The sequence below is a fragment of the Pseudorasbora parva genome, chromosome 13 (assembly GCF_024679245.1).
Source record: "Pseudorasbora parva isolate DD20220531a chromosome 13, ASM2467924v1, whole genome shotgun sequence".
NCBI lineage: Eukaryota > Metazoa > Chordata > Actinopteri > Cypriniformes > Gobionidae > Pseudorasbora > Pseudorasbora parva.
In genome coordinates, this window is record NC_090184.1 from 14,455,827 (window position 1) to 14,520,912 (window position 65,086).

The following is a 65,086-nucleotide window of genomic DNA, read 5'->3' on the forward strand; positions in this document are numbered from 1 at the left end:
CCTTGCATGTTCTTGACGGGACACAGAAAATGTATTGAAGACTGGGAGTGGGTACATATACCTTCTTAGAGATGGAAAGCTATTGAATACTTCCTATCTCACTGAATTTACATGCACACCACACCAACAATTCCCTGTTGAGAAAACTGCTCACTAGACACATACACACAAACTCATACCAATAGACCTAAACGTAATGTTTAGAAGCATAGTTGGTTGAAATATTATTTTATTTAAATCTAATGTAATTTTCTGTAATTTTCTGTTCTTTATAAAAGGGTTTTAATAGTTTCTGATATAATGTGTGTAAGAAAAGAAGTGAAGAGTTAATAAGATGGAAGAAGTTTGCTACTCCCATCTCGTGAGCTTTATTACTTTCTAAAATCCTGAAAGATACCACAATTCTTACTGTATTTTATTTATTTATAATACAAATTCCTGCCATTATCTGCAATTATTTGCAATGTGTAAATAGCATTTAACAACTTACAATGGCTCTATTACGACCCTTTTTACAACTATGTTATATTTTTCTCAGGTGTCCCCAGAATGTGTGTAAAGTTTCAGCTCAAAATACACTACAGATCATTTATTATACCATGTTAAACATGCCAATGTTTGGGTGGGAGAAAAAACTTTGTGTGGCTTTTTTTTTTTTTTTTTTTTTTTGTCGCTTTTTAAATGCTAATAAGATGCTGCTCCCAACCCTGTTTCCAGAATAGGGTGAGGCCTTTACATCTATGCTTCATATAACTATGATAGTTGGAAATTAGGAAAAGCAATTTGACTGTCAACAAAAATAGTGGTGTTCAGCCCTATAAGTATGAAATGGAATCGGACACTGATAAAGGAGAGACTCTGGCAGAAGAAACCACTTTAAAAAATTAACCAGGATGTTTTTGAATGTTTATTTGATCAATTTATTAATTTGTTGAAAAGTTCACTTATTAATTGTTGTACAGGACTGGTGCTCATGTGGCAAATGTGACAGCATGCCAACCGCACAAGAAAATATATGCTGCATAGGGATAGACGTTATTTTAACTATAGTTGTAATTTTTTGTTAAATAGCCTTTGTTACTTTGGTCCCAGCTCTCTGTAGGTCATTAACTAACCCTGCATCCCAATTCGCATACTATCCATCCTAAATAGTATTCGAAAATAGAATTAGTATGTCCCAAATCGTAGTATGTTGAAAAGAGTATTCCAAAGATTCCCGGATGGTTTACTATTTCCGGTCCGAATTCGAAGTATGGATCGATGGGCACTCTAACGGCTGATATTGCCCACAACCCATTGCGAGTTGGACGAGGATTCGATTAGAACTACAAACGCGGATAAAAAGCATTAAAAAACTACAAACATGACGGATGTGCGAGTCAGACGGTTAAGTAGAGAAGTTTAGATAAAGGGGTTTGAGTGACCAAATATATTTATATGACAAAAATATATTTATTCAGTGTTGTCCACAATATATTTCACCTGTAGCAGCATTGTGAACCTTTTTAATGACACGTTTGGCCATTAACTTTTAAATGCATCATTATAGACCATTTCAGAATGTTTGTAAACAATCGGCACCAGGATTCTTCCGGGTGGCAGAGCGCAGGCGGCTTCTACTGACAAACTGAAGAGATCCAGCCGGCTACTGTATACAGAGTTAAGAACATTGTTGTTGATTAAAGTTGAAACTATGACGAAAACGTGTTGTGTTTGGGGTTACGCCGTCAGATATGCAGCAAAAGGTGTAGGATTGTATCGATTTCATTCAGAAATAAGTAAATATATCCAGCAAAACCTGTGGGTGAGGAGGCTAAAGCATGTGGACGTCGTCAGAAGTGGCGCTACAGAGAAGTATTCTCAAAACGGTCCATCTACAAAATCATAGCAGAGCATAATTATGTTCAGCTGGGGAAATTCAAGACTAATATTAGTAAACTTTAGATCTCTTTTCAAGATCGAACTCATTGCCAGTCACTGCCTGAAGTAAAAGTGTCATGTAGGCTACTGATCGAATGGCAATGGAAGAAATAGGAAAAGCAAAACATAGTTGTAGGCTGATGGATGATTGATGCGTGAACCACACTGACTTCATCATCACCGCGAGTTTAGTTTGAGTGAATGCCTAATGTTAGCGGAGTAGCGCTAGTCTACAGCACGCTATCCTTTTGACCGTCAGAAGCTCACGTCTGTGCCATCGGATCCGACCCCGACCGAGCAACAGAAAACCATCATAGCCTTTTGAGTTATATAACAGGGAAATAGACCATCTACGATAGCCTAACATATTGTAAGTCATACAGCAACATTTACTAAAATAACTACTCAATGGTAGGCAGAGGCTCATTTAAAAATTATGGTATTAGACTAGCGCTACATCTTCTGGAGCAAGGTTAGGCATTTCATGTATCGCTATCTACTGAATTAGTTAATCAGTCCCTCATTAATCATGTTAACTGTCTGAATCCCAAACAATTTACTAGCTAACTACATTGGAACGCTTCGGCTTTTGCCACCCGGAAGAGCGTTTATTACTGTTGTGACGTCATGGTGAATTGTCGTATATATTTAAACTGCAAACACATGAGGAGAGTCTCTGACCCACAAAGACCCACACATGGCAGATCAACGAGCGGCTACATTTCTCTCTGATACTGTAGGAGATTAATCTGAATGTGGAGGATTTGAACTGTGACGAATCTGAGGATGATTGACAGGGCAGATAAACGGTGACGGGATGCACGTAACTAAGCGACAGAGTCCGTTAAAGATGGCAAAGTAGTATGCCCTGAAGCTTGCATACTTTTCTGCTACACACTCAAAAGTATACCTTTTCTTCACAAAAAGAGTACATACTTTTAGGACGTAGTATAAGTAGGCGAATTGGGACGCAGCAAAAGTATGGAGTTTGGAGTATGACTGTTCATGGTTGTGGACAGGTGTCTTTTATACTGATAACGAGTTCAAATACAGGTAATGAGTGGAGGACAGAGGAGCCTATTAAAGAAGAAGTTACAGGTCTGTGAGAGCTAGAAATCTTGCTTTTTTTGTAGGTTTTTTTCTCACTCTGTCTAAGTGTACACACTCTAAAAACTTATACTATGATTTACTCAATTTTTTTGGTGAAACATTTTTACACTAAAAAAATTGAGTAAATTTTAAAGCAGTGAAATCAATTATAGACACCATATGAACTGAGTAGATGTAAGTAAAAAAATTAAGTAGATCTGAGTAACCATTTGTTACATTAACAAATTCAATTAAGTAGAAAACAATGGGTAAAAAGCATTTAAAAACCAATATTTATGACTAATACGAACAGCTTTTATTTATGGAAATTACTAACTTGTATAGTATAACTTTAATTTCCTCTAAACCTTTGTAAAATAACGTTACTCCACAGTCCACACAAACACACTTATACATGACATGGCCTTTATTGTCGACGTGTACAGCAATAACGTTACAGCATATTACTGTTTTGACATGTAAAGAATAACAGTTATTTTACAACATTTAAACTCATGTAACAAACATTTTAGAAGTAAAAATTAAACATTTAAAAGTAATTCAAGTGTAATCAACCGGTCTGTTTTCCCATTTCCACCGTATCAGCGCTGTTTCTCGAGTCTGAGATGGACTAACGTAATGTTAGCGGTCTGCGGTTGGACTTTGAACTTGAGACCGCTGTCCTGCGTTTCATTCGTAGCTGAAAGATGCTGCGAGGCGCCAGACTCCATAACCTGACAATAAACAAACAGTGCCCAGTTTTAATAAGATTTTATCATGCAAATTCATTATCTTTACAAATTAAAGTTGTGTGTTTTGAGCAACACAGCAGGCGTTTCAAAGACCAACGCCACACGTTAACTTAAGGTGACTCACACTGTCCCTGTATGTTGTTTTGAATTAAATAAAATGCCTTTTAGCACAGTAATGATTATTTAGATTAAAAAAAAACAACATACAAACTTGAATTTAACAGAGGAAATGCCCCAATTCTGTGACGCTGAGAAGAAGAAACTGCTCTGGTGACTGAGGAGAATTCAAATATCCGCACTCGCTCAACCGTCGAGCTGTCGTCGCGTCAAATAAATTATTTATAAATTTCACAAATGTATTAGGTATATTTAAAATAAATAATTGGTTATTTGAATACTAAATTATTTTAGTGAAAAAACTTAAATATAACTATACATTTTAGACAAATTAACTGTTGGATTTTTAGTCAATAATTTTGGTATGTTTAACTAAAACCATCAAGTAAATGATATTGAGAGATTTTATTAAGTTAATAAAGTTAATTATTAGGCTACTGTGATATTTACTAAGCCACTGAATTATTTTTTAGAGTGCATATGATAAAAATATGAGAGAGGCCTGTAACTTTAAAGTGGGAGAACTTGCACAATTGGTGGCTGACAAAATATTTTTTAACCCCACTGTAGTTAAACCATGGTAACCACAAATTATGACTTTGCTACACTAACCATATTTTGTTCAAGCTAGAATATTTAAGTCATTTTAAGATAAAACAATAACACTGTATTATTGTAACATTAAATGTAACTAAAATAAATGTATATTATATGCAAAAAAATATGTTCTAAAACTGCTTATAACATTAGACATGCTGATGAAAAGTGACATGTACAAGAACATTTTCAAAAAAAGTAGAGTGAAACTGAGAGGCAGAGAGATGTACGGAAAATGAAGAGACTGAAAAGGAAAATGGAATTAAAGATGCAGTTCATGAGATAACTTTTCAATATTTTGCACTACCCTGGGATTAAGGATTTAAACCTTTTTTTTATGTGATGGCTATACAAAAATAGAGTCTGTTTGGTGGTGTATGGGATGTCCTGGATGAGTGTGATATTTCCCAGCCTGAAATGTTGTCCTAGTCTGGGCCTGTTCTACATGGTGGTTGTTCAGTCTGGATGTATTTATTTGTTACTAAAATTTGAAATCTAAGTTACTTTATATTAATTAATGAATATGATGTGAGGTCCAGTTACTTAGTGTGACACTTAAACACAATTTAAGTATTTACTTGAGTACATGTCAGAGTCCATACTTCTTTAGTTTAAAAAAAGAAAAGAAAAGGAGTGTACTTTTTGTGTATCGAGTCTTTTAAACATGAGTATCTTTACTTCCACTTGAGTGAAGGATGTGTGTATTTTTGCCATCTCTGCATAGGGTGGTTTTGTAAACACACTGCTGGCACACATTTATATTCATATAAAATTATTTCTAAAAGTCTTTAGAAAAAACACACACAAAAAAACAATCTTACTGACCCCAAAACTTTCGAGCGGTAGTGTATAATTGAATGGCTTCACAGTATAATTATTGTATGAGTCAAAAGCTTTTAAGACATTTAAAAGCGGTTATTTCCATTGGATTCTCCAAGTTATTAATTCACCTTTGCAAAATACATGGTACATTTTGATGGGTCATTAATATGCCAGAATTAGTGCCTGTGTGTAATTGGCTACACCTAAAAATGTTCCACTAATAAAATAGCTTTCTGTCCCTGTTCCTGGAAGCATAATAGGATTGCACATTTTTTACTCAAACTGTCAATTAAAATGTTCAAATCAGAATGAATTATCATTGAATAATGAAATTTCAGTCTGTTCTATGGACTGCTTGATGCATTTAAGGTGCTTGTTTACAGAGCAACATAGATATTCATCAAAACTTCTCTGTTTGTCTTATGGTGCAGTAAGTCATACCATGTGAAATGATTAAATACCACCTAAGTAGAACAAGCAGACAGCAAAGAAACAAACCCATTATCAAGGTCCATTATCATATGTTATTAAATGCCATCAGTCTGACCTTCTAATCTCAACTGAGAATGATAAATGGTATTGAACCATCTAACCTTTGTGTTATCCGAACAATCATCTCTACTGCAAAATAGAGAAGACATTAATAATTAATCCAGACATAAGATATATAAGTAGATCTACTGAAATGTCTTTAGGCAATGCCTGGAGCGAACTTTCTTGAAACTCTTAAGCGTGAACTCTGCTTCAGCTTATTTTCCCTTAGGCCTGTCTCTCATGTAGGAAAAAAATCAATCCTGTCATTGTCGAAGACTACCTGTTGTTCTCCTCAGACAAAACAGGCAACCACTGAGCTTCTTCCACCTAGACTCTCGTAACCTATGCCTCCATCTCAGCATTCACTCTCCAGAAAGATGGCTTCAAGTACAATGCTTCTGGTACTGAGAGGTCAGGGATGAATGTAATATTTATGCCATACACACCCTAAACTGCTTTGAGAGGAATAGTGTGACGCAAATGAATTTCACAATGCCATGAGCCAAGGTGAATGTCAGAAAGTTGTGATATTCTCATCTAATTTCTTGAATGAGAATTTTTTTATAGTTTACAGATGAATGTAGCAAGCGTGTCCTTTTCACCTCCGCTAATCTTGAAGATGTCCTGAAAGATGCATATCATGTACATATCCTGACAGTTCGGAAATGAAATCCCCAGTTGACTGGCATTAAACGGTTGATGCTCTGTCACGTTTGAAAATAAACAGTTCCCTATCTGTCAGTCACTTCAAAGTATGAGGGTCGCACTTGGGAGCCCCAAACACCTCTGATACTTTGAGAAAAGGCTCATGAAAATTAGCGAGTGGAATATGCATCCCCTGGACATTAAAGGAGATGAGGTGCATCCTCTCATTCGGATATGTTCTCCAGCCTCAAGAATACGTGTCTGTGATTATCTCTCTCTATTCAGCTCTATCTAGCAGCTTTGTTGGATTCCTTCGTGCATTTCAGCAGTTTTTTTCTCAAATGCACAGATAAGTGCAATAGAGTTCCCCTGGACCCATCAATGAGCAACTAGAAAGTGAAAATCCCAAAAAAGAATTTTCTAACAAGAGAGTTTCTCTATAAAGGAGACATTTTTAAAGAACAAACACAGATGAAGAATAGTCTCTGTCTCCATTAGATTGTAATGTTCGCTGGTGCATTTTGGGCCATCCCATTGCTGTAGCAGCTTTTGTGCAGTGTGAATGCACTCATCGTGAGAGCATGGCCATAAGAACGTTGCAGTTGCAACTTTCTATCGTTTCTAAGCAGAACGTCACCTTGGTTGCTCCCAATCCTGGTCTTTCTGTTACTATGCACAATGCCTTGGTGATTTGAGGGTACAAATGGAGGGATTTCTGCCGGTTGCCACCTTTTCTCTCGTCTCTCCCGGTTGAGTTCATGGATGAGTCAGACGGTTCCCCATCAAGGAATTGATCATTCTGCACTCACGAAAAGGGTGAGATGCTGTAAGGACTGGTTTAACTTCTAAGACAAAAGCTGAGATCCAACGCCCTGCAATAAAGCAATAAAACTCACTAATCTGGAGAGAAGATCTCAAAGAAAGACTGAGGACATTGCACTGCCCAAAACCTTCCCCTCTCCCTCCCCTGATTCAAGGCACAGAATGCAGATATACCACAGATTATGTATTTAGTGATTCTTTTGTTTTATTCCTTTCATGTTTCGAGTCTTTTTAAAGGTCTTAGTGCGATTGGTAAATTGGTCTTAATTTCACTAGTCACTAGTAAGATGAGAAAGTTTGAAACGAGAATTCTGGGCTTCTCCTTCTCAGGTCTCTTCAAAGATATCTTAGACCTCTCACCCGAAACCAGGTGTTGTGGTTGCAAATATTTACAATCCTTTGTTCTGGTCTAGGTATTTAAGGAAGGGTAGCAGATCTGCCATTTGGGAACATTCTGTAGCCAGATCCCCCATGCCATGTTGTGTTCATGCCCTAGTGGAACTCACTATGGATGTATTGTGCCAGATATCATGACTCTTTGAAACTATTTTCATATTACTTTGTATGCATATTTATATGCTGACAGTTGTTTACTATGGATTCGTGTTTAATTGTGTTATTTAAGTTCTGTCTGGCCAAAAAAAAGGCAACTGTGATTTATCTTGTATTATTCTGAAACCGTTCTTCTAGTATAGATCAATGTGGATTTCTTTATCACCGCAAATTTGGAGCCAGGATAGATTAAACTGTAGGACTCAATGACTTGAGCATGAGGAACAGCATTAGAGATAATCTGATTTCTGACTATCACTGTATTAGAAAGTTGCAGTTCCCTTTACTATTGTTCCCATTACGCTTTTTGTTGAGTGAACAGGGGCAACCACTTAAAGGTAAAATATTCACTCTGCAATCCTCTGACTAATATCAGAACTGTCCGGTTTGTGTCCGTGACTTAATGTTATTAATTAACTAATTTTGCGATAATTCAGTCTCTGAGCGATATCGGGTCCCTTGGTGAACAAAGATTTGAGAATCAGAGATACTAAGGAAATTGACAATCTAAATTAAATCACAACTCAAATAATAATCAGCTGTTAAGATACAAACATAACAAATGTAATGAAGTCAAATATAATTGGAGTCAGATCAAATTTATTCATGGAGTCAAATTTGAAATTCAATATCAATAATTAAATGAATTTAACAGAAATGCTGAAAAGTCTTACACGCAGAAGTCCTTCGACCAGGCCGTTAGATTCCGTCCTTAGGCTAACGGATGGATTTTACATCAGAAGGTGAGTTGCGTAGACTGAGACAGACGCTAAGATGGCTGCTGTACTTTCCCAGGAAACTGCAAACATCAGGCTTAAGTTGATTCCTCTTGCTCCAAGCGTGTGCAGTTAGAAACCATCTGAGGTGCCCGTACAAGGCATACAAGTTCATCTCATCCATGATGGAAAGCTTACAGCACTGTTGAACAGGTTGCCTTCACTCTGCCTGCCATTTACATGCATGAGGGTAGTCCCGACCAAGCACTTATGCAGAAACTGCACTCTGTGACCGTTTCCGAAGGTCATGTGGTCGGGCGATGTTCACTTAGGGGGTCCTGGAGCATTACGTTTGGCTCAGAATTGTGGGTATAAAGGATGCTTTCTCAACGCCCTATCTTCCTGCTATGCAGCGACACCATGAGGGATTTTGCTCAGTAGCGGCAGTAAAAAAATAACAAAAAAAGCTGCCTGTTCACCAAACAGCAATGAGAATCCCAAACGGGGTCCCTGACAGGTGATACAGATGGTGCATTTGATTCCCGCTCAAACAACAGCCATACATCGAGCTAAAGCAGTTTAAGTATTATGGAAGTGAGTCTATCAATTCCTTGTGCTTGGCTGCAGCACACCCGTAGCTTAGGAAATGCAGAGGTTATGAGGTCACAAAAACTTCCTCAACCAAATAACGATATTATTCCAGGCCTCCAATGCAAGGCAGGTGTCTCAAGGCCTTAGCCACCAGATCAGGTCGCGAAGCTCCCTATGTGGAAACACCGACTCCATCTCTCCATCTGTCTAAAAACTGTTGTTATTTGGTGCCTCTCAGGCAGAGTTTGGATGCGTGGCTAAAAATTCCAGCGCCATTGTCCTGGCACATCACAACAATCTGACTCGACTGCACAAAGAAGAAAAAAAGTAAGTTCAAGGTGGAAATGCAGTGATTTGTATGTATGTTGTGGCAAGCAGCGAGGCGAGGGACCGTGAGAGTGGTCCAGTGGCGAGTGGTAATGAGCGCCAGCTGCGCGACACACCGGTCTCGTCTCACCATGGTGGAGTGACAAGAGTATAAAGGGAGGAGCAAAGACAGTGGAAGAGGAGAGAGGACCAGGCCTGAACTTTACGTTGAGTTTTGTTTATCTTTTGTTATGTGTGTGCGGGCAGTCGTCCGTGAGGGGCTGCCTGCGGTTTACTTTCGTTTTGGTTATTTAATAAAAGTTGTCCAACGTTTGCTGGTTCCCGCCTCCTTCCTTCCCATCTAAGAACCCTGTTACATGTTTTTAGAGTTTTGCAGAAATGTGGGGAGATGATCTCCCATGAGCCTTTGTTGGGTGTTGAGAGCCAATATCATTGGGCACTTTATAATAAATTGCTTGTTTTTCCAAATTTTTGCATGTTGCCTTGGCAGAGCCGAACAGCCCTACACGCTCTCAAGGCCCCGCCTCCCCCTCGTGTCAATCAATGTTGTAAACAATGATGAAATATTTAAGGGAACTTATACTTCTGGCCAGGAAAAGAGGGAAAAAAAACCATGAGAGTGAACTGCAGAAAAGGCAATCAGGTCAACTTGTGTTCTCTCCTCTCCAAGTTTGATGTCAGCATATAACAGTACCCTGAAGTTAAGATGATGTGCATCTCTCTTCTGTTGTCTTGCTAAGATGGACAGGTGGGCTATGCATCCCTTGGTCTGTCTAGTTAGCTAATCCCAGCCGCTTTCAGGGCTGTTCTGTGTCTTTGTGCCTAAGAATTTTATTTTTTTTGATAAACGACAAAGGGCAGCGGTGTTTGTTTACTGCAGTTCGGAAAAGATCCGCATCACGCATGAACATGCGTTCATATGCGCGTGCACGAGATGAAACGTGCAATTTCCAGCAGACCGACAGAACAATATATGGGTGTGATGGTCCTCCTCCTCATCATAAGTACACATAGGCAGTGAAAGCATATCTAGTCTTAGTCAATGTTTAGTTATAACTTTAAATTACTGCACAAATTATGCAAGATGGAAAGCAATGTATTGACAATTTGACATTGATTGACTATTGATTTATAGGCTATATTGAATTTAAAATGTTGATATTAATTAGCTGGACATACTGGTCAATATGGATGCACATCCCTCAGTAAATAATAACCATAAATCAAATATTGCTTTAACATGCATAATATAAAACACATTAGCATGCTATGGCAAGCCATTTTAGCTTTTATTCATTCACAATTTTTTCATTTTTAATATCAATAATTAAATGTTCATTATTTACCATGTGAATTCTTGATACTATGTATGGAATTTTTTCTTGTAACAATGTCTTGAATATTTAGATTCTAAATATTACAAGAGCCAAGTAGTATACATAGTATAAATAGTATTTTATATTTGAAAATGTATAAAAGGAAATCTGATGGATCCAGTTTGAATGGGTCTGATGCAGCTTATAAAATGTGTTATCTATAATTTGCAGGTGCTATGCTTAAGTTTGTAAGTACAGGAGATGCTGGATCATCTGCCAGTACAAGCACAGAGCCAGATGATCCACAACCAGCCTCAGCCAGTACTAGCACAGACCCAGATGATCCACAACCAGCCTCAGCCAGTACTAGCACAGACCCAGTACAGCCTGATTCACCAACAGTAAAGCCGTCTTCAGCAAGTACTATCTATCTAGATTCTATAGAAAATACTCTTCAATAAATATTGTTAGTTTGAACCTCATTCTTTGACTGTTTTGTTCAAAGGAGGGAGGATTGTATTGGGAGCACTGGGGTGTCAGGTGTAACTGCATGGCAATGGCAAATGGTTTACATAGCTCACGGGTCAGGTAGGAGGGCCCCTTAGCAGAATTTTGCTTAGGGCCCCAGGGAGGTCAGGATCGGCTCTGTGCCTTGGAATAATATGAACGTGCTCTAATAAGTTTACATGCATTTATAAAAACAAAACAAATTGCAATTAATTATGCATTTAAAAAAAGGAAAGCATTCCTAAAAGTGGTGGTTTAGTGTAATAAACTTTAAAATTATAATAATTGAAAAGTCCTTCCAATAGCACAGTACTTTCTTTTCTTTTTTTTTATTGAAATACTTTATATGGGGTTCATTGAAAATAACCCTGTTAAGTCATAATAGTTAGAATTTTTTAAGAGATTAATCACAAGTTTACACTTACAAATTAAATAGAGTAAAGGTCATGCGTATTTGCTGTTCAGGGGAGGGCTCCGGCCTTGGAATTTTGGTCTGAACCCAGATTATCTTGATGGATCACTTTGATAGCAGAAATTATGTAAATTTTTTGCAAGCCAAGCACCCTGTCTTCGTTTTATCTCATCTTAAAAGGTTAATCTGGGGTTACAAAACTGTGGAATGTGCCAATGACCTGCAAACTGTGCACAAAATATTCCTGCAGCCAAAGAAAACCCTGATGTGGAGATCCGTATTGAGTAAGCACAATGATTCCACTGGGTGATTACGGACAGCACACTTTACAGAGAAGAGTTTATGATGTGTAAAAAAACAGTACAAGCTCCGCTATGATTGCCACATAATCATTAAGCTTGTGGTGCCTATGGGGGAAGGCTGAACAAATTATATTCATGAAATGGGAAAAAGCAATCGAAAAATTCAGAAAAAGATAGTAAACAGGATGATTTTTTTTTTTTTTTTTAATGACTGAAAAGTCCCTGTAGTCCATTTGATGGTTTCCATCTGACACAGGGTATAGAGAGAATAAATGATAAATCAACATCTACACCTGCCAGAATGTGTACCTGGATATTTTGAGCCACTAGAGGTCGCTCAGAGGAAAGTGCATTAGATGGGACAGGCTTCTGTGTTGTTGTAATGATGGCCCGAGTGGTCCTCGACTGTGCCGCCGATAAGGCCAACCTGGGATATGGGCGAGTCGAGGAGGCAGTCTTCCCACATCAACCAAGTAAGGCCAATTGTCTTTCCCGGACCACAGCTGTGGACATCTCCTGACCCAGCGGGCGTGTGGGTCTCGGGGATCTCCCGGACCGCATGCACTCCTCATGCATCTCGGGAGCGAAATGGCATTGGGGGCGGGGCCCGCAGCTGTCGGGTGCCACCTTCAAAAACCAATCGCCCAACCGCGAGCACTCGTGACAGGGCGGAGTTCCACACCAGCCCAAGGCTCGCGGCTGCCCGAGATAAAATGGCTGTCAACTCTAGGTCAGATTCTACAGTGCTACCACACCCGGAGGCAGAGCATAGCCAAATCGTCATCCCCAAAGGACCCACCTTGAGATGCGGCAATCGACCTCTCGTCGCTATCTGGAGTATGAACGAAATGAACGGGGCGTCAGCAGACCGTCCCGCTGCTTCAGTCCAACACTCGCTGGAAGCGATGTGCAAGAGGGCGGGAGTGGTCCGAGGAATGATCGTCGAGGTTCTTAATACCACAGGACCGCCCTCAGGTCACCCTGGCCACCAGCCGAAGTACCACCTCTCACGGAGATGGATAGATCGGGGTGTGGCAGAGGGGACTCTCTCTCTTTACAGAGATCATTGAGTCTCGACCACAGCATCGCGATGGTCATGTTCCCGCCGAGGGAACACAGCACATCCACAAACTCTGTCCAAACATGCTGAAGCCCAAACACATCGAGCAGTGAATGCGTCCCAAAGACAGCAACAGATATCGACCGCACCCAGAAGTGCGTGGGCAAACCGTCTCGAAAAAGACGTGCCACATGCAAGCTCTTTTTGTGAGAGGAAGCTCTGCAGAGTGCCGAAGTGCCCAGGGAAAACACACACAGCTGTTGCAGATCACTGCACAGATCAGCAGGCAGGCAATGTGAGATTGCTGGAACGCGCCTTTACACCAACACCCTGGAGAACCGCTCATCTCGAAGACTGAAGAGAGGACTTCAGAATTCAGGCTTGCCGGAGTGAAGAGATGCTCTTGGCTCCGAAGCAGAAACATGATGCGATCATGCCAGCTACTTCCTTATATACCCAGGTGGGTAGGCAGAGTTACGCATGCAAATCTCGCATGCCCATGGCATTGGCACTGCCATTGGCTGTTTTCTAAGATCTCGAAGATGATTGGCTTCTAGGCGAAACCCCCATTCATCAGTCGGAGTGACTGAACGGAAGGGAACAAGCTATCAACGTAAAGGAGGTAAATCTGCTGTATATATACACCTCTTATCGTTGATTAAATTGATGAATTTAATGTGCTCCACCCATGTTTAATTAGCTTTAATTAGCTGAAATGTGCTCCACCCGAAATGTGCTAATAAAACATCACTTAAGGTTGATTATTCTTACTTATAACTGTTTGCCCACTTTTTTTATACTATTGCTCACCATCTGAAAATGTTTTGTGCTTGTCTAAAAGCTATTGGCTCAGAGCTGTTCAAGTAAATTCAAAACCTTATTCAGCACATAGGATGCAGTATTAATTCCAGTCTGCTGGCCTGCTCAGCTCTTGATCTGGAGATGATAACCGCAGTTATATCAAAGCATTGTCTCCTTTTTGTAATGTGTGTTTGCTATGTTGCACAATATGGTCACACCAGGCTAAGCAAATTGTAGCAGACAGAGATAAATTAGTGTGGAGTGTATAATTACAGTGTAAGGCTTTTTAAAAGTATGATAATTGTGGGTACATTGAAATGATTCATTGACACAAGGTTATATTCATTTGAAGTAGCCCTGGCATTTTCTTTTTAGATAATTTAACATGACTGATATGGATTCACTTTGACTAGCCTACTGTGGATGATTCCAAGGAAACATTTAACTGGAAGTTGCACAAATGTTGCAGAACCTTCATTTCCATCAGAAAAACAGTGGGAAATTAACAATTCATCCAAGGATCCAGAACTTGGGAAGGGAAAAGCAATAATTAATTCTGACTGTGAATCTTATGCAGCCAGATATCTTTCTGTCTTTGATAATTGTTTTTGAATGAATTTCAAATACTGCATATGCTGCATTAGTAGTCAGTTGACCTTCGTTACTCTGCCAAAATCGTATATAGATTTTGGCTAGATAATGCTACATTCAAATTCATGGGCACAGCTTGACAAAAAGATCAAATGAGGCGAAGACTAATCCATCTCTGACATCCTCTCTGAATTAAAAATTACTAGTGATGTTGCCTCAGGTTATCACACATGAGACCTTTTACAAAACGATTAATTAGCTCTCACAAAGGGGATGGTGTGCAAATGCATCATTTAGATGCCACTAGAATAGCATGAGCATTTGTAACCTTCATGTTTGTGGTATGATATATTGCGAAGCAAAAACGTTACGATATGTAACATAGAGTTATTCCGCTTTTCTTTTCTTTTTTTTAAGATATGACATCCGTTTTATAAGTTGAGCTACCAACACGTACATGGCCTACTCTGGACCTGCATCACAAGTGCATTCACAGAAATACCAGAGCAGTAGCAGAGCAAAATTTCAAAATATAGGTGTTTTCACACTTTGTTTGTTTTTTTCTGAAACGGGGACTTAACTTGTTACAAAGTTGCATTTTCTTATTGGTTCGGTTTGCTTTCAAAAAGCAACATTTTACTGCATACCAAAATGTGTTTATGTAAGTCACATCCAAGTGCAACTGTCCTCTTATTGGTCAGAGTTTCCACTGCATCATCTATCAAGATGATTGACAAGTTCGCTCCATGAGCTGATTGTGACTTTATTTGTATCTGTCGAGACCCACTCAAACACTATACAAATGTGGCTGTCATTCCCTCTGCTAAATTACATTCATATTAATACTGCAGCAAATTCAAACACGCTCTCACTGGATCTCCCAGCGCTGTCTAGAGGTTAACTGTTTCAACAGACACACAAACACTGTCAAGGCTTCATCAGGACAGCATTCTTTGCAAAGAGAAGTGCAATTACACAGTATTTTAAGATGAAGAGGAAGAGATGAAGGTTCATCTTTTGCATTTCAACTATGATAACTAATGTGCTCACTCAAATCAGACACTATTGCTACAGTGGGGCAAAAAAGTATTTAGTCAGCCACCAATTGTGCAAGTTCTCCCAATTAAAAAGATGCGAGAGGCCTGTATTTTTATATCATATGTACACTTCAACTGTGAGAGACAGAATGAGAAAAAAAAATCCAGAAAATCTGATTTTTACAGAATTTATATGCAAATTATGGTGGAAAATAAGTATTTGGTCACCTACAAAAAAGCAAGATTTCTGGCTCTCACAGACCTGGAACTTCTTCTTTAAGAGGCTCCTCTGTCCTCCACTCATTACATGTATTAATGGCACCTGTTTGAACTATATCAGTATAAAAGACACCTGTTCACAACCTCAAACAGTCAGACTCCAAACTCCACTATGGCCAAGACCAAAGAGTTGTCAAAGCATGGCTGGGTCTTCTAGCATGACGATGATCCCAAACACACCGCCCAGGCAACAAAGGAGTGGCTTCGTAAGAAGAAGGTCTTAAGGTTCTGGAGTGGCCTAGCCAGTCTTCAGATCTCAACCCCATAGAAAATCTTTGCAGCGAGTTGAAAATTTGCGTTGCCCAGCGACAGCCCAAAAACATCATTGCTCATGGAGGAATGGGCCAAACTACCAGCAACAGTGTGTAAAAATCTTGTGGCGACTTACAGAAAACATTTGACCTTTTTCATTGCCAACAAAGGGTATATAACAAACTATTGAGATTAACTTTTGTTATTGACATTTTCTGGACATTTTTTTCTCATTCTGTCTCTCATAGTTGAAGTGTACCTATGATATAAAATTACAGGCCTCTTTCGTCTTTTAAAGTGGTTGCACAATTGGTGGCTGACAAAATACTTTTTTTGGCCCACTGTATATAGCACATTTCCGTTATGAATTATAATACCACTTGGTTCATTGGGTTGGATTGCTAGCCTAAGTTTTAAAAGCAGCTTTACAAGAGTGAAATCTTGAAAGGGCTGCTTATCCACTTCAGCTCTGCACCCCCCCTTGGACCCACACGTGGGTCCAAAATTGCATCATCATAATCTTTTTAAAAAATCTATAACTCGCGCAACACAAAACTAGACATATATGGTATCATTTGAAAGATTAGAACCTCAGCTTTCTTAATAACCCAATAACTTCTGCATTTATATTACATAGAATAAAATAATAAGTCTTCTTTCGGATTACCTAGTGGCCAGTTTATGTCAATGGAGATGAGTAGGAGTTGTTAGACACTTTGGTGAAATAAATCTCAATAACGTTTATTTGCAAGGAGATATCAAGAAAATTATTTTCCCCCTGTTTAGAGCCAATTTATAGAAACAACAGAAACTTCCAAAAAGCTTGGATCCCAAGATGATAAAAATATATAGATTTTTAAATAACAAATTAATTAAAAATAAATCAAAATATTTATTTTTTATCTATGTTTATCATAAGATTGTGAATAGATACAATATAATATATGCAATATTCCATATATCATATATTCCATATAAGAGTTTTTTCTGTAAAATGAGACCATTTTTATCAATTTACTCCAATGTATGTGGGTAGGGTGCTCTTTTAAATTCAGATATTCCTAATTCTCAAAAAAAAAGCAAAATATGCTGCAGAGCTGAAGTGGTTATAGCATTGCTGTTGTTACAGACAATGCATGCAACATGGAGGTGAGAGTGAGCCAGAGTTGTTACCTAATATTAAGTGTTTAGTGCACACAAGCATGCTTTCATGTTCCTGCGTCAATCGCATGCTTGGTCGTGTGAGAAAAATAATGGCTTTCATTCACCACAGTGCCACAGCAAAAGCTTTGCTCGTGACAAAGCAAAATATTCTAGAGATAGCATCACATAAGCTTATCATGGATGTTGTTACACAATGGAACAGCTCAATAGAAATGATGGAACGCTATCTCAAGCAACAGCTGGCTATAAGGTCAGTCCTCTTGAGCACAGAGATGTGCAAAAATGCCCATCAAATCAATATTCTGGATAGCGACATGATGCCAAAGAAATAGTAAATAGTACAAAAATCCACCACTGTGCTGTCTGATGAGAAGCACCACCCTGTCACTCATTGTGCCCTTGAAATCCATGAATGAACAGAGCATAACACTGTACAAGAAAGACGCGACAACTATAGCTAACATGAAGACATCCATCCTGCAAAACCTCTTAAGCAGATACACAGAGGGAAAGAATTACCTTCTAGAGTGTACTGCCTCACAGAGATAAAGCACACAGAGTTGATCAAGAACAGCCACCTAAAGACTGCACTGGAAGATCCCCTTGGTGCAACCTTTGCTGGATCAGCAATTACCCAGTCCAAAAGTACAGCATAGGATAGAATGAGGGATTAACATGTAAAAAAGGACACTTCTATTCCCCTCACTAGCTGTCCACTGAAATGGTGAAAAGAAAATGCTCAAATGGTACCCACTTCTTTCCCCTTTTGCCAAGACTTACATCACAGTTCCAGCAACTTCTGTTCCCAGTGAAGGTGCTTTTTCTACAGGGGATATTGGAAATGCAGAGATCCCAGTAGCTTCTGTCTGAAAATGTAGATATGTTAAACAAACCCAAAAACTGTTTAACTTAAAAGAACAGAACACTATTTATTTTGATGTTATTGTCGTTTTGCACTTTTACTGCTTTTAGAAGTTCTCTCTTAGGTGTCAGCAGTCCTTTATTTTTTTCGTTTTATTTCCGTTTTATTGTCTCCCTTAGGATGAATTTATCTTAGGCAATCAAGAGAGCAGATCAAGCATACAAACAAACAAAAAAGAAAAGAAATATTACATTAAACATTGCACTAAAATCCCTCAAGCCAGACTAGTGTTAGCAGTGCATGGCAAAGCACATGCACTACATGCCACACATTTTACATTTATGATAAAAGGCACAAAATAAAAACTGTCACAGAAATGCCCTGTCCACTTTTTTACACACAAGGATTGATCACTCTGAGTCTGGTACATACATTTAGTCAACCAATCATTCCAGCTAGTTAAAAATGCATGTTGTTATATGTCCTTGCTCCTGGTTAGGTTATTTTCTCCTCTTCTCCAGACAGGTGTAATTTGAAAAGAAAGAAAACACTTGAGAAGAAATCACCTCTTAGCAAAAACAACTAATGGAATTGATGACCGCTCATGACTGCTCTTGATGATTGCTTTTCCTGTTGCCTCTACTGTCGTACTACATGGAAGCCCCCTTGGTGGTTATGGGTAATGTTATTTCGCCAGCGGTTTGCATGGATCCTTTTAGATGCAATAGATGCAATTCCTTCCATGCGTTTCTGGATGTGGTTGACGTGTTTCCTGTCTTTATCTGACAGCGAAGATTGCCTTCTCATATTTCTGGGCCAAGAGCATGCTGAGACAGCATTTGTGGATGGTTCCGCAGATAGCATGGTGACAATGGGTGCGTTTACATGCACACCAGTAAGCTGACCCTTACGAAACAAAAATATATTGCAGTATATTGAAAAATATCATGTAATAATACATTAGGCAATATATTCACATATATGGGATTTAATATTTATATTCTCCAATATATTGCAATATATGAAAGCAGCAATCATTTGTATATTTTGCAATATATTACAGGAATATATAATATATTGTATAATACCATCAATATATTATTCCATGTATTTACAATATATTATAATATATTTAAAGAAATATATTGGTAAATATATTTTCCTTTCGTAAGGGAATAACTCCAAAAAATCAACTTATTGAAATAACCAGTTTTCCCCGTTTACATGCAAACCAGTTAACGGACAACGCAAATTAACGCGTTTACATAACTATTTATAAACCGGGTTACTTCCTTGTAGTGCCGTCAAAAATAATAATGTCCGTATATCCGTATATCAGTTTTTCAAATGTTACGTCAGTTGTGATGTGACGTTCCCCATGTCAGCGGGAGATTTACGGATATTATCCCTTATGCAGTTAGGAAGCGTTTTGACTGAACCTCTTCTACGTCTGCTACATGTGATGAGAATAACACATCTTTACAATTTTCTGGGTCTTAAACGAGTCTGCGTTTGTGATATATGTCCTTATTTCATGCAAAACGCTAGCTCGCTCTGTCTGGATGCGTTGAAATCTGCTCTAAATTTGCGTTTTTGTCACCTATCACACATGCGCACTTCAATAAGCCGACAGAAAGCAGGTTAATTTGTTTACATGCAGCGCGAAATCGAGGTAAAAGGCAAAAAACTACCTGTTCTGACCGGTTTATGCTTACGCCGTTTATGACATTACTCCGATAAAAGAAAACAGGTTACCGCGTTTACATGACCATGTTCATGGTCGGCTTATTGGGCATAATCGGCTTAAGAACGTGCATGTATACGCACCCATTGATACTATCGGAGTTTTGATCCAAATCACCATTTTAGGTAAGAATGAAATTGCAATGTTTAAATTATGTTGGATCAGCATTGAAATTGTAAATTGTCAACAACACACATGGGTTGAGACATTAGCTGCATTTTCATTACCTTTCAAATTGAAAATACGCCCAATGGAAATGTCACGGAGTGGGGGGAACTAAAAATGACGGAGATTGGTTCCGCCCGGACCATAATCCATAAACACCGGTCGCTTCGAACTCCGGGGAAGGAAATCAGGTGCTGCGTCCCAATTCGCCTACTTATACTATGTCCTAAAAGTATGTACTCTTTTTGTGAAGAAAAGGTATATACTTTTGAGTGTGTAGCAGAAAAGTATGCAAGCTTCGGGACATACTACTTCACCATCTTTAACAGACTCTGTCGCTTAGTCAGGTGGTATCCCGTCACCGTTTAGCTGCCCTGTCAATTATCGTCAGATTTGTCACAGTTAAAATCCTCCACGTTCAGATTAATCTCCTGCCTTATCGGAGAGAAATGTAGCCGCTCGTTGGGTCTTTGTGGGTCAGAGACTCTCCTCATGTGTTTGCAGTTTAAATATAATGATGCATTTAAAAGTTAATGGCCAAACGTGTCATTAAAAACGTTCACAATGCTGCTACAGGTGAAATATAATGTGGACAACACTGAATAAATATATTTTTGTCAGGTTAAATATTGATAGCTGGTCACTCAAACCCCTTTATCTAAACTTCTCTACTTAACCATCTGACTCGCATAGCCGTCATGTTTGTAGTTTTTTAACGTTATTTTATCCGCGTTTGTAGTTCTAATCGAATCCTCGTCCAACCCGCAATGTGTTGTGGGCAATATCAGCCGTTAGAGTGCCCATCGATCCATACTACGAATTCGGACCGGAAATAGTAAACCATCCGGGAATCTTTGGAATACTCTTTTCAACATACTACGATTTGGGACATACTAATTCTATTTTCGAATACTATTTAGGATGGATAGTATGCGAATTGGGACGCAGGGAGGGCTTTATCAATCTCATGTGGATAGACGAGCGGGGCGATCGCGGATTGGGCAGTGTGAAGTGAAGGGGGAATATAAAGAGGGCCTCAGAAACTGAAGGGGCGAGTTGTCTTTTTGGAGCTGATGCGGTGAGTGAGTTGGAGTATTTAGGCGAGTGCAGCGGAAAGAAGGCGGAGGATATTGTTGGCGGGGCGAAGACGGAGACAAGGGTTTGGCAGAAACAGAATCCGGGCTGAGAATATTGGGATGTATACCTAACTGTGAAATGCTCTATGGACATGTGTAACAAATTCTGAGCGGTTGAAAACAGGAAGACTCACCAGAAGTATCGCCAAAGGAAGCCCTTTCGACAGGTCACGGGTAGCAGGAGAAGTATCCAGGAGCTGGAAAGAGGAGGGAAAGGAGACCTCGAGTTAGTAACGGTGTGAGTACCCCAAAACCATTGTACAGTAGCATAATCATCTCGAGTTTGTGGCATTGTGTGTGAGCGGCCCCACCGTGGAGGAGGATTGTGGGTGAGCCGGGACCAGTGAGCGAGAGAAGATGTTGGGGTGTCGTGGCAGCGACTTGTAAACCTGAATATTTGTTGCATCGGTGTCTCTACGTTTTCCAGGACTCCTTGGTCAGACTGGGTTTTGACCCTAAATTCACCAAGAGGGTGTGGAGTGCAGTGGGTGATTCCTTGTCCTTTGCTGTGAGTGTATACACTTCAAAATTGCAGTGTGGTGCTTTGTCTGTGTTGTCAACAACCACCTTTCAGCCCTGACAAAATCCTGTGAAGCAAGTAAGCACTGAGGCGGGTTAAGAAGTCATCTCCAATGATATGCCGTCAATGACACCCTGATCCTTCAGTCCCCACGTGACGGTGGTGGGAAACAATTTCAAGTAAGAACAGTGTGGATATAGTGGGAAGCACTAACGGTGAGGAGTTGGCTGCTGTAGGAGGAAATCAGCTGTACGTGTATTATTACCTGTAGTGGAGTTCTTCAAAGGTTCGCCCCTGTCTGTATCTCTCGCCCTGTCGTTTGGAGGAAAGAGGAGGGAAGCGTTCGACCCACCTAGTGTAGCACACCCCGGGTGAAACAGCTTACCTGTGTGTGACGTCAGCGGAGGCCGTGTTCGGCCCAACGCAGCAGCAGCTTTCGATCCGGTCTCTATCAGCAGTTGGTTGAAGCCTCAGAAAAGGAACGCTTGACGTCTATTTCCTCGAAGGTCTGTGAGTTACATCATTTCCTGTTTCCCTCTCTGCCCAAAGCTAAAGCCAGCATATTGTGTTGTGCACACGCCTGTATGTCCAAGTGGAGCCCCAGTTACCTTTGATGTACTTACCTTATGCCCAAAGCTAAAGCCAGCATATTGTGTTGTACACCCGCCTGTATGCCCAAATGAAGCCCAAGTGAAGCCCAAGTGAAGCCCAGTGAAGCCCCAGTTACCTTTGATGTACTTACCTTATGCCCAAAGCTAAAGCCAGCATACTGTGTTGTACACCCGCCTGCATGCCCAAGTGAAGCCCCAGTTACCTTTGATGTACTTACCCTATGCCCAAAGCTAAAGCCAGCATATTGTGTTGTAAGATACTTTTGATGTACTTTTGATGTGACAGAAACGTTCATTTTGCAAAAAGTGACATATATTGCAAAAAGTTTTTACGCTCACATGAGGTGGTTTTTCAGGCAAAAAAAAGGACATTTTCGCAAACCTGCAATGGAAATGTTTTTTTTCTTTTCTTTTCGCATTTACATGTCACCTACCATATGTAAAAGTGGATAATTCTTTACAGATGGCGCTGTGTGTTTGAACGGAAGACGAGACAATGTTCTTATTAAACTCATAATAGACAATAAATTTACAGGAATACTGTATTCTAAACAGAAAAATGACACATTATCATGAAGGCCTTGAAGCAGATTTGAGGAAGAAACACACACAGACACACCTCATACGCTCAAGAGTAAGGGAATTTCCTTGACAGTTCTTAGATACCACGCACATCTCTTTCCATTAAAAATAATGGCCAGTGCTGTGGAGGGTATGTACATAAACCTACCAACATATGTTGCATAATTTTTTGAATGACTGATCACAAGAGGGAATAAAAAATGTTTTAGTCGCATAACATGGAACATAATGGACACGCTGTCATTTTGCAACCGTTTTTTAATTGACATTTAGAAAATATTGCAAATATTTTGTGCATATATGTAATGGAAGCACAGCTAATGACTTGAAACCAACAGTGATTTGTAGTTGATGAGCACAATGTCATGTAGGTGTGTGTCTCTGCAGAACACTAGTGGGTGTTTCCCAATCGGTGGGGCGTTTTACTCTGCAGGTCCTTCTCACAGGGGACCCAGTGTGTCATTCGGCGCTGCGGGTGAGGATCAGGTATCTATAGCAGAATCCGAGAGCAAGTTAAGCTGGGCATACACTGAGCGATTTTCGTCCGAATTCGAGCCAAATTCTGTCTCGTGCGACTCTTTTTTTGGGTAAGCCCGATTTCAGGTTTATCGTGCGCCGTTTGTTGTGAGGTGTTCGTGTATTGTACAGGGGGAAACGAGAGGCGACAAACCTCTCCCGATCGGGAATCCTATTGTCGGATGAATTTCTGGCGTGTCAGAAATTCTGGTCGCCCCTCTTGAGGTTATCGCACAGCTGGTGCTCATTGGTTGCAGCTCTTTCCAATTGAGGTCTTTCCTGGTTTGGTGGAAACACGCCTCATAATCACAGCCCATTGGAGCAGTTTCAGACTCATATTCTGACTAGAGTTGTGTATGACCACGTCAGGCTAGTGTTTGCTATCATATCTATAAATAAAGGCCTGACATGAAATTGCACGCAAAAATCATAAATGCAAAAATGGTCCCCACTAATGTCAAAATCAAACCTACACCTTTTAGTTTCAGTACCATTTCTGTCTTAATAACAGCAACAGCATTAACAACATTGGAAAATTAGAATGGGTTTGTGTATATTTTATTATTATACATACACAGTCACTTATCCAGATTTCGGTCTTTCAGTCTCATCTAAAGTCAAGAGGGATAATTAATTCATCCAGCCATTGCCAGGAACATTCAGACGGCTTGCCTCGCAGTTTAATTTAATGCAGAAATCCCACAGAAAGAATAAACTTGCCTGTCGTATTCTGTTAATTAATGTCCCATCACCGTCAATTATGCAAGAGTTTGAAAAGAAGTGAATGCATCATGAATAGGGCAATGTTTTGAAAAGAGCATTAGTTATGAAAACCTATTCTGGAATATCAGATGTTATTAATCCGTAAGAACATAACTGCAATGTATTATTTTATGAGGCTACTTGAATATGTTAGCTTAGCTTCAGTCTTAATGGCTTTTTGAGGATTAAGTATGTAAAAATCATTAATCCTCCCTGCTAACACAATGTGCAAATGTTTTCCATGACAGTTGTAGATAGGGATAAAAGATGGTTTCATTTGGCAAAATTACTTTGTTCAGGTTTATGGTGGAATGCTAAATGTAGATTTTGAGCTTATTTTAATTCATGCCGTAAACTGCTTTGTCTGACATCAAGCCACAATATAATCCAGCTGGTTAGCTTTTAGCACATACATGCTAGAAAAATGCCACATTTACACTCACAAAGGAAACACATTTCCAAAGTGCATTGGAAGATGAGTGTTTTTCTGAGTATTATGGTTTCTGTTTGACTCTTTGAAGTATGCTCAATAATAGCAGCTTCGTCTGTTTGATATGCTTCGCACCTACACAGGAAAATCTTGTGTAAAGATCATCGTGTTCAATTCTCCTCTTGGCATGAGTTCAAACTGAAGTTATACAACAGCACACCTTTCATCGGTGAACCATGAATACGCAGTCTGAACATGGAGTTAATGTACAAGTACATTTGGAAATGTGACTTTAAAACACATTGGATACAATCTGCCTTGAGAGGATCAAAAGAAAAGCAAGGTCTCTGCATGTATGCCTAACCTGAGAAGTTTAGTTAGTCATAATATAATATTATTATTATTTATATATTACACAACTTTTACTAGCAATTAATCAGAAAAATAAGATCACTAGGCATAAACAACATACACAAACAAACTTCTCATATTATATGGGGGGGGGGGGGGGGGGCACTTGCGTTATTTAAATGAACTTCTTCCATCTCGGTGTAGACTCAAAAAACCTATTGCTAAACTATACATAGCCTACACATTTATACATAGCTTACATTTTATAAGACAGTATGTGAACCGCGTGCAGAATCTGAGAAATGTGAATAATTGTAACTAAATATACTGTAAGTGAGATCATACACATTGCATGCTATTTTTAATTTAGTTAAGTCCTGAATAAGATATATTACATTCATTTTACATATAGTGCACAAGACAAAATAAATAAATACAACTGACAGAATTTATTGAAATGACCCCATTCAAAAGTTTATGAACCATTAGTTCTCAATGTGAATCCCTTATTTGTCCAGCCCAATGTTCTTCAGCATCTTTGGCATATTTAAACCCTCTCCAGCAGTGATGATTTTGATATCTATCTTTTCACAATGAGGACAATTGAGGGACTCAAACACAATTATTAAAAAGGTTCAAACATACACTGGCGCTACAGAAGGAAACTTTTTGGATGCCTGCCTTTACATGACTTCATGATTTCCCATTATTAATTCACAGGGTTTGAGTTGGAGTCAATATGGAGTTGACCCACCCTTATGGAGTTGGAGTTGACCCACCCTTTACAGCTTTAACAGCTTCAACTCTTCTGGTAAGGCTTTCTACAAGGTTTAGGATTGTGTTCATGGGAATTTTTGAGCATTCCTGCTTCCTGCTTCCTGCTTCCTGCTTCGCTACTGTTCGGACGCTCTTGCTTACTGCTCCGCGCTTTGCTCTATCGCTTCTATATTTTATCTCATAACTTCAACTTCAGCAAATCAACACAGCGCTCAAACAACAAAGCTTAACTTTTTTGATAAAACTTGAAACTCTGGAGACTGGATTACTACAAAAAAGCGAACACTTCATTCGACCAGCCTCTCCCTTCCATCAGCTTACATTCCGGAAGGGAAAACACAGCTGCCTACTATCGAAAGGATAAGAAAATGCCTCTTTTAGTTCAAGAATCTACTTGCTGCACAAACTGCCACAGACTTTCACAACGGATTGCAGTTCTTGAAACAAAGTTATTTGCGCAACTACCAAACCGGACGAATCACACAGCAGAGCTTCATCACGAACGTCCTCTGCACACAGCTGGTGAGTCCCGTAAATTTAGTGCTACTCAACAGATAGAGAAACAAGTAACTGATCAACACATTAATCGATGGCACAAACAGGGGGCAAGACCCAAACACACTCGAGACGTCAGATTGTCACGAGCTTCATATATTGCTGCAGTAGCATGCTCTACCCCAGACACAAGGATTGCAAACAGTAGTTTCCGACCACCATCGATACATCTTGAAAACAGATTTGAAGTATTAATGAATGAGGGTGATGAATCCCCAAACGTGATGAATGTGATCGAACACGGATTGCATCAGCCCACAGCTAACACTAATGCTAACAGGCGCTCAAGGTCGAGCAGACAGCGGCCCTCAGCTCAGAGCACAGCCGAGCCAAGGACTCTGATAGTGGGTGACTCTACAGTCAGAAACATCAGCAGCAGAGATACAACTACATGCTGCCTTCCACAAGCAACCATTTCTGATGTAAACAGGGAAATTCAGAACATCCTGATAAAACACAAGACAGCAAATCGACTTATCATTCATGTAGGAAAGAACGATATTCAGAGAGAGAGCAGTCAGAACTCATTAAAAGGGATTTCAATGAACTTTTTGAAACACTTAGCAAACTGAAAGTTCAGCCGTTCATCAGTGGACCACTGCCAGCAAGAGGAACAAATAGATTCTCACGGTTGCTTGGGCTTAATACATGGCTGCAAAAAACCTGCATGATGAAGGGAGTGAATTTCATCGACAACTTTAATCTCTTCTGGAGCCAGAGACAATTGTTTACATCAAATGGCCACCACCCAAACAAACTTGGTGCAAGAGTGTTAAAGGACAATATTTATTTTTCCCTTCATCATCCTTCAGCTGTGTGTTCTAACCAACTCAACCGGATACAGAGTATGGACGACCACAGGACTTCTTTTCAGCAGCTGAATGGACATGTGGCTGACACATCCCACAAGGACAATGATAAGACCACGCCCCCACAACAACAATTGCTCACGGACACACTCCCAGCTGAGCCCTGCCCACAGAGCTCACCACAGACTGACTGTGAAGGATTAGATCTGCTCCAAGATTCAGCACCCAAGGATGATTTTCTGGAAAATGGACAGGGAAGCCAGGACAACATATTTCAGCTTCCGATAACACCAGAGAAACAGCCCCTCTCACCGGACATGTCATTCCTCTCTCCAGCATCCCCGCATCTGAGCTTCTCAGAGAAAATGGAGGACTTGGTTCATGCTGGAATCAGACTATCACACTCGATCGCTATGAGCCCCCAAATATCGACCAAAATCTCGTGGAGCCCCACAAACACCAAAGCCTGTGGGCCCAACTCGTCCTCGCCCTCCTCCTGTGAGATTTCTTCGGTCACAACGTCAGGGCCCACACCCGCCTCCATCTGTTGTAGGTGAACCAAAAACAACTGATTCCAGCTCTCAGTGATGTGTTTTGGGTCCCCGCTATGATAACAGTAACTTTATCAAATGTTTACAAAACAAGGGGGAACCCAGTGTGCCTGCCTCTTTCTCTATCTCTGTTCTGTTACGTGAAAGAAAGTCTAAGGCCATGTCAGGCCGTTTAACAAACCAATATAATCTGCTGCCTGTTACCTGCCAAAATAGGATTAATGTGGAGAAAAAAATTATTACTGTTAAGTTAGCGCTTTTAAACATCCGTTCACTTAAGAACAAATCATTTCTAGTCAATGACTTAATAACCACTAACAACCTAGACTTTCTGCTTCTAAATGAAACGTGGCTAGAAGAAAACTGTAGTGCAACAGTCCTAAATGAAGCAGCCCCTCCTAACTTTACTTTTATGAGTGTTTGCAGATCTGTTAGAAGAGGTGGGGGTGTTGCTGCTCTTTTTAAAGATTTCTATCAATGTAAGCAAGTATCATTTGGTGACTATTTGTCTCTAGAATATCTGGGTATTGTGTTAAAAGGTTCTCCACGCATCCTGCTTATCATTATTTATAGGCCTCCGAAATACTCTGCAGGCTTCACTGAGGACTTTACAGAACTGTTATCAATAATTTCCTCAGAGTTTGACTGTTTTGCTATTGCTGGGGATTTTAACATTCACATAGACAATATTGAATCCAGTAAAACAAAAGAGCTAATGACTGTTCTTAACACTTTTGATTTGACACAGCATGTAAATGGACCCACACACAATCGTGGACACACTCTAGATTTACTTATCAGTAAGGGTCTAAACATTTCATCAATTGTTATTAAGGATGTGGCACTGTCTGATCATTTCTGTATTTTGTTTGATATATCAATCTCTCCTGCCATTGAAGCTAGATCTGTCTCTGTCAAAAAGAGATGCTTAAATGAGAACACTAATGTGCTGTTTATGAAGGCTTTATCTCTAACACCAAGCATATCTGCAGACTCTGTTGATTTTCTCCTTGACTCCTTTAACTCAAAAGTTAAGAGTGTAATTGATGATATTGCTCCTCTGAAAGTCAGGAAAAAGAGTACCAAACAAAAAGCACCTTGGAGAAACTCAACAGCAGTTCAAATAATGAAAAGACAATGCAGAAAATCTGAACGCATGTGGCGGAAGACAAAACTTGTAGTCCATTATAACATCTATAAAGACACCCTTCATGCTTTCAATGTTGAACTAGGCAAAGCTAGACAGACCTTCTTCTCAAATATTATAAACAGAAACATAAACAACACGCGCACTCTTTTTGCTACTGTCGAGAGACTAACAAACCCCCCGAGTCAGACTCCTAGTGAAATGCTCTCAGACAGTAAATGCAGTGAGTTTGCTTCCTACTTCTCAGAGAAAATCAATAATATCAGAAAGGCGATCAGCACATCCTCTAGTTGCTCTGGGGTCAGTCAGATCATACCAAACCCTCGGAAAATTACCATGTCAGATTTCGAAGCTATTGACTGCAAAATTTTAGAAGACACAGTACAGCATCTTAAAACATCAACCTGTGCCCTAGACACACTCCCCACTTCTTTCTTCAAAAGTGTGTTTAACTGTTTAGAAGCAGATCTCCTAGAAGTGGTAAACTCCTCACTCCTCTATGGGACTTTTCCAACCGCCCTTAAAACTGCAATAGTTAAGCCTCTTCTGAAAAAGAGAAATCTGGATAACTCCATACTGAGCAACTACAGACCAATCTCAAATCTCCCCTTCATAGGCAAAATCATTGAAAAAGTTGTTTTCAATCAGTTGAACAAATTCTTACACTCAAATGGATACTTTGACAATTTTCAATCTGGTTTCCGTCCACATCACAGTACAGAGACAGCGCTCATAAAGATTATAAATGATATTCGCTTAAACACTGATACAGGCAAAACATCAATTCTGGTACAACTGGATCTCAGTGCCGCATTCGATACTGTTGACCACAACATACTTCTAGACAGGCTGGAAAACTGGGTTGGGCTTTCTGGAATGGTCCTCAAATGGTTCAGATCATACTTAGAAGGGAGAGGTTATTATGTGAGTATAGGAGACCATAAGTCTGAGTGGACGTCCATGACATGCGGAGTCCCACAAGGGTCAATTCTAGCACCTCTCCTGTTTAACCTGTATATGCTGCCACTGAGCCAAATAATGAAAAAGAACAATATTGCTTACCACAGCTATGCTGACGACACCCAGCTCTACTTAGCACTATCACCTAATGACTACAGCCCCATTGACTCCCTGTGCAAATGCATTGATGAAGTTAACAACTGGATGTGCCAAAACTATCTTCAGTTAAACAAAGACAAAACCGAAATCACTACATTTGGAAACAAAGATGAAATTCTCAAGGTGAACGCATATCTTGAGGCTAAAGGCCTGATAACAAAAAATCAAGTCAGGAATCTTGGAGTGATTTTACAGTCCGACCTGAGTTTCAGTAGTCATGTCAAAGCAATAACTAAATCAGCATACTATCATCTGAAAAATATTGCAAGGATTAGATGTTTTGTCTCCAGGCAAGACTTAGAGAAACTCGTTCATGCTTTCATCACCAGTAGGGTGGACTATTGTAACGGCCTTCTCACTGGCCTTCCTAAAAAGACCATTAGACAGCTGCAGCTCATACAGAACGCTGCTGCCAGGATTGTGAGCAGAACCAGAAAATATGACCATATCACACCAGTCCTCAGGTCTTTACACTGGCTTCCAGTTACATTTAGGATCGATTTTAAAGTACTATTACTTGTTTATAAATCACTCAATGAGCTAGGACCTCAATACATCGCAGATATGCTGATTAAATACAAACCCAACAGATCACTCAGATCAGCAGGATCAAGTCAGTTAGAAATACCAAGAGTTCACTCAAAGCAAGGAGAGTCTGCTTTTAGCTATTATGCCAGCCGTAGTTGGAACCAGCTTCCTGAACAGATCAGATGTGCTCCAACAGTAGCCACATTCAAATCCAGACTCAAAACACATCTGTTCAGCTGTGCGTTTACTGAATGAGCTCTGAGCACTGTATGTCCGACTGATTGCACCCTATCTTATCTCTTTATTCTTTTTATAATTATTTTAGTTTACCTTTGTTCTTATCTCTGGCTATTGTTTATTTTATATGTTCTTTTGAGTTGAATATGACGAGTGAAAACTGGGTTTGATGGAAATAGTAAGTTTGACAATAAGGTTTGAGTATGTGTAAATCTGTGGAGGGTATGATGAGTGAGTAAGGGTTTTAACAAGAAGGTTCCTGAGTAAAAATCAGGGAATAGTGATTAAAATGGATGTTATGAACGTGTTTGAGAAAGAAATGAATGAGAGGTGTTCTAATTAAGATGGTACATGTATGTAGGCTGTAAACTGAAGAATGTTTATTTTTATATCAGATCATTATTGTGGATCTGACCATTTTATTTTATTTTATCTTTTTTTTAATTTTTTTTTATTATTATTATTATTTTAATTACTATATCTTTACGACTGTTTTAACTATGCTTGTTTTTAATTCTTTATTCGTCCATATGGTATTCTTTTTTTTCTCATGCATTTGTTACCACTATTTTAATTAATTTCTATGTAAAGCACTTTGAATTGCCATTGGGTATGAAATGTGCTATACAAATAAACTTGCCTTGCCTTGCCTTGCCTTGCCTTGCCTTGCCTTGCCATTCTTGTTAAAGCGTATTTGTGAGGCCAGGCACTGATGTTTGATGAGAAGTTCTGGCTTGCAGCTCTCCTATAATTCATCCCAAAGGTGTTCTCTCGGTTTGAGATCAGGACTCTGTGCAGGACAGTCAAGTACCTCCACACCAAACTTGCTCATTCATGTCTTTATGGACCTTGCTTTGTGCACTGGTGCACAGTCATGTTGGAACAGAAAGGGGCCATCCCCAAACTGTTCCCACAACGTTGGGAGAATGAAATTGTCCAAAATATCTTGGTAGGCTGAAGCATTAGGAGTTCCTTTCACTGGAACTAAGGGACCAACCCCAACCCCTCAATCAATCAATCAATCAATCAACTTTATTTATATAGCGCTTTTACAATCACAATTGTGTCAAAGCAGCTTCACAGTGTCAAACAGGATAATAGTGCATCAAAATTAGATTTGGCTGTACAGTCGCCCCGGAGAAAACAGTGATGTTATCAGCTTATTTTAATTTATCATATAGCGACAATGTTGGCATATCAGTATTATAGTTTATAGAATTAAATAAAACCTAATTCATAAATTGTATTTGTATAATTAGTTGAATAACTTTAATCATAATTTTAATGTCCCCAACTGAGCAAGCCAAGCCAAAGGCGACAGTGGCAAGGAACCAAAACTCCATCAGGGCATGATGGAGAAAAATAAACCTTGGGAGAAACCAGACTCAGTCGGGGTGCCAGTTCTCCTCTTGCCTATTAACACACCGTGTAAGATTATTATTCTGGCAACCTTACAGGTCAGAGATCATATTAGATTGGAATATTCAAAATTTCAGGGTATGACGTAAGAGACAGATTTATTTCGGATGGGGCATCGACTACACAAGAGTATAAACAAATAAAAGATCGGAATTATTGCGCCGGAGACGGGTTTTGAGCATGTTGTGCCAGTCAGGCAAATTCGGAGGAGACACCATTTAACACGGTTCAGCAGACACTCCAGGATGAACCCCTGCAAAACAACCACGCACCATAACCCCCCTCCACCAAACTTTACACTTGGCACAATGCAGTCAGGCAAGTACCATTCTCCAGGCAACTGCCAAACCCAGACTTGTTTGATTGCCAGACAGAGAAGCATGAGTCATCACTCCAGAGAACACATATACTCGGCTATAAAGTCCAGTGTCAGCAAACTTTACACCACTGCATCTGACGTTTTGCATTGTACTTGGTGATATAAGACTGGATGCAGCTGCTCGGCCATTGAAACCCATTCCATTAAGCTCTGTATGCACTGTTCTTGAGGTAATCTGAAGACCACACAAAGTTTGGAGGTTTGTAGCTATTAACTCTCTAGAAAGTTGGTAACTTATGCACACTGTGTGCCTTAGCATGAGCTGACCACACTTTGTGATTTTACATGTCCTACCACTTTGTGCCTAAATTGCTGTTGTTCCCAGTTGCTTCCACTTTGTTATAATGTTATAATAGCTGCTATGTTACAATCAGAATGGACAATACAATTAAATATCAAACCTTATTCACTCACTAAATGAGCATGAAGTATAGCAAAGAGTATAAAAAACTTTAGAATTTAAAGCAGGGTTATATTGGTAACTTAAAATAAAACCACATTTGACATTTGGATGTAAGAGACAATATTCGACTATCAGCCTTTAGCTATCCTATGATTCAGTGTTGAAACTCTGGCCTAATTTACTGTATTATGTCAAAGGTTCATCCTAAAAAGCTCTGACTCACAGACAACATGTTATTATGCACATCATTAATGTCCCTAATGTCCCTTCACATGAGCATTTTACAGAAGCAACTAAAATTATTTTTGTATAACGAGTTTCTAAAATTTTACATTGAGCACTTTAGGCTCGGGAAGTTGTGTGGAAACCCCTAGAACCAAGTATTTTGCCTTTAAATAAAGTTTTGATCAAAATTGAAGTGTTAAGAGTTGTTTTTCTTGGATCCATGCAGCTGGAGATTTCATCCCACTCAGAGAGGCAGTTTAACACCTGTAGGGTTTGATAGGCATGTGTCATTGTTTTCACCCAGTTTGTCCTTCAGTCTTTAATAGCTGTCCTCTGCTTCATAGACCATCTCAATCAAAACTCTCTCTCCAAGAAGATTGCTTCTTCACAAATCAATATCCAACAATTTACCTCCTGGTTTTAGTTTCAAAGCCAGTAAAGAACTAGTTGTGTGTAGGTGTGTATCTTAATTATTTCAAGTTATTTCTAAATGCAAAGGTTATGACAGGACAAATCTGCTTCACAATCAAGCCAGCTGATCACCTTCAACATGCTGCTCTAATTACACTCTAACTTTCAGAATGATAGTTGAGAAACTATTGGAGACTGATATTTTATAAATCTGACACAGAGAGGAAAATTATGGGCACATTGGGGGACAAGCTGAGAACAGGCATGATTCCATTTAGGTCCAGGTACTTGGTGTACTAGAAAATCAGTTACATTTTGACCTTTTTTAACAGAGGACAGACACTTGATGCTGTCGAAATCCAGATCACACGGCCAAATTAATTCTAAATCCTTATTTCTGTCACATTAGCTGTGTCTCATTTCGTTAAATTTCGAAGGCTGCATCCTCCGGAGGACACGTTCTGTGTAGGGTGAAGTATACGGAGTGTCTTTAATCAGAATTAAACGAGACGTCCTTTGTAGGACACACAGGCAGGAAGTATCACGTTGCTATGCCAACACATTCAGCCTCGTTGCGCTCTCACGCCAGTTTATATGAATTAAAATTATTTATAACTTGAAAATTACTATGAAATGTTTCTTGTCTTGACAGCAATGTAATGTTCTAAACGTTTAAAAGCACTAAAGCGTTGTAATCCTGTTAACCACAACTATCTGTTTGAGGTAATAGAGCTTAAAAATAAAAACAAGCTTGAACTTACATTTTAAACACCACACCTACGCTCGCATGTATATCTGGCAGTGGTGCAGTTTTTTCATATAATATAAAAAATATATATGACGGTTGTTAACGGCGACGCAAAGAATTATGGGTTCTCTCCAGCCGTGAAGGCTACACCTCATGCACACTCCGAAATCTTGTGCCACATTTGGAGTGTCCTTCTCATTTTTTTGAAATGAGACGGCCTTATGACATATGCACCCTTCGAATGCGACCTCCGGAGGACGCAGCCTTCTGAAATGAGACGCAGCTACCGTGTTCTGTCCTGTCGTCATGCTGTTGTTTGATTAGGTTATCATCCCCACCTGTGTCTAACTAGTTCCCTCATCTACCTTGTGTATTTATACTCCCCATTCTGTTCTGTCCTTCGTCGGTTATTGTTTGTACTTATGGTTAATGTTTGAAGTAAAGTCTGTGTTGAACCCTCATCTCCTGTGTTGCACTTTTCCTACTCCTACTTTTCTTCAACCAAACCGTGACAGAATAAGCGACCCTCCAAGTGAGTAAGATGATGGACTCACCCCTGCTGAAACTCCTTCTCTGCCCAGAGAGGCGGTCGTATCTGGACTACCTGACCTGGATGATCCAGAGCGATGATCTCTCAACTTCAGCCAGCGATCCCGAAGTGCCCACGGAGGTTAGTCGGGAGCGGGAGGACAAGAAGGCCCCGGAGGGGACGCAGGCAAGTCAGTCCAACACAGAGCCAGGAGCGGATGTGGACCTGGTCTATCTGTGGTCCATGGATCCTTCATCCCCACCCCATCATCATCATCACCATCATCATCATCATCATCTTCTTCGCCAGTCCTGTCTGGTTATCTTCTGCCTGTATCCTCGTCTTTCCTCATCCCGTCTCCATCGCTGGCTGTGGCCAGCCCCCTGGATTCATCGGCACCACTGGTGTCATCCGCGCCTCTGGCTTTCCTGCCACCAGCCCAGTTAGCGGTTGACGCCCCGGCTACACCTCAGGCCTCCAGGGCCATCTCTCCATCTCGACCAGTCAGCTCGTCACCATCGCCTCGGCTCAACAATCCTTCATTGCCTCCGTGGCCCGTCTGCCCAGAAAGTCCACTGGGCCAATAGCGTCTCAATAGCGGGACACAAACCGGAGAGACCAGGCTTGGAAGGAGACGGTTGGTGAATCTGGTATGTATCGTGGTTGTTTGTATTCTAGCAGTGTACTGTTTTATCAATGAATGACGGGCAGCATAGTATATCGTATTAGGTTCAAATTGCCGCTACCCCCCAGTCAAATAAGGAGTCAAATATTAAAGTGATGTTTTCAGACATACTTTGCAGAAAATAGAAATCTATACCAGAACATTTTTTATTTGGCATATTTTAATTCAGTTATTATTTAATATTTATTAAATGAACAAGTTTAAACACGTGAGGAAAACTTGTTGTATTTAAAGGAATTGTTTACTTTACTTACATCTTTGCATGTCAGAGGATACATGTAGGAACCGTTGGAAGTCACTGAGGGACAGATTTAGGAAGAAGAAGAAGAAGAAGAAGAAGAAGAAGAAGAAGAAGAAGAAGAAGAAGAAGAAGAAGAAGAAGAAAAAGGAAAGGGAAATGACAAGTAGTGGGGCAGGGTCGTCTGGGACCCAACCCTGGTGTTTTATGGCGGAGTTGGGATTTCTCACACTATTCCTCACCGACTGTGAGACTTCCAGCAACATCCCCAGACAAACTCTGCCCCCTTTAGCTAACACTTCTATTCATCAGTCCATCGATCCAGAGCCAGAGGAAGACAGCCAGGTAAGAGAAGACAGCCAGGCCATCACGCAGTAAGCCCCTTCAAGCAGAGGAGATCTGAGGCAGTGACACAGGCTGGCAGAACCTAACAAAGCTCTCAAATACATTATTATTTCAGTACTATTAAGCAGGGTTAAGTCATTTAGAAAATCAATGTCAATCTGTGTAGAGCTGAACCATATGCTGCAAAGTTTAGGCCACACATGTTGCACATGTTATATAATAATAAATTATTCCAAAGAATGATTTGTCATTAAAAAATCGTGCCATGTTCAACGATTATCAATTTTTGCTTTAACTATGCAGGCAGACAGACAGAGCAGGAGGAAACTGGTGAGGTTACTGAAAAGGGCAGGAAGAGAAAGAGGAAAGAAATGTCTTCTTTTGAGAGGGGACTGTTGACAGCAATTGAGCCCCTGACCCAGATGACCACACTGCCACGTCCACCTCCGCCGCCTCCTCCAACACCAGAGGAAGACAACGTTTTCTTTCAGAGCCTCGTCGTCTTTTCACAGGCTTTCTGTGTTAAGGAGGGCAAAGCTTCGTTTTGATATTCATCGATTGGTTTTCCAGGCTGAAGAGGAGGCTGCTGAGGGTCTCCCTTGACTTTTTTTCTTCTCTTTTCTTTTTTTCCCTACATACATTTTACACATACAACTGCACATACATATCTGTATTACATACACAGCGCTTTAAAATAAACATATTAAAAAGATGGTATGGCTGTATTGTTTTCTCATGTTCATATAGAATAACAATTTTATTTATACAGTAAGTATAAATAACAGTATTTTATATTTGTGGTATCAAACAGTGCTATATCGACACAATACAAAACTTAAAGGGATAGTTCCCTCAAAAATAAATTCAGTCATCATTTACTCACCCTCAAGTTGTGATGTTCTGCTCATATCAGCACTAGAAGCCACATCTGTTGTTACCTTGAAAGAAGGCCTTTGTATTCTCTCCAGTGAAAATCTGTTCAAATCATGAATTTATTAGTTGAAAACAGGGCTGAAAGGGCAGACAATGTATATTATGACATGGCAATGAAATATAAAACAAACATGTTCATTTAATGTAAAATGATTTTTTTTTATGACATTGCAATGTGCACTTTTAAGAAAAATATAGGTAGCTCTTAAAAGAGCTTTTTGGTTTTGTGGCTCTTATCCTTTGGTGTACTCTATGCACTCGGCTGCCATGGCACTGCACCCTCCTGGTTGAAGTAGGAACAGTATGTATCTCGCAGTTGGATAGCTCTACGGGTGGCATTGTTGGAGCCCATCCTTGGTGCATCTCGCAGGGCCTCAGGAGCTGAAGATGGCTCAATGGTGGGGTCAGCTCTGTGTGCGCATCTTCTCCCCCTTTGCAGCGTCTTCATGCACAGGAAGTTGTGCAACACGCATGTGGCCTTCACACACACCTCTGCAACCTGTGGACTGGTTGCAATGACGCGCTGAGAGGATGCCAAAGGCGCACTCAACTACCAACCTAGCCCAGCTGAGGCGGTAATTGAACACCCTTTTCTCCGGTGGGATGTGATGTCCAGGGTATGGCCGCAAGAGGTTGGTCATCAGTGGGAAGCCCTCATCCCCCACAAACACATATGGCATCTGGTGGTAAATCAAGTGTGCCATCTCTGAAGCCTTTTCCAAATGACGAATTGTGGTGGGTTCCACTGTCACTGGTCTTGCCATAGCCCCCAACATCCACAACCCTAAAAAGATAGTCGGCATTGACAACAGCCAGAAGAACCAGTGAATAAGTTGATTTATAATTATAGAAGAGGGACCCAGAATTTGAAGGCGCTTGCAATACCACATGCTTCCCATTTATGGCACTAAGACAATTTGGAAAATTCCAACGCAGACAGAACTGGTCAGCGATGGCCCTCCACCAGGTTCCATGTTGGGAACTGGCCTAGTCTCCTCCACCAGGGCTGTCCAGATGGCACTGGCCACCTCCCTCACAATGCCTGAGACAGTAGAGTGCCCAACACAGTAACTGAAGGCAATCGCTCTGAAGGCATCTCCAGTGGCCAGGTATCTGGTGAAAAAAAAAAAGAATGTACAAAATTAATAAAATGTACTGTTACGTTTGTATGCACTGTGACTTTTACTATGAACCTGTGTTTATAAGACTGTCTATGGTCATCATATCTGCATTTAGTGGTTACCATACAGGCTAGAAAAACACAGGCCATGTGTAAGTTACAGTGTATATAGTATAGTATGTGTGTAGTGTACATAATAGTATTACATAATTGTCCACATGCTCAAACAAGCTGTTAACAAGGTAATGATTGTAGTAACATCAGTCTCTAACTAAATCAAATTATGACTTTTGAAACACTAAACTTATCCACAGAAGTATTTTCTTCTATAACAGATAACTGGTAGCTTTCTCTAGCTGACAGAGTTTACAGAGACTTTACAAGGAAGTCTACAGCAAGGGTAATCATTATAAAAAGATCCTTACCGTAGGCAGATAGCGAGTCGCTCAGCAGGTCCAATTGTCAACCGCATCACTGTAACAGCCTTGGTGATGAGTGGACCAAACTTGCTGAGCAACTCGTCGAAGGTGTCCCGGGACATCCTGAAGTACTGCTCAAATACTGAATCATCCAGACGCAGCTCTCAGACCAGTACGTGGTATTCTCCCCGCTGAAGGCGCTTTTTCAGGATTGAATGTACCCAACAGCTTCGAGCACCACGTCGCCTGAGACTCTGCAGTGCACTGACAACAACTACATGGGCAATTACGTTCGCACATGCAACCAAATTGGCATCCATTTCGTCTCACTAGCTGTCAAAAAAGGCGTTTTTCTGTGTTGTGTTGTGGTCCAAGCGGTAAGTAATTTGAAAATTTCTGTTGTCACTATGACGATCGTGTTAGTACCAAGCTTTAGCCATGCCCTTCGTCAAGCGTTAACGCCTACTTGCTCGCCAAATGCCCCCATCGCCCCTCGCAGGCCAGGGGCATTCCCGGGACTGCACTCTACGGCAATAATGGTGGCAAAGGTACCTAGGGTAAAGGACAGAGAGGCGAGAGAAACGGAGCCAGGAGCATGAAGAGTGGTAGAATGAAAGAGGGGAGAGAGGAGAAAAGAAAACAGAGGGGAAAAAAATTCTGGGCCAGTTCCCGGACACAGTGCCGTTCGGTCCTCAGCTAGCCGAGACTGGAAGCTTGGTGGACGGCTAGATTCTACTCCGCTCCCTGGCGGTCGGCTCCTTCAACTGAGGGAGCTGGCACGAAGGCCCACGCTCTCTGCTCCTCCCCTAAATGGTGGACGGCAGCAGGCTCCGGCTCTCAGTCAGCGTTGGCGACTTCTACGCTCCCTCTCAGATGGCAGCCACCCCACCTCAAACCAGGGGCACGTCAGCGAGCTCTCCGTCCCACTGGTCTTTACTCGTTCTAGCACCATCGCCTTGTGCAGCCTCTTGCGGTCTTCCTTCATCCGCGCTTCCCGAACTCCTCCACACCGCAATCCCCCTCAGCAGCGAGGGCTCTTCGAAATCATGTCCCTCCTAACTCCCAGACTTATTTTTGATGAAATATCAACAAGAATCAAAAGCCACCTTTTCGTTTTATTTGTGGTCATAGACATGCACTAAACTGCATGTGTTTGGGTTCTTAGTGAAACAGTTTGCTTTGGACAAATATAGATTTAGCTGCCCAGTGACAGCGCGGATCATCACGGCAACCCAGCGCACATCGCTCTGTGCTTCAGGTGTGCGGCCGAGACTATGAAACATCAAACCCCTTCGCTTTTACCCAAGATCTAGAATTATGCTGCCTTCACGTGCCATCGGACATTTGATCATTCCGACTTCTGAAGTCGTGATTACGAAATCATTGCATTCAAGTTTCAAAATGTGTTCATGTGCAATTTTTACCTAGGAAACTCGTATTTACGATAATTCCGAGAGCACCTGAAGGCAGCATTACACCTCTATCGCATTTGCTAGCATGTTCGTGGGTGGTTCATGTTCTCTTATCATGCTGGCGCGTTGTTCATTTTGCCAAACAGCGTGCATATTTGGACAAATATAGTTTAATTGTCACATGTTTGCAAAATAACTGTAACTGCTGCTGTTGGTATCGCTAATCTTAATGCACCTAAGGACACTCCCCTATTTATGCAAACCATTCCCTCTTTCCACACAATACCTATCCCAACTTTTCACAGTCGACCACTCCCCTTTTAAGAAGCCTTTTCAAATCGAAGGTGTAAAAAAACACAGCTGCAGCAGGGGGGTTTCATGACCCTTTAAGAATATAAATAAAGGGAGTTTTTACACTGGCAGTTTAGCTCAGAACAGGGCACAGTTCATATGAAACATTGATAACGTGAAAGCTGTCATGCGGACCTGGGAGCGTGCCAGTACCACACCATACCTGGAGGAGGTCCATATTCCACAAGCAGGAATATAGTAGATCCTTTAAGAGATCCTTATAGGATCCTTTAAGAGATTTGCATTCCCTATTGAACTGCCGTTTTTTTGTATGTGTGTGTGTCGAACCTTGCCGCGATTCACGCGAACAGTCTCGGGAGCGCTCTTGTTCAGAAAAAAACCTGCATATTCGTTTTAGCCGATTGTAATGTATTTAGTTTAATAAAACACATGTACCTCATGTAACACATGTTAATGATTTACCTCAGATATGAGCGAGAGCGAGCTTGCAGTGTATTCACACATCGGGCTCAGACTGAAGAGAATGTGTTCAGTGTAAAAACACTCAAATCTTTCGACCTGGAGTCTAATAAAAGTTAAACAGAAAATATGGTAGCTTATGTAGGCTATAACTGCACTTGTTTCAGAATAGTAATGTTAATGTTATCCCTATTTCTATTTGCTGCTGCATCCTTACGTCTATGGCTTAACTCGATTCCTCCAAATAAGGGCTAGGCCGAGGGTTGAACAGCAAATGTACCCTGTGTTAATCACCCGTTAATAAAAGTAGTGCTGTTAAAAATCAATTTGCATTAACCCGTTCATTTTGACAGCCCTAAATTAATCATAACATAAAGTCCAGGCCTGGTCCTCTCTTGTCTTTTACTGTCACCGGTCCTCCTTTATGCCCCCAAACCCCACCCCCCATGAGACACGAGGCCCAGCATGCAGCTGTCGCTCATTAACATTAACGACTGGCCTCGTCCTGCTCTCATGGTCTCTCAGCCTCACTGCTCGCTAATTTAAGCCAGGTGCACACTGTGCGATTTTGGCCACGATTTGGCCGTCTGAGACAAATTTAGGAAATCCTAAAAGATTCCTCAGATCCTAGGCTAAAATCTGACGTCTTTGGTCGTTAGTTTGACATGTTCACCGGCAGCCGATTAATGACCGCTGCGATCAAATTTTACCTCAGACGAAATTCTGGCAGTGTCAGAAGATTTGGCACAGAATCCTGCAGTGTGACTTGTCCTACGACAACAGTCAAATATCTCTGTTTTTCAAGACAAGCTATGACCAAAACGAGAGCTAGAAACTTATTTGTAGCCAGCATTTCAGTCCCGCGTGTAATGCAGCTCACCGTCACTGAACACGTCATTCATTGATGATATAAAACTCCGGGTGAGATTTCTTGCGCGCGTCCGTTTTTAGCGCGCCTAAACTATCGTGCAGTCTGACATTAATGACAACTGAGGTCTTACAGTGTGACACGGGGATCATGTTTGTACAGTCTGACAAGGGACATTCGCAAAGGATTTTGAAAAATCGCACAGTGTGCAGGACCCATTACTCATAAGAATTTCTAGGGGTGCTAATAATTGTGGCCAAAGTGTTTTGGAGAAAAAACAATCATTACATGTGTAACCTCAACTATATGGCGGTTTAAGAATGTCGACTAAATAGACTACGCCACCCCCACTTCCACGGGATAGGGGACCCTCATAATATTTGTAACAGGTCGTTCAATTAAATGAACTAGAAGCCAGGGTATAAAAGGTCAACTTTTATTAGTTGCTCACAATTTTTCATTGATACCACTTGGGTTCACAGCACGGTTCTCAAATAAAAAAAAACACAGCAAAAAAAAAAAAATGAAACTCCACCAAGCACAACACAAAAAGAACGGCACTGAAGTCATTCTTAAAAAGGGAAGATGTGTTCGTAGTTTAGTCGACCGGATACGGCGAATGTTTAATCAGTCAGCGAGCTATGCTTCACCTTCATGTTGCTCTGGTTGGTGTAGTGCTATCCTATCGCGTGCAGAGGGAGTTTGAAAGACAACCGTTTATCCCGCCCCTCGGATTGAGCCCTGTCAATGGTGAGTTTCCAGACCAAACATCTTGATGTGGGTCTGGCTTATCAGGCTAGTGTAGCCATATACTGTGTGTGATTTGTCAGTTTTTAATGAACTTTCTGGCGTTATGTTAGTCGATGTCTTTGATATTTACTCACTGTGTTATTCAAGACTGTAATGAGAGGTTTGAATTATATTGTATAAAAGGCAGTATTTGAGCTGCTTCTGTAAGCTGTTGTTTAATCAGGGCAATCACAGATTCAACCCTGTTAGACTTAGGTTAGGCTTAGGGAATAATTTGAAATGTATTTTGACAATGGCTTGGGGGTGTATTTTGTTCTGCTTACATTTTTAAAGTTCACAAATTGTTGTACATCTGATCTAGCTACCACAGAGCGATATGATGGGCCGCAGTACAAGCAAGATATTCTGGCGTATTCTGTCTGTGTTTTTTGTGTAGCTGGAGGTGAAGGGTTGAGCTGGGTCAAATCTCTAATGGGTTTGCACTATGACAGTCATTAATTTTCTTCATTGTTAACCCTGTCAATGAGGACCTGTGAAATGGAAGCACGGGAGTGTAATACATCCCCTCTCAGCCTATTATCAGATACACAGTGTTGCTAGTACACCTCTAATTACAGGAAAGAGAGAGCGAATATGGGTGAGACAGGAAAATCAGAAGCTATTATGACTCATATCTCGCTATCATTTGGATGACCAGATTGATCTAAAATTATTGAAGAATAAATCCTTTTCAACAGACAGAGATAAGATAGAAAGTGTAATTACATTTTTTTTTAATATATGTTTTTAATTTCTGGCCAGGACATTCCTCTAATAAACATAGTCACCAATCTCAACACTAAACCTTTGAGGCCCACATTAAATATCTTTGCAAAACATATTTTTGTTACCTCTGGAATATAGCCAGACTCCATCCCTCACTCACCCTTCATGATGCTGAAAAATTTGTTCATGCCATTGTCTCCTCGAGACTGAATTATTATAACACTCTTCTCTTTGGGATCCCTAGCAAGATCCTCCAGAAACTCCAGCACATACAAAACAGTGCTGCTAGAATCCGGAAGAGCGTGTGTAAATATGAACACCTCCCACCAATTCTTCCGTCTCTACATTGGCTTCCTTCTGCTTGGATAAAGTTTCCATCCTCACACATCAGTGCATCCATGCCATGGCAATGCTCCCACCTACCGTAAAGAACTCATTACTCCACAGATCTCAGCACGGTCTCTTCGCTCCACAAGCACTCATCGGCTCCATTCCCCTTGGATTAAGACCCACACCCTTGGGGACAGAGCCTTCTGTGCTGCTGCTCCATGCCTGTAGAATGCCATCCCTGAACATCTGAGGGCTCTCAGAGTGCTTTATAAATAAAATGTATTATTATTTAAAAAAATTCTCAGGACACAACAACATTTATGCTCAAAGCCAAAAGTAACTGGACTGTAATTGTAAGACCTTTTGGGATGGTAGTCTACTCAACATAGAGATTTCGTTTATCATCTATGGGTGGCAGGCAGGGCTGGACTGGGGCTAAAATTCGGCTCTGGCATACCCAGCCCATTCGGCCCCTGAGTAACCCCGTGAAGGTTTTTGCTGGAGTTGGGGCCTTAAATTGCCGTATATAAATAAAACTAGGACAAGGACAAATAATGATAGATTTTATCGAATTTGCTGCAAATGCAGATAAACTTAATATTGCTTTTTTATCACACAGAAATGCCCTTGGCAGTAAAGCACTGATGATTTTGAGCTAGGATGCAGTAAAGTAAATTTACTTATTTTAAATGCTGTCATCATTTACTCTCGTGTCGTTCCAAACCTGTATGACTTCTGTGAAACACAAAATAAGCCATTTTGGTTAGGCTACCATTTGAATATTGTATGAACAAAAAAACAGACTCAAATTATTTTATTTTATGCTACACTGAAATAATTTCATTTAGGTTTGGAATGACATTAGGGTGAGTAAATGATTACATTTTTGGGTTGAACAATCATATTTTTCAAGAGTTAACACATCATTTAAGTAAGACACTGATATCTATCTATCATGAGGCTATTCAATTTCATTAAATCTATTTTAAAAAAAAGTTAATAAAAATTTTAAAGAGAAAAAAAGATGTGTCCTTAATTCATGGGATCCAGACTTTAAAACTGTTTTATAGATTATATGTTGAACTGTAGGCAAGTTTCATTTAAATGTAAGATCATGGTAGTCACAGGGTAAAAAACATAGACTGTAAAAATCTTGCTCCTCATTATATTTCTAAAACTATATAAAACATATATAATAAACTATTATATTTGTAAGTAAAAAAAATTAAACACTCTTAGAAAATATGAAAACAGCCTCTATAAAAATGATTTATATTCTACAATATTAATTTAAGTAATATAGCAACATTTTTAATAAATGTTTCTTCCAAAACACCATATTTCTTTGCTGTTAGCTGCAATGTAAATTGTGGTTGTGTTAAAGTGAAACGTTTGTGTGTTGCCGTTTTCCACTTTACCTCGTCATTAACACATGCTCGCGGCTGTTTTCAGCTGATTTAACACAGAACCTGTTATATTCCCATATCATACGATTGTATAAAACTAAATTCAGAGTGAAAGTGCCATATAGAACAGCATTTAAACGCAGCGTACGTTCGTCAGCGGCTGCGCTGTGCGGATATTCGCCTTTTGCAGTTCCATGCGCTCAAATAGGCCTACTAATAAATAAATAAATAGAAAAATAGTGCCTGATATGGAGTGGAGGTCTCTGTCGCTTCGGCTTGTCAATGCAGAAGGCAAAACAATGTCGCTGCATGTTGTCAGTGGTAAAAATAATAATAATACATTTACAAAACACTATCGGCCCCAAAGTGCGTATGCCAGATTACCAGTCCAGCCCTGGTGGCAGGTCTTTCTTTGTGACAGCCCCTAAACTATGGAACTCTCTCCTCCTGCCTCTCAGGACAACAACCACGTTAAGTACATTTAAATGTAAACACATTTGTTTAATTCCACTGTCCATTTATGTATAAACTGCTTGGTATTTACTGTTATTGTAAAGCGTCCTTGAGCTTGGGTCATTACAAACTGAATAATTAAAACAAGTTTAACCCCTCATTTACACTGAACACGTGTTCGACACATTTCGGCTGTGACACGGCTACCGGAGCTGATCGCGCCCATTCTAGTCAATGCTTGTGTTTACACCAGCCGCGACGCGGCGCGTTTCAGAAGCTTCCCAGAAGCGGCTCTCCACGCCGCTTCGCTAAATATAGGTGCCTAGTCTATTTTTGATGGACGCGCGTCCAAGTCGCACCGGAAATACAAAAATAAAAGTCAAAAATCCCTGTCAATTTCAAAATAAACACCCTGTGCAGACTCCCAAACGTATTGCATGTATATTGGCAATATATCCTTGGTAGGAGACGAGAAATGGACGCCGGACAGGCAAATCACGTGGTCTCACGCATCCAGTCGCTCCGCTTCTGATATGCTCCTGGTGTGAGTTAGCACCGCGTGGAGGACGGAATAAAACCTTGTCGCAGCCGTAATGCGCCGCACATGCGTTCAGTGTAAATGAGTGATCAATTGGTAAATCTTCTATAAAAGATAAAATAAAAAATAAAAATTTTATTCTTCGTTTTCTTTTTTGACATACTCCAGTTATTGTTAAAATACACTACACATGTGTGTATTTTAAGCATTTTTGTGTGAAATCATATTTATTTTGTCCATTAAAAGTGTGCTTTCACTTTAATTGAGCGTCAGCAGCGCAGCAAAAATAGGCTCGTCGCCGAAACCCCCGCTTCACTGCTGCTCGCTTGACGCTTACGTGCTGCTCCTGCTCACGGTGTGATCAATGCACTCATTGATTAACATGGGCGCCGAAAAAAATATGCGCTGCTCACGCTTGCGGTGTGAAACAGCTGTTGTGGGTGTTGGTTGGATGCAGCAGAGAAGAGGAGATCCAAGACTTCCAAACAAAACTGGCTTTATTCAAAAAAGACACAGAACAGAACATCAAACACCATTATCTAACATGAGAACACACAAAGACAGAGTGAACAGGGGAGAACTAAATACCAACACTCATGAGTCATGACTAACTACTGTAAAGGGGGACAGGTGAAAATGAGGACAATTAACTAAACACAGCTGAATGGGACTAAACTGATGAGGGTAACTATGACAACGGAATGTGGCGGGAAACAGAACAAAGGAACATGTGACAACTCAAAACAGGAAGTACAAGGAGAAAAACGCAACCAAAACAGACCATACATGTAACAATCCCTGTAAAGTACCAATAGATATTAATTTGAACTAATCTTAACACCAATAAATGCTCAATTTAAAAATAAATTACTGTTAAATAGAGCAAAAAGAGTTTATGTTAATAAATCCAATTGTACCAATTGTTGCATTTATACTTTATGGGGGAAAAAAAGACAAAATCCTTTATTTCAGCTGAAAAATTGAACCCAATACCTCTGATTTCATTTGAACACTGTGCTGTGAGGGCTTGGTTAGGTTTAATAGGACTGCATTTTCTGGATGGTAGCTTTTTGGAATAAATTATAACCAAGGTGGGAGGTGTCTGAATAAACTTAACAGCCATGCTCAAAGCTTTAAAATTTAATGCTGTAGTAAAATTGTGCATCAGAGAAGTTGAACCAGGGGAAGATTGAAGAACAGATAATGCTTTTCACTTTAAAAGTGTTGTAGTTGCAGTTTCAGGACAGTACATGCTGTGCTTTATGATGCAAGTAATTTTCTGCTCCATTGGAGATTGTTGGGGATGTCACTATATACGGCTCTGCGGAAAAAATGAAGAGACCACATAACATTGATTTCTCAGTGGTAAGTGGTCATTTTTTCCAGAGCTGTGTGTGTATATGTATGTATGTATATTATATATATATATATATATATATATATATATATATATATATATATATATATATATATATATATATATATATATATATATATATATATATATATATATATATATATATATTAAGGCTCAACGAATGAATGAATGAATGAATGTATACAGGTATGGTGAAATTTATTCATAACCAGGCCAAATTTTTATTTTACAAGCAAGCAATACATTGTGTTAGATACTATTTTATTATTATTTTACAATTTGACAAAACATTTAGTCATATCCTTTCTAAATAATCTATGGCAAAGCCTTTATTTTTCATCACATCTGTCAAATGGTTTTTAAAAAGGTTTTTTTTTTTTTTTTTTTTTTTTTTTTTTTTGCATATTTCCACTGGAATTTTGGACCAGTCCTCTTTTACATAGATGTCCAAGTCTTTGAAGTTGGAATGCTTCTTACCATCACACTGGTCTTTAGTTCTCTCCACTAATTCTCAACTGGATTCAGGTCTGGACACTGGCTTGGCCACTCCAAAATGTTGATATTGGTCTCTGCCAATCATTTCTCAACCACTTTTGTTGTGTGTTTTGAATTGCTATCTTGTTGGAAGGTCCGCTGCATCCCCAGGCCAAGGTTTTCTGCAGAATGTCTGATGTTTTGCTTCTGAATCCTAATGTAGTAGTTTTTTTCATGCTGTCATTTACTTTTAGAAGGTTGCCTGGCCCATTGGCTAAAAACACACCCAAAGCATTATGTTCCCTCCACCATGCTTGACATGGGGATGGTTCTTGGGGTTGTGGGGTTGAATGCTTCTTCTTTTTTTTCTCCAAACAAAAGTCACATCACTATGTCCATACAACTTGAAATGTTGGTAGAATTACTTGTGGTAGCATTACTACATATGGCTCTCCTGATCCTTGGGTTATTGCCAGCACAGGGATCACTTTTGGCTTCCTACCACAACCCTTTAGATTTTTTACAATGTGAAACTTCTTGAACATTGTGCACACCTTACACAAACTAAGAAATGACTGCCATTGTGGGATTTATATTGTATATTGTTACAAATGCTAAGAAAATATGAATGCGGGCATGGGGGATGGTAATTCCTGAATAAAAACTTGCAAGATTGTTTCTGCAAAAGTTTGCTCTTGAGTGTCTATTTTGAGCCTTTTTTGTGCCTTTTTTCTCCATATCCACAGGCTCTTGATGTTTTTATATGGCAGAAAATTTGGTAATACTGCAAATGTGTTGGTATTTTTAAACTTTGATTAGATTAAAGTCACACTGTGACAGTGTCAAAATAACAATATAACTTATTTCAAGGATGCTTATTTGTGTTATATCTACCCATGTAATCAACCTAAGGAAATTACTGTGTTTGCACTTTTCTGTTTGGTAAAAGTAATTAGACCAATGAGTAGCCCATTTTCAATTCATGTACTCATTTTCCATTAGTGAACCAACTAGGTCCAACATGGGTTGCCCAGCTGGGTTTGCCCATGTGGGACCTACTTAGTTGACCCAGTTGACCCATGCCCACTCTGTACCCCTGTACCACATTCACTTGTTGGCTGCATTGGTAGGTTTTAACCATAACTTGCAATTGACTAGAAACTGACAAGTAAACAGGTTTAAAAGCTGTTCTGAATTTATAATTGTTTAGAATGCTCTAGAACAGGGATGGCCAACATCGGTCCTGGAGTGCCGCTGTCCTGCAGAGTTCAGCTCCAACCCTAATCAAACACACATGAACAAGCTAATCAATGAGTGTGTTTACATGCACACCAGTATTACGATAACTCACAAATATCAGCTTATTGATATAACCAGTTTTCCCCGTTTACATGCAAACCAGTGAACTGACAACACAAGTAAACTGTGTTTACATGGCTACATTAATAAACCGGGTTATTTCCTTTTAGTGAAGTCAAAAATAATAATGTGAAGTATTGTGAAGTAAAGTATTGCAAATGTATTGCAAATGTTACATCAGTTGTGATGTTAAATAAAGCGTGCACCGTGTCAGCGGGAGATTTACGGCTCATATTATCCCTAATGCAGTTTCAAATGCAGCGTTTTGACTGAACTTTCAACTTCTGCTGCATGAGATGAGAGCACGTCTTTACAATTTTCTGGGTCTGCGTTTGTGATATATGTCCTTATTTCAGGTCGTATTTCAGTCTGGATGCATTTAAATCTGTTCTAAGTTTGCTTTTTTGTCAGACTTGTCCAGACTTGCCAAGTTCGAGGACAGGAGGACACAAGTCTTTTACTCTGCTGAAGGAACTACAACTTTCTTGATAACGACACCCAGCTTGCTCTCACTCCTGTATGCAAATTTTGGCTACAATAATGTGAAATGTCATAAAACTGTCATACCACTCTGCCTTTCTTCATTTTCATAAAAGTATAATGTAATATACTGCATGCATTCTTATCACAAACGGAATATAAAACACAACCCTGCCTCTTTTTTTTAGGCTACATTTTAAATAACACAAATTATGTGGTTCAGAAAATAACTCTGCATATGATTATCACTGTACTACAATTAAATGTGACAAAAAACACAACCCAGTTTTTTTTGTTAACTCTGTGGACCCTGTACGGTACCATTTGAAAGCTTAGAGTCTCTACATTCTGTAAATATGCACCACTTTGGCATTTGTTTTACACAAAGTGATGTATTTACACTAATTTACTCTGGTACCATTTCCGCCTGGATTTGACCTACCCAAATTAAAAAGCCTCCCATACACACACAGTGTTCTAGGTTCAATATGTTGGTGTCATTTTACAGGAAACCCTTTAACGTTACATAAAACACAGCTAAAAGTGATAAACATGTAAGTATATGTTGTCTAAGCTGTTATAACCCCCCCCCCCCCAAAAAAAAAAAAAATAGGCCCTTTTTTTTATATATATATATATAAATTCATTTTTGAAAGTGTGTAACTCAGGCCCTGTGTGCTCTAGCACCCTGCAGACAGTTTGGATTGTTTCCTGCGTATATAATTAATATATAATCAATTTAATGACACTGGAATATTGCATTTATATCACTGTATATGGTGGTGGACAGGGTGTGTGTGTGTGTGTGGTGGTGGTGGTGGTGGGGGGTCATCCTTCAGACCTGTTTGAATAAATCTTGCATACAACATGGCACAGACAAACTTCTTTTTCCTCCACTATTTTCTGGAATTTAGTGGAAACAGCCAAAACTGTCTGCAGGGTCCAAGACCTCACAGGGCCTGAGTTACACACTTTAAAAAATGAATTCATAAATATATATCAAAAAGTGCCTACTTTTTTCCGGGGGGGTTATTACAGCTTAGACAACATATACTTACATGTTTATGACTTTTAGCAGTGTTTTATGTAACTTCAAAGGGTTTCCTGTAAAATGACACCAACATTTTGAACATAGACCACTGTATGTGTGTATGGGAAGCTTTTCAATTTTGGTAGGCCAAATCCAGGCGGAAATCCCCAAAAATGGTCTTGGAGTTTAAGTAGATAAATGTAAGTTTATCACTCAAAGAAAGTCAGCACTAGCTACAACGGTAAAGTTAAACAGCCAACAAAAATAAAGTTATGAGACTTCACTTGCTCTCTGCCTAACGATTAGGCAGGGAACAAATTATAAATCAATGAGACCAACGATCGCCCGGTTTGATTCTACACAAGACAAATCATATCTCATTTTTAACCACTTCAGAGACAGCCAGGGGCAGTTTTCAGAAGGACTAGCCGAGTTAAGGCTGCTCTTGCAGGGGTTAATGAGTGCTGAGCACCCGCTGATCGCCTGGATGTCACGACTCCAAAAACACCAGATCAAATTTTCAAATAGGTACTCTCTTAATATTAAAGCACAGATTTGAGCTTTAAACAACTACATTCATTAGAATTTAAATTACTCGAGGTTTCCTATCCGTCACTTCACCACGTGACTTCATCAATTCACCAATTTGTGATGAATTGAGTTCAAATCATGCAAATCATGTCATTCTTGACGACTCATTTGCTCCGCAGAATGCCTATTCACGGCTTTGCATTGACTTAACTTGTAAATCTCTCATGCGTACCGCTTCATTTGAATCTGGTGTGAACACACCATAAGAAGACGACACATTTGTGGATAAATCCAACGTGATCTCATGAAAATACGTGAGGATTTTTACGTTAAGTGTGATTCTACTACACGTACATTTACTAACGTTTTCACACACAATAAAACGTACAATACTGACTTATTAACAGCACTAAGATGTACAATATTGACGTATTGACAGCACAAAAATGTAAATTATCGACGTATCTGTTAACGTGTAAGCAGCCAGCCACCGGCTCCCATAAATCGTGGCATTAATATTGATTATTTTATATCCAATAGTCACATCAATACATGTTTTCAGTCACATTTATTAAATGCATTTTACTAAGTTAATCAACCTAATATAAAATAACAGAAATGTAAAATAACATTTTGCTCTCGTGACATCACTACAAACTCATTTCGGGTGACTAGATAATGTTAAAAGAAGACTGAATTTTACAACCGTCAGATGAATAACATTCTTGCCAACCATTTTGTAGTATTTAGCTTGTCGTTTGCTGTCAGACATAAAAATGCATTTTCTCCTATTCAGCAACTGGCGATCACAATATATACCAAAACACAACATCAATTCACAAAACGCAACACTTTATTCGTTTGCTGTAATCCAAATCGTTAGAATCCATATGTTTGCGAGAAACAAATCTAAAATTGAGCCCGGTGATCTTCATCTCCATTAGTCTTCATCTCCTCTCAGTAGCGCGACGGCAAAGGGCAAACATCAAATCTCGCGCTCGTAAATTCAAATTTAAAAAACGCGCCCTCATGAATCGTTACGACATGATTTACGGCAGTGGCATCGAACGCTCATTGGCTCTTGCCTGCTTCGTCACAGATTTTGACATGTCGTGTTTCAGTCGATTTGTATTTGAAATGGGAAACGCGCAACTTCACGGAGAGAAGCCGGATTAATATTTTCATTTATTAATAGCTAACATTCTGCTCTGTACCTCATACAAAACTATTAACGTTATATACCACCAGAGAGGACTGCGACTGCAACACATCTTCATTTTCACATCAACACATCACACATCTTCATCAACTACTTTTGGTACCGCTTTTGACATTTTTGCAATAAATAAATTATTGTGAGTACACTGGTCTGTCTGTTATGCTTTGATTTATAACAGTACGTTGTTTTAATAAATGCTAATGGGTAGGTTTAGGGGTAAGTGTAGGATTAGCCGTTCAAAATATTTTTTTTGATGCTATATTGTTACCAAAATCGTCATTTTCCAACGTTTTACCTTTTATTTTCTTTATATTCTGTATTAAATTGGTAGGTTTAGGTTTTGGGTAGTGTTAAGGGATCGTAGATTAATCAATAAAATGGTCAAAGGGTAATTATATAGATATCTTTATGATATAACAAAACAAAAAAAATGTTTTTACCAGAATAAAGTTTTGTATTCTTAAAAAAAAAGATTTCATGATGGATTCGTAAATATTTCACGTTTTTTAGCTGTAAAAATGTAATAATACTACGTTTAAATGTTGCAAATACGTCTATATTTTAAATTTTAGCACTTCTCCAAACGTACTAAGACGTACGTTTAGTCTCTTTGAAAGTAACGTATTAATACCTACGTATTAAGGATGAGACCAGGCTGATAAATCTATACTTGCAAGCTGATTGATGTAATGTTGCTCAAATTTCTTTGGAAAAACAAGACTCATTATGTTAGAAAAATCAGTTATTTTGAATTCTTATAATAAAGGTGGCCTAAATTTAATTGATTTTGATTCTCTTAACAATACCAAAAATGATTTGCTTTAAACGTTTCCTTCACAATCAATCTTCTATTTGGAGTATAATCCCGAGATATGTTTTTTTCTCAATTAAGAGGTATACGTTTCCTTTTAATGTGCAATTATTCAGTTTGTAAACGTTATATCAAACTTTCCATCTATCATCAGCAGCATGCTTATGGCTTGGAGACTTAATTTTTAAATTTGGAACAACTGTAATATTCTACATAAGAGGAAGTCTTTATTTTTTGAAAATAGGTTCAATAGAGTGATGTTAGTAAACCAGCTGTTTGATAGTCCGATTTTGTCTTAAGATACTAATTCCCAGTATCTAAAGAATTTAATATAGTTTTCAAGGTCATCTCTTTGGAAATTTCAATGCTATTTAAAAAAAAAACATAATAGTGCTACAGACTTCTGTTTATCCCCTGGCCCTGAATCCACTGTGGTTGGTTATATTTATTTTTTAGTGCATAAACCTTGGACCTTGTTACTTCAATAACCTTTTTGATGGCATTAAATGGTCATTTGTTTGGTCACTTCCACAAATAAAGTTAAAGAAATATCCTTTAAAAATGTTCAAAGATTGTATCCAGTTAAGTAACTGGAGTGTCTGCTGAGCCGTGTCAAATGGTGTCTCCTCCGAATTTGCCTCACTGGCACGACATGCTCAAAACCCGTCTTCGGCGCAATAATTCCGATCTTTCATGTATTCATACTCTTGTGTAGTCGACGTCCCATCCTAAATAAATCTGTCTTTTCCGTGATACCCTGAAATTTTGAATATTCCAATCTAATATGATTTCTGACCTGTAAGGTTGCCAGAATAATAATCTTACACGGTGTGTTAATAGGCCAGAGGAGAACTGGCACCCCGACTGAGTCTGGTTTCTCCCATGGTTTATTTTTCTCCATCATGCCCTGATGGAGTTTTGGTTCCTTGCCACTGTCGCCTTTGGCTTGGCTTGCTCAGTTGGGGACACTAAAATTATGATTAAAGTTATTCAACTTATTATACAAATAAAATGTATTTATTAGGTCTTATTTAATTCTATAAACTATAATACTGATCTGCCAACATTGTCGCTATATGATAAATTAAAATAAGCTGATAACATCACTGTTTTCTCCAGTACGACTGTACAGCCAAATCTAATTTTGTCGCAATATTCTGTTTGACACTGTGAAGCTGCTTTGACACAATCGTCATTGTAAAAGCGCTATATAAATAAAGTTGATTGATTGATTGATTGAAGTACTTCTTAATTAAATAAAGAAGTGATATTGATACTTCCTGCTCTTTTTGTGAAGCCTCTTCTTTTGCTTGATCTTTCTGGAATAATATTGATGCTCTGATTGTCCAAAAGATTTTTTACAACTTTTCTTTATCATTTAGACTCATTCTTTTTGGGTTTTATGTCAAAGACAATAATCTAATTGATGCAAGATTTGAATAAACCTTGTTTTATTAATTGGAAAGTTTCACATCCATAAATGTAAATTTATGAAAAGTAAACCCCGCTTTAACTTGAAAAGATGAATTAAAGATGTATTTAAAATACAATTTCAACTTCTGTTAATAAGAAAGCAATGAAAACATCCAGAATTTGTGCCATGTTTAATATTCTTTCTTAATACTCTTTTCTTTATTTTTGCCCTCTTCTTTCTTTTCTTTTCTTCTCTCTGTTTAATTTCTTTTAGGTTTATTGTTCAATACATTTTCCTTTACATTTCTCTATAAAAGTATTGAACCATACTTTTTGATTTGAAAGATGGTTTATATTTCTTGTATGTTTTCACGAGTTTGTGTGCCCATATAATCTTAGTGAAAGTGGTAAACAGATTTGGCTTGCTGTCTGCTATAGAGGGGCTCGGAGAGGATATTCTTCCCAAGCTCCGATTGCCCCCCTATAACAGGCAAATTGAATGAATAAAATAATGAATGAACGAGTCATTTATATAGCGCTTTCATATGTACTACTGTACACCCAAAGCGCTTTACACTCGTGTCAGGGATCTCTCCTCAACCACCACCAATGTGGTGTACAAAAGGAGGAGCAGGGGAGGAGGAGGGATGCTTCAGGAACCAAAATGGGGAAGAGGTAAGCTGCTGGTTTTATACCTTGGTATTAATTGAAAGATTAGATGGGCGTACTCCTCCCGAAATTACGTTTATTAACTTTACTTATGAACTATGAATCTTGTATGTTTTGTTAATTTTGCAAGAAAAAAAAAAAGAAGGCGACAAAGAGGAAGTAAGTAGTGATGGGAAGTCTGGATCATTTCGGCAAACCAGTTCTTTTTCATCTTGTTTCAATGACCAGTTAAGAAACAGTTTGGTTTAGATGATGATATCATGCTCAGTATCTCAGCTTATCGGTTCTCAGTATCGAACGTGTCCGAAAGAAACGGTTCTCAGTTCAGATTCCAGTACTGTTAACTCGAGAACTGTTCGGTAGTAGCCTACACGCATGCTCTCTATCAGCTGCTCGTATCAGCAGTTTCAGTTCTCTCAGCTCAACATGAGTAACACATGAGTAACATATATTTAAGGACATTTTTTTTTGTTGGAGGGACTGGCACTCATTTCATTAAGTTAGTAACTTTGGTAACTTGTGGATCAGCGCTGACTCAAAAAGTGAACTGTTTAGTTTGAATGGTTCACTAAAACGAATCAGTTCAAAAGAACAATTTGTTCACGATCTGGACATCACTAGTAAGTAGACAAGGAAGAAGAAGAAGCAACTAGGCAAAATGTAAAGCTTCTGGTCTCTTTGGTGTCTGAACACAAAGAACTTTATGACAAACGCCACAGCGACTACAGACATCTCGATAAGGGGGAGTTGTTATGAAGAGGAATCAAAAAGGGGTTCAATAGTGAGTTTCCAACAAATCCTATTTGATCTGCAATCAAATCAAAGGCACCTTCGAATTGCCTAGTGAAATTTGCCTAGTGAAAATCGATTGTGTATGAACACAAAGAAACATAAAAAAACGCTGCATAAAACCCTGCTGTGCACAAGGTTTTATGGTGCTTTTAAATCTTTTTTAAGCCTTTCTTTCATAACTGTGTGCCATAAAGCAATTTGCACAATATTCAAAATTTCTCCTGTTGTTTTCCATGGAAGAACAGGTTTGAAACAACACGAGGTTGAGCAAATTACAGTATTTTCATTTTTTGATGAACTGTGACTGCTATTCCAGTGAAAGTTCTTCACACTAAAATCACTTGCTGATGAATCATCTCATGAATACAGTGCTTGCAGTCTCACAAATCTACTGAATAATTCATTGTGTTTTCAGAATTGTAGCATGCGTTTCACAGTACATAGAAAATCTTGACAGATCAGTGACGTCACTGATTAAATGCATCCAACTCTGAGCAAACCACTCATCGAGAACACAAAAAGTCCGCTCAGAACAGCAACTGACTTTTGTATTATCAAAGTGTTAGCTTTCTGACGAAACAAGAATATGACGCATTATCTTTATACTGTATATAAAGCTGTGTGAGCACATCTACCTCTCCACTTTCTTCTGTGCTTGATGCGTGGAAACAAAGGTTGAAATGTGCAGATATTTCTAGTTGCCTTGTTTTCAAAGAGTGCTCTTCCACAATGGTAGAGTGTTTCTGTGATCTTCTAAGTGCCTCGGCTGTATCGCTGTGAACTCATTTCTCTGCCTAGAGAGAAATGATTGTCATGCCTGAGTTCTTCTGCTCAAGGTCAAGGTAGTGCCCGCTACACCATTTTTTTCCATATCACTTTCTTTTGTTGACCATCTTATCCCTTAATATCCCTCCAGTTTTTATTATGTAATTTCAAACTTATTACAGGTGAGGGGGAAACAAATCAACACATAAAAAGTCAGTACAGTTTGCCCATGTTCAAGATATTTCCTTAAGTTGCAGCTTTTGTCAACATAACAATAACAGAGTTTTATTCCTTGAAACTATAGTTTTTATTAAAGATTACATTTTTTTTGGTTTTATTTTATTAATCTTAGTGGTAGGGTATACAGCATGACTAAAGGCTCACCTTATGAACGTTTGCTTTTCAGTACTTCCATAGTATATGATTGCAGACAAAATGATATATGTTTGTATTGAACATTGATGGAGCAACAGAGTTTGGTTGAAAATAAATCATTAAAGTTTATTTGGTTTAAAAATCTTGTAACTGTATGAGATGGCAAGGTGTGCCTTTTGCCCCCTACACCACATTGGGACAAAAAGGTATCCCAATGTGGTGGCCAAATTTGCCCATTGGCCTCTGTCCATCATGGCCTCCTAATAATCCCCATATCCTGATTGGCTTCATCACTCGTCTCCTCTCCACCAATCAGCTGGTGTGTGGTGAGCGTTCTGGCGCAATATGGCTGCCGCCGCATCATCCAGGTGGATGCTGCACATTGGTGGTGGTTGAGGAGATTCCCCTTTCTATGTAAAGCGCTTATAGTGTCTAGAAAAGCGCAATATAAATGTAACAAATTATTATTATGATTATTATTATTATTATTATTAAAAGCACACAGTATACACTGTTATACTGGCTCATAGGGACGCAACAAAGATTGGGACACACACGAAAGTCACAACACATACTTGAGCTAAAATAGTATGTTTTTAATAATCTAGTACTAATAATTGTAATGTAGTTAATATAAAAATATAATTTAAAGGAAAAATATTATGTAAAGATTATGAAAGCATATTAATAATTTTATATATTTTATGATATGATTAATTTCATTTTATTAAATATGATGGTTTCATTAGAAATATGGTGATTATCTCTAAGGTAGACACCCAAAATAATATATGATACTTACCATCTGAAACTCACCATATCATGTGAACAAACAGGAACTGTCTGTTTATTATCATGTTGATTTTTGTGCCTTTTGCCTCAACAGCAGTGGTGCCTTTTACCCCAAATACTGTACTTTTACATATTCTTCGGTTATTGAAAAGCTGATGCTTAAATGATCATGAAAATCATTAAGACCTTTGTCTCAAACTATATTAAACAATTTTAGCGATTCTTTCTACATACATCTTGAAAAGCGGATGTTCTCGAAAGTGCTTGGGCAAGTTTTATACCACCTAGTGGTTTAGAGTGTTGGAAACATTGGAATCTCTCACCGTTATGACGGTGTTTATGCTACGAAAAGGGTAAAATGATGTGCCTGGGGTACTGTAACACTGATTCCAGGTATCCTGAGAGGATTTTTTGCGAGTCAAAATCTCATTAAGTCACAATTAAAGTGTTAGTTCACCCAAAAATTTAATTCCTGTCATTAATTTATGTCCAAGGACATATGTTTATTAATTGCAGTGTGTCATGCATTCGTGTATGTCCTTGGGTGTTTTGCTCTGTTCTCTTTCATCATATCAACAGGTATAAGGACCAGCTGTCCTTATTCAATCAAATTATGCTTGCCGTGACTGGAGAATGAAGGGGAGGAGCCGAGATATAAGCAGAAGGAGAGAGATTTCCTTTTGCCAGGATGAATTCTGCCTCCTGTCTGCCCAGACTCTGTTGTTGATTTGATTCTAATACAGAGTGAGCTCAGAATCTTGTTGTGAGTTCTTTAGTGGGAAGAGAACTAAAGTGTTATTGTTGACTTAATTTCTTTTATGTCTTATGTTAAGTAGGTTTTGATATGTCTCTTCATTTATTTGTAATTTGGGGATTGCAGGGGAGGGTGCCATTTATGTTTGTACTTCTCTTTTCTCATGTTAATGGGTAGGTAGATATGAGGGAAGTTTCTATGATCTTTTTCTAGGGTATTTATTGATATTCTTGGGTTGGTTATCTTATGTTTAGTTTGTTATTTTGACCTAGGTCTCCCCTGAAGTATTATCCCCTGTATTTGATATTCTTTGATTTGTATTTCTGTACCCATTTGATAGGATTCATTATTAATCTTTAAATTTTAAAATTAAAATCTGTTAATTTGAACTGGTTGTGTTGATTCTGGGACAAGAGGTTGGATTGATCTTGGTTCTCTCTCCGAGATTTCTTTTCATTATTTAATTTTTACTTTTTATTTTTGTTTTATTGTTACTGACTACCAACCCTAGATTGGTAGATATGTAACAAATTACTCACCCTCATGCCGTTCCAGACCCGTAAGACCTTCGTTCATCATCTGGACACAAATTAAGATTTATTTTTTGCTGTTGTTCTTGAAATCCGATGGCTCCAACAGGCTTTCATTTCCTCTCTAAAGACCCATAAAAGGCACTAAAGACTTTTATCATTTAAAATAACTAAAATAATTTAATGAAGTGATGAGACATCCTGAAGCCTTGGAGCATTATGAATCAGCGTATTGATAAAGAAGTCAAACTGCTGATTCGATACACTGATTCATAATGATCTGAAGCTTTACAAAGCTGTGTTTTGAAATCGACTTTGAGATGAGATGGACTTTGTAAGGACTTTTATGGGTCTTGAGAGAGGAAATTACATTGTGGCCAATGGAGTCCTGTCTGAGCCGTTGGATTTCAACAAAAAAATATCTTAATTTGTGTTCCGAAGATGAACGGAGGGCTTATGGGTCTGGATGTGTTTAGTGTATATAAGTGGTTAGAACTAAAAAAAAGGTGTAAACTGTTAACAAATGGAGGTAAGAGTGCTGTGTATATACAGGTCCTTCTCAAAAAATTAGCATATTGTGATAAAGTTTATTATTTTCCATTATGTAATGATACAAATTAAACTTCCATATATTTAGATTCATTGCACACCAACTGAAATATTTCAGGTCTTTAATTGTTTTAATACTGATGATTTTAATATACAGCTCATGAAAACCCAAAATTCCTATCTCAAAAAATTAGCATATCGTGAAAAAGTTCTCTAAACAAGCTATTAACCTAATCATCTGAATCAACTAATTAACTCTAAACACTTGCAAAAGATTCCTGAGGCTTTTAAAAACTCTCAGCCTGGTTCATTACTCAAAACCGCAATCATGGGTAAGACTGCCGACCTGACTGCTGTCCAGAAGGCCATCATTGACACCCTCAAGAAATTTCTGAACGAATAGGCTGTTCCCAGAGTGCTGTATCAAGGAACCTCAGTAGGAAGTCTGTGGGAAGGAAAAAAAGTGTGGCAAAAAACACTGCACAATGAGAAGAGGTGACCGGACCCTGAGGGAGATTGTGGAGAAGGACCGATTCCAGACCTTGGGGGACCTGCGGAAGCAGTGGACTGAGTCTGGAGTAGAAACATCCAGAGCCACCGTGCACAGGCGTGTGCAGGAAATGGGCTACAGGTGCCGCATTCCCCAGGTCAAGCCACTTTGGGCTACAGAGAAGCAGCACTGGACTGTTGCTCAGTGGTCCAAAGTACTTTTTTCAGATGAAAGCAAATTTTGCATGTCATTCGGAAATCAAGGTGCCAGAGTCTGGAGGAGGACTGGGGAGAAGGAAATGCCAAAATGCCTGAAGTCCAGTGTCAAGTACCACAGTCAGTGATGGTCTGGGGTGCCATGTCAGCTGCTGGTGTTGGTCCACTGTGTTTTATCAAGGGCAGGGTCAATGCAGCTAGCTATCAGGAGATTTTGGAGCACTTCATGCTTCCATCTGCTGAAAAGCTTTTAGGGAGATGAAGATTTTGTTTTCGTTTCGAGCACGACCTGGCACCTGCTCACAGTGCCAAAACCACTGGTAAATGGTTTACTGATCATGGTATTACTGTGCTCAATTGGCCTGCCAACTCTCCTGACCTGAACCCTTACGGATTTATACCCTTACGGGTATAAATATGACCAGCATTACTTACTTCATTCATGTTTTGCAGAGGAGCCGAGACCTGGTTATTCAGCGGTGGTTCAGGGCTGTGGCAGGGGGACATAATGTCTTTGCTCCCTCCTTCAGGGAACGAGGGTTACATTAGTAACCTAGACGTTCTCATACAACAGCATTAGTACAGTCAGATTAATAATATTGCTAAATAATTAATAGTTCTTCATTCATAGGTCACGGAAAATAAGAGTTTTATTTATTAGGTGCTTTAATCCAACCTTTATTAGAAATTAATTGCATTCATACATCAATGTAACATGAGTCCCTATGAGTCAGTGTGCATTCAGGTTGAAATCCCTACCCGGATACAAACACACATACACACACACACACACACACACACACACACACACACACACACACACACACACACACACACACACACACACACACACACACACACACACACACACACACACACACACACACACAAACGTTGGCATATGGAACTCTCCTCAGGTTTAATGGTTTTTATGCTGTACAAAATGTACGGTACCCCTTCTACCAGTAAACCTACACATCACAGGACATTTTTTTATTTATAATAAATACATTTAGAACTGTTTATAGTTTATGAGTTGTTAATAAAGCATAAAAACATTATCTAACTCTAAACATATGAGTTAAACAATAATAATTTGGTTAATTACAGTGACAATGAATGAATCACTGACCATTTGCATATAGCTTATTAATAACAATATACTAATTATGAATTAACTATAATAGTTTGAAAATGATTTGTAAATACATTATTACTGTATACTTATAAAGTGTTACCACTTTAATTACTTTAAAGTCTAATAACTTTTAATTACTTTATACTATGAAAATGAGAAACTAGCTGAAATAAAATTAGTGTACAATTTGTTTTATATTTTACTTTATTTTTTCAAATAGATTTTGTTTGTGTGTGTGTGTGTGTTTTGACAGGAATGAAAATGAGGCTGTGAGTACAATGCTAGGGATTTGTCCTGTGGTTTTACAACATGCTAATTGTTCACTTTTCCAAAACACTTTCAGTAAACAAAAAACTCTTTGCCACGAAAATGACAGGTTGTCTAGGGCCTTTATGCAGTGCATGGCATTGTAAGTATCCCTCACAGCCTCCTTTTCACCCACCTAAGAATCAATATCTACCTTGAATAAGGTCTATTTACCTCTACACACACCGCAATCAAATTTATAATCAGGTCCCAGGTTCCAAGAATATATTTCAAAACTGTTAGAACAACGCTCAGCCAATTGGATTGGAATAAACAAAAATATGTTTAATCCTAAAAACCAAAACATTTATGATTCTCAGTTATGTGTACGATTCATATATGTTTGACTAGAAAAAGATCTGCTAGGAGCTGTGAGTCATCATCCGAGGGCAGTTAAGCTCATGTGGAGGAAATAGCTGTCAGAACTGCAGTGATTGTTTGTCTTCACCAGATGTATTTGGACAGTATTGAACCGTCACTGTGTGGGCGACATGCTGCTGCTCTGCTATAAAGAAAGCAGTAAATCATCAGTGGAGCACAACCATGCAAGACTTTTAAAGGTAGGACGATTAGACCTGACTGATAGGTGTAAGGGACATATTGATTTCTTAAAAATGTTTAGTTCAAATTACCTTAATGTTAAATGTTTTGAAACCTCTTACTGTAGATAAAGTTGTGTTTGTCCCTGTAGAAATTGTTTTGATCAATTCTGTTTTTATTGCAGTTTGGTCTTAGAGCAATAGATTGTCTGCCACTTTTAATGCGAAAGGCATCTTGGTTTGTCATATAACCTCCGGAACAGCTTTGAGTCGTGGCCATGTTTTTATTTTATTTAAAACATTTTTTATTTTTTTATTTCCGAACAATAATTGGAAATATTGTGGTAACTAGTATTTTGTACACTGTGCAATTGTATTATCATTCAAGATTTTTTTTTACCTTGGACTCATTTTTTTATTATAAAACCCCAAATCAGAAAAAAGTTGGGACAGTATGGAAAACGCAAATAAAAAAGAAAGGAGTGATTTATAAATTTACTTTGACTTGTATTTCATTGCAGACAATATGAACACAAAATATTCCATGTTTTGTCTGGTCAACTTCATGTCATTTGTAAATATGCATCCTTTCATGTCATTCAGACCTGCAACACATTTCAAAAAAAGTTGGGACAGGAGCAATTTAGGGCTAGTAATGAGGTAAAATGGTTAAATAATGATGCAATTTGAAACAGATGATGTCGACAGGTGATTGTAATTATGATTTGGTACAAAAGCAGCATCCAAGAAAGGTCTAATCCTTTAGGAGCAAAGATGGGCCGAGGATCGCCAGTTTGCCAACAAATACGTGAGAAAATTATTGAAATGTTTAAAAACAATGTTCCCCAAAGAAAGATAGGAAGAGATTTGGATATTTCCCATTCAACAGTACATAACATAATTACAAGATTCAAGGAATCTGGAGGAATTTCAGTGCGTAAAGGACAAGGCCGCAAGCCTAAGCTGAACAACCGTGATCTCCGATCCCTCAGGCGGCACTGCATCAAGAATCGTCATTAATCTATAAGCGATATCACCACATGGGCACAGGACTACTTTGGCAAACCTTTGTCAAGTACCACAATATGTAGTTACACAATACCACAAATGCCAGTTAAAACTGTACTGTGCCAAAAGGAAGCCATGTTAACAGTGTCCAGAAGCGCCGTCGACTTCTCTGGGCTCGGATGCATCTGGGATGGACCATCACACAGTGGAAATGTGTACTGTGGTCAGATAAATCAGTATTTCAGGTATTTTTTGGGAGGAATGGACGCCGTGTGCTCCGGACCCAAGAAGAAAAGGGTCACCCAGACTGTTACCAGCAACAAGTCCAAAAGCCAGGGTCTGTCGTGGTATGGGGTTGTGTCAGTGCCCTTGGCAAAGGTAACTTGCACTTCTGTGAAGGCACCATTAATGCTGAAAAGTACATAGAGATTTTGGAGCATAATATGCTGCCTTCAAGAAGATATCTTTTCTAGGGACGTCCATGCATATTTCAACAAGACGATGCAAAACCACATTCTGCACACATTACAAAGTCCTGGCTGCGGAGGAAGAGGGTACGGGTACTTGACTGGCTTGCCTGCAGTCCCGATCTGTCTCCAATAGAGAATGTGTGGCGCATTTTGAAGCACAAAATGCGACAGCGAAGACCCCGTACTGTTGCCCACCATAAGACTTGTTTGCAGGAGGAATGAGACAAAATTACAACTGAAACACTTCATCACTTGGTGTCTTCAGTCCCTAAACGTCTTTTAAGTGTTGTGAAAAGGAATGGCAACATTACAAAGTGGTAAATGCTTTACTGCCCCAACTTTTTTTGAAATGTGTTGCAGGTCTGAATGACAGGAAAGGATGCATATTTACAAATGACATGAAGTTGACCAGACAAAACACGAAATATTTTGTGTTCATATTGTCTGCAATGAAATACAAGTCAAAGTAAATTTAGAAATCACTTCTTCTTTTTTTTTTTTTTTTGCATTTTCCATACTGTCCCAACTTTTTCTGATTTGGGGTATACAAAAAGAATAAAATGGACTATTCACTTTTATGTACTCAGCAGTAATAAAAGGAAATGCCAATGGCAATGTTCATTTAAATGTCCCGTTCTTCGCAGTTCCATCTTTCAAACTTTAGTTAGTGTGTAATGTTGCTGTTAGAGCATAAATAATACCTGTACAATTATAAAGCTCAAAGTTCAATGCCAAGCAAGATATTTTATTTAACAGAAGTTCCCTTTCAAAGCCTACAGCAAACGGCCGCTTTGGACTACACCCCTGCACTTCCTTCTGTAATGACGTCACTAGAACCGTTTTTTGACTAACCCTCCGCCCACAAGAACACACAACATAGGGGGCGTGGTCTTGTTGCTCTCCCACGTGGAGAAGAGTGCGCATTCAGCGCTTGCATCTCCCTGTTATGCTAAGAGGCGGGACCTTTCCGGGCAAAGTGCGCTAAGCTGCTGTCCAATCACAACACGGGAAGCGCTGGCCCAATCTGAACTCTTTACGTGTTTCTGAAGGAGGGACTTCACAGAACAAGGAAATCATCAGGCCGTTTTTAGGACAGAGGAAACAGCGCTGTACAGATAAGTAAATTGTGTGAAAAATACTGTTTTTTTTACACACGAAACATGAACTCATGTTATATTGCACACTGTAAACATAATCAAAGCTTCGAAAACAAGCAAAGAACGGGACCTTTAAATTGTAATGTCT

General features: G+C 39.2%; 1 long non-coding RNA gene across 1 annotated transcript; it reads right to left on the minus strand.

The window, feature by feature from the left end:
- Window positions 1-3,447: 3,447 nt before the first annotated feature.
- LOC137038092 (uncharacterized) lies at window positions 3,448-38,023 on the minus strand. Its single transcript, XR_010897372.1, has 4 exons — window positions 36,873-38,023; window positions 21,247-21,309; window positions 17,986-18,071; window positions 3,448-3,743 (listed from the first exon to the last, which is right to left on the minus strand). It is a non-coding gene; the product is annotated as an uncharacterized lncRNA (long non-coding RNA).
- Between the last annotated feature and the right edge of the window lie 27,063 nt (window positions 38,024-65,086).